We start from the raw sequence: 68,698 nt of genomic DNA, 5'->3' as shown, positions 1-68,698 counted from the left end.
CTGTGAAATCATTTTTGAAAAGTTAAATAGTGTCATACAAGTTTAAGGGACAATGACCACAGTGATAATAATAAATAGCATTTCCACTTGGAGGTCCCTTAGACATCTCGAGCTCAATATGTCCAAAAGAAGGAGTCATACCCCCCCCCCAACAAATCCCTTCTTCAAGCTTCCTTATTTCTGTCAAAGGCAATTAATTCCATCTGGTCAGTCACACAGGTTAACAAATTCAGTTACCTTTCCCACTTTCCTCTGCATTGCCTTCCAAATTTGATCAATCTGATATTGATCTATAGATATCCATATTTAATCAATTGCCAAGTCTCCTCTATTTTACCTGCACAGAGAGCATCCTTCATATCAGTCTCCTTCCCTCCACTCATAATGGCCCTACCCTACTTCAGTTACTCATCACCTCTCCCCTGGACTATTGTAATAACTACTTCATTGGTCTCCGGATAGCCAGTTTCTCTCCTTTCTAATCCATCTTCCACAGAGTTGGCAAATCAATAGTACCAAGACACAGTACTGACCATCACACTCCTCTATTCAATAATCTTCCATACACCCCATTAGTAATAATTAATAACCCCAATATTATTTATTTATTTTTATTATCCCAACTGCTTCTAGGATTATCCTCAGCCTGGCACTCACCCTCCATAATCTGTTCTTAGGATAACTGTGGCCCATGAAGAATTATCTGTTGGACAGTATAGTCTGCTGGAGAGGGCATGCTAAACTTTCCAAAAGATACCCATGTCTAAGATATTGTCCATTCAAAATCCCTGCCTCTTATACTCAAAATGAAGCCCTTCCCATCCCAAGCTCAGTCCCTCAAGATTCTGTGATGGGCTAGGTCTTCATTAGGGTTGAGGATGGAGATAATCACCCTTCCCAGGGTCTCTAAAGGTTCGTAAAAAAAAGGATGGAGTCTATGGAAGATGGTTAGGCAAAGTTTAGGGACCACAGGGCAATGGTAATACTGTGTAGTGCCTATGGAACAGTTGACCCCCAGGATGTTCTGATGAGAATGGTCTGTGTTTAAGGTAGCCCCATCTCTAAACTTCAGAGACCCCTCTCTGGGCGGAGAAGTGCTATGCCTACAGGACAAAGCTACCAAGGTCCAACCCACACCTTTCTTCAACATCCCCAGTCACTCAAAATTCTTAGGGGTGGAAAAAGGAAAAAAAAAATCTCCGTGAAGAGATCTTTTCGGGGTGGGGGTGGGGGGAACGGGCTATAGAATTGAAGGTGAAGGAAGGAGGCCTGTCTATGGGTACCATTTTTAATCCTGGGCTACCTAGGATGAGAGCGAAACCCCTTCGGCTAGTAGAAAGGCGCTCCAGGGTTTGGAGCTGGAAGCCTTCCATTGCCCTCCAGAAACGTGGCTGAGCAGGCGTCACTCATTGATCAATAGCCAATCCCTTGGAGCTCCCTCAGTGGAGTCAAATGCTGTTCACCGTATCACAGAACCCCGAGAAAGATCCCTTCCCTCATCTGACCTGCGAGCCACTCTTTTCCCCGGCCTCCAGAATGCAGCGTGGCTCCAGCCGCCGTCAGGTTTCAGACTCATCTCCCGGCTCCGCTTTGGAGCCGGGGTAGGGCGGAGTTGGGGGGAATATGAGTGGAGGGCGCGGCCCCGACTTCAGGGAGCGGTGGGGCGGGCACTAGATGAACCCCACTGGGAGGAGCAGAGCGGACTGGAGAGCAGCGAGGGGCGCGCACAAAGGTGCAGGTGAGACGGCTCTGGCTCCGGACTGGTATCGACAGCGCCGGAGAGCTGGGCCTGCGGCCACATCAGGTTTGGGGTGAAGGAATGAGACGGGTGGTAGGGAACCTTCCATAAAGGAGGGCGGAATTCGCTTTGTGGAGGCTTCTCTGAAGAAAGAGAGTAGGAGCACCTGGGGGAAAGGAGACGTGAGTGGGAAGGGATTCTCTCCCCAAATAGTCTCTAAACTCTCCCCAGACCATCTTCAGCCCAGTCAACCCACACTCTGAAATCAGGGGGAAATAAGGGAACCCTCTCCTCTTTCTTGCACTGAGCAAGACAAAGGCCAAAGTTAAGATCTAAAACCCAGAAGTGATTTGTGCAATCCCCTGAGCACCAGTCCCTGCCATGCTCCACAGGGAGATTCTGTGTGATCTCCCTATGTGGTCCTGGGAGATCAATGCTGACACGGCCTACCTCACTCCCTGAACCAGTGTGACTGGACTGGACAGAACCTAAGGTTAGAGGTAGTGGGAGAATCGTACTGGGAGGTGGTGAGTGGAAGGAGATGGGCCCAGAAAAAGGCCACTGGGCTTGAGAACACCAGATGTGACCAAAGTTGGATTCTGGGGCCAACTGGAGAGGCATGGAGGTTGAGGGCTGCTCTTCCCACCAGGCTGCCAGTTTTTGGCCTCCCTCCCTCCATCTCAGTCCACTCTACTGCAACTCATCTTGTGGGTGGTAATGGAAAGAGCCTCAGATTGTGGGGAGGGTCCAGGACCACAAGCTCTTTAAACCCATCCCTAGTCTTGGTCAGTATGGGAAATCGGGGAGAGGGAAGGTTCTGGATCCTGATTCTTACATCTAAGTCTGAGTGGGGAGGATGACATAGAAAGAGGTGTGAGAGCCAGCTGGGACTGGAATGATTATAGGTAGAGACTCTAGATGGAAGTGTTTCAGGGTGTCTGGTACAATTGCTTATGCAGAATTTAGTATAAATGGGAAAATCAGAAAGTTAGGGAACACACAATTGTAAGTTACTGGAGAGGGACTTTAAGTAGGTGCACAGAAGACCTCAAAAAAGGACAATGACCTTCAAATGGCCCCATGTGGGCCCTGGTCTAATAGTCAATCTCTCTATGGTGTATGCCGAAAGTGTTTGTACTGAGCAGTGGATTCTGAAAAAGACAGCAGTGGGAGTTTAAATCATTTATTTACTTAAAAGAAATTGGTGCTAACTGATGGAAGCTGCTGTCTCTGGTGGAAGAGAATTTTTGTAAGGGAGCTGACCTGCTAGTCTGGTTTGGAAATGGGTGGAGTTCAAGCTATTTGGAAAGGAAAGGGAGAGAAAGGGGGGTGAGGCGGGAAGAATACACTCAAAGGACCTGTCAAGAGATCACCCAGGCTGGAAAAGGCTCTTCTATCCTTAGCTGTCTTTGGCTCCTCTATTCCTTCTAGTTGCCTGCTGTCTCTGCTCTAGTTCTGTGATTCTCCCAGGGTTCTTCAGGTCATAAGGTGGATGATCATTTGCCCAATAGGGTCCTCCCTGATACTGATTTAATTATACAAATATTTATTAAACACATACTATGTGCAAGGCACTGTGCTATCTTCTAGGAGTCTAGGTCAATAACCTCTAAGCTTTTTTTGATATGTTTTGTTTTTGTTTTCTTTACTAGGCAATAGGGTTAAGTGACTTGCCCAGGGTCACACAGCTAGTAAGTGTCACGGTTCTGAGGCCAGATTTGAATTCATGTTCTCCATGACTCCAAGGCCAGAGTTCTATCCACTGCACCACCTAGCTGCCCTCCCTCTAAGCTTTTTTTGATCCCACACCCCTATCAGTTAAAAAAAAAAGACTTTTGGGCATATCATTCTAAAATACAGTGTTCAAAAAGTCTTAGTGCAGTTTTATACTCCTAAAACTTCAGATTTCACTAAGACTTTAGGAACATCCTGTATGTATATTTACATACATATAGACATGCACTTTTGTATGACTTACACTATGCAACCCAAAACAAAAAGGGAGGGGGGTGTTCTCTTACTCCCAGGTAACTACTTCAGAGAGCAGAGCCCACCCTCTGAGAATTACCTGACCTCTAAAACAACAAGATGTTCCGGGAGGCACAGGGTGGGTACGTTGGGAGAGGTGGAGAGAGGAATTTTCCTAATGGCACGTTGCTATAGGTGCCCAAGTAATTCTTAAGAGTATGACTGCCCCTCAGGGCAGAAGAGGAGAGGTGGGGAGCTTACATGACAGAAGTAGGGGGAGGAGTAAAGAGGAGGTAGGAAAAGAGTGTTGAGGAATATGTGTAAAGGGTGGTGTGGTTGGGACAGAGACAAACCCCCAAATTGGCAATGACAGGGAGGTTGGGATTCGGCCCACCTTCCCACTCTCCGGTTGGTTAATCACACACTTTTCTGGGTCATGCTGCAGCTCCCCCTTTAGAGGCCTCTGCTCTGGGTCACTGTGTTGGGCATTGATTCCTGTTTCTAGGAAGCATCTTGGTACAGCAGAGAGAACACTGGTCTTGGAATCACAGGACCTATGTTTGAATCCCATCCCCCAAAATTACTACTTATGTAACCTTGGGCAATTATGTCACTTCAACTCTCTGGGCCTCAGTTTCCTATTCTGTAAAATGAGGGAGTTAGTCTCTGAGGGTTTTCCTAGATACAGGGTAGGGTCTGGATCAGTGATTTAATTTGTACAGGGAAATCCCAGGTGAGGAAACGCCCCCTACCTGTAGAGGACCACACTTTCTCTGCAACTTGCAGTCTTAGACTTGCTTGGACTGTCTAAGTCTTAGAGCACTAAGGTTAAATGACTTGTTCAGTGTCACACAACCAGTACATGCATCAGACTTGAACCCTGATCCTTCTGGTTTCTGAGGCCAGTTCTCTAACCACTATACCATGTTTCCCTTCAAGTGTGTGTATGTATGTGCATGCATGTGTGTGTGTGTGTTTTGGTGTGGAGGAGGAGCAACAAAATAATTTCATATGATTTAAGAGTTTTTCAGAAGTAGCTATTTTTTCTAAGGAAAAATAAAGCCAAGAATATTCAGTTCAATTCAGCGAATGTCGGGCAGCTAGATGGCACAGTGGATAGAGCACTGGCCCTGAAGTTAGGAAGACCTGAGTTCAAATCCTGCCTCAGACCGACCACTTGACACTTACTAGCTGTGTGACCCTGGGCAAGTCACTTAACCCCAATTGCCTATAAGAAAAACAAACAAAAAAAATAAATTCAATGAATGTTCATTAAGCTTGGGCACTAGGGAATACAAAGATGAACTACATTCCCTGTCCTCCAGTATATACAAAGCACATCAGCACTGCTTTATGATCTAAACCTAACAGAAGTCTTCCCCCAGCTTGGCTTGATGGGCACAGCTTAATTCTGTCCTCTCTCTTCATCCTTATCTCCTAAATCTTCCCCCCAAAATTCTTTTTAATCTTTACATCACTTCATGTCCAATTTCCTCCTTTGTTCCTTTTGCTCTAGGGCAGGGCCTGCAATAGAGATAGGCCTCTAGCTAGGAGAGAAAGCAATAAGCATTTGTTAAGCACCTACTGTGTGCCAGCTACCATGCTAAGCACTTTATAAATACAGTATTATCTCATTTTGTCTTCACAGCAAACCTGGAAGGTAGGTGCTATTATTATCCTAATTTTACAGGTGAAGAAACTGGGACAAACAGAAGTTAAGTGGCTTGCCCAGGATTAAGCAGTTAGTATCTGAGGCTGGATTTAACTCAGGACTTTCAAACTCCGGGCCCAGCTGCCCTGTGGCAGTCCTGAATGACTAGGGGAGACAGGTTAGAATAAGAAGCTGATTAGTGTGCCACTCTTTGTTGGAGGAACAAACCATCTTATTTCTATATTTACCTTCATATTATCTGTTCAGAGCAGCCTCCAAAGGAACATTCCCTGAGAAGTTGCAGAATATCAAGGCTGGAAGGGACCTTGGAGATCACCTCAAGTCCAAGTCTGTCATTTTACAGATGAGGAGACTGAGGCCGAGTGAGATGAGGTGATTTCTCCAAGGTCAAACAGCTTGTGAGTGGCACTGGTAGGGCTTGACCCTGGGTCCCCTCTTATGAAGGATGAGGGGTCATCCTTCCCCCTCCCATTCACTCCTCCCAAAACTTCAGGAATTAAGAGAAAGAACAGGGCTGTCCTACGTCCTTTGTTGTGGTTATTTAGCTGTGTCCAACTCTTCATGACTCCATTTTTGGGCTTTCTTGGCAAAGATACTGGAGTGGTTTGCTATTTCCTTCTCCTGCTCATTTTACAGATGAGAAAATTGAGGCAAACAGGGTCAAATGACTTGCCCAAGGGTCACACAGCTAGCAAGGGTCTGAGGCCAGATGTGAACTCGAAAGATAAATCTCTTCCTGATTCCAAGCTCAATGCTCTATCCACTGTACCACCTAGCCTATGCCCTTTTAAAGATTAATCCTATTTAAGATTATTATCCTGAATCACACTAAGTACTCACGCTTGAATGGTTTAGAGAACTGATATTCTCTAAGCCGTAACCTTCCCCTTACCTGAACCATTCCCCATCTGTAGTAGCTGTAATAGATACCAGTTGTATACATAATTGACTATGTGTGCTGGATTCCTGAGTTGGGAGAAAACTCCTAGGCACTTCTGCATCTATTTGTGTAGTAAAGGCTTAGCATTTTAGGGAGGAGAGAGTCCCCCTGGTGGACTTCTCGTTAGTGACAACACAAAAAAGGACTCAAGAATTCCAAGAGGGATTAGCGCTTCCCAATTGATCTGGTGAACTCTCTAATCAGTTCCCGTTTTGTTGTTCTCTTGTCACTCCGTTTCTGTATTTGTCCCTATCGTTGTGAACATGGGTTCTCTATTTGTGTGTCTTTGTTTACCTCTGCTTTTCTCTGTCTGTTCTTTGTATAAATGATAGTCTGTTTCAGGTTTTGTTTCTTTCCCTCTATTAATATCGGGTTTTTAAAAAAAATCATTTTCTTTTTTCAATGAACAAGTATTTATTTTATCTCCCTCCCACCAACCCTTTCCCAAAGGAAAGGAAAGGAAAACCCTTGTAGCAAATATGCATAGACAAGTATGCCTCATTCTGCATCTTGAATCTATCACTTGTCTGTTAGAAGGTGGGTAGTACAGATATGCATCAGTCCTTTGCCATCAAGGCTGACCATTTTATTGATCAGAGATCTTAAGTTTTTTGCTTGTCTGTGTCTTTGTGTGTGCCTTTATCAGTCTGTATCTCTGTGTGTGCCTTTGAGGATGTGTTTGTATATAAATATAGACTGGCACAGCTGGAATTAAGAGACAGTTAGTGACCATTTTTCTGTGAAGCCAGGAAGGAAAGCCGAGAGTGGGCAGAGAGAAGGAAGAGAATCGTCCAAAAAAGATGAACAAAATCCACCTCGAAAGCAAGAACTGATGAGAGTCTGAATGCACCTTGAAGCATACTATTTTTCACCTTATTTTTTTCTGTGGGTTTTTTCCCCACTGATCTTTGTCTTCTTTCACAATATGACCAAGTTTACATGACTGAGCATGTGTAACCTATATCAAAGTGCTTACAGTCTCGGGGAGAAGAGAGGTGAGGGAGGGAGGAAGAAAATTTGGAACTTAATTTTTTTCTAAAATGAATGTCAAGAGCAGTAGGTGGCGCTGCACCAGCCCTGGAGTCAGGAGGACCTCTCATTCAAATCGACTTCAGATACCACCTATGTGACCCTGGAAAAGTCATTTAACCCCTACTGCCTCAAAAAAAAAAAGTTAAAATTGTCTTTACATGCAATTGGGGGTAAATAAAAATATTATTAAAAATAAAACAAGATATATATTTTTTTAATTGAGTGAGAATAGGAGAGGTGGCCACTGGGGCAAGGAGAGATAAAGATTGGGCAGATGGGGAAAATGGGAACAGAAGGTAGGACAATCATTTAGAGAGGAAAGGAATCTTAGAAAGCACTGAGTTGGATCTCATTTTGAAGATGAGGAGGGGCAGCTAGGTGGTGCAGTGGATAGAGCACCAGCCCTGAAGTCAGGAGGACCTGAGTTCAAATCCGGCCTAGACCCAACACTTGACGCTTACTAGCTGTGTGACCCTGGGCAAGTCACTTAACCCCAATTGCCTAAAAGAAAGAATAAGAAAATGAGGAAACAGGGCCAAAGGAGTTGGTGATTTGCCAAAGGTTATCCATCTAGTTAGTTACAGAGCCAGGACTAGTTTCCTGACATCTAGTTCAATTATATTTTCCTAGGAGAGAGAACAGTGTTTCAGCGTAAAGAATGCTGGATTTGGAATCAAAGAGCTCTGCCACTTACCACCTGTATGACCTTGGATGAGTCACTTAACTTTTCTTGAGGCCTCAGTTTCCTTTTTGTGTATAATAAAGGAGTTGTACTCAATGACCTCTAAGGTCCCAACTGGTGCTGTCTGTGATCCCAAGACAAGAGATGTACACAAGAGGCATTTATCCATCTCCATGTGCTCAGCATTAGAAACACAAAACAGAGCAAAATAAAAAATGGCCCTTGCCCCTAAGGAACATTTAGACAGATATGCAAGGAGATTTGAGGAGGAGGAGGAAAGAGTAGGAACAGCTAGGGAGATAGCTAGCTATCTCTAGGGAGACAGATCCCTACAGAGCTAGGGAAAGGCTGACAATAAGGAGCCTAAACTGTGGAGCTAAATAGGGACCATGCACCAGGCATAGGGGACAGCCTGCACAAAGATACAAAGGAAGGAAATGGAATGATAAGTTTGGGGAACAGTTAGTTGTCCAGTTTGGTTGGAGAGAAAGAGTTTGTGAAGGGGAGTAGTATGGAATGAGGCTAGGAAGATAAGAAGGAGCTAGATGTAGAGGGCTTTAAATGATAGTTTTAATTTTATCCCATAGGCAGTAGGGAGCCCCTGAAGGTATTGGAGTGAGTAGGCAGCTGCTTGGAGACATGGTCAGCCTTGTGCCTTAAGGAGAGTATTTTGACAATAGCATGGGAGTTATATTGGAGAGGGCAGAGATTGAAATCACGGATATCATTAAGGAAGTTGTTACAATAATCCAGGTGAGGAGTGATGAGAACCTGGAAAAATTTGGCAACCGATTGACTAAAAGTAGGTGGTTGTGGTGGTGGTGGTGTCATCATGTCCAACTCTTTCTGACCCCATTTGGGGTTTTCTTGGCAAAGATACAGGGGTGGTTTGCCATTTCGCTTTTCCAGATCATTTTACAGATGAGGAAACTGAGGCAAACAGGGATAAGTAACTTACCCAGGGTCACACAGCTAGTGTCTGATTTGAACTCAGGAAGATTGGTCTTCCTGACTCCAGGCCTACACTCTATCCACTTCACCACTTAGCTGCCCAAAAGTAGGAGGTACCCATATTCCAATTAGGAGTTGCCCATATTTCAACCTGAATGTTACTCATGATAGAAGACACTACTGCAAAATTAAAACAGAATGCCTGTAAGACATAATAAGAGACTATTAAATAGTCAGAAAGGAGACTGATTGATCAAGTCTCAGATTCATTCACAGCTAGGAAATGATAAGCTCTAGGCTGTCTAATTCCGGTTCCATTGATGCCTGAGAAATGTAGAGCTAGAGGGGCAGTGAGGTGGCACGGTGGATAGAGCATTGACCCTGAAGTCAGGAGGACCTGAGCTTCAAACACATGAGACTCACTAGCTGTGTGACCCTGGGCAAGTCACTTAACCCCAATTGCCTCACAAGAAAAGAAAGAAAGAAAGAAAGAAAGAAAGAAAGAAAGAAAGAAAGAAAGAAAGAAAGAAAGAAAGAAAGAAAGAAAGGAAGGAAGGAAGGAAGGAAGGGAAGGAAGGAAGGAAGGAAGGAAGGAAGAAAGAAGGAAAGAAAGAAAAAGAAAGAAAGAAAGAAAGAAAGAAAGAAAGAAAGAAAAAAGAAAGAAAGAAAGAAAGAAAGAAAGAAAGAAAGAAAGAAAGAAAGAAAGAAAGAAAGAAAGAAATGTGGAGCCAGTCATCTCTGGAATGGCTGTAGAAGAAAGCAAAGATATGATTTCAAGGAAGAAAAAAGCCTAGAAATAAGAATGGAAGAGGAAGGCCAGGTACTGTTGTTTTGGGGCAGGGCAGAAGGAAAACTGAGTCCTATACGCCAAACATCAGGTGATGAGATATTCAACAGCTCTGGACTTCATCAGGGTAGTCAGACAGAGGGGCCCTGGGGCCAGCTGTCAGACAGGAACGTCTGACATTTGACTGATGTGGAGATTGGAGCCTTATCTGTGATTTCAGCAGCCTAGGGAGACTCATGATGTTGTAGATAAGTCCCAGAGTTACCACAGGGAGAGGTTAGGGACTTTGGCTCAGAACACAAAACCAGTAATAGGGAGTTAGCTCATGAGGTGGGAGACAGGATGGAGCTACAGTCAAGAAGACTTGGGTTTCCATCCTGCCCCAGACACCTAATAGCTGTGTGACCCCAATCACTGAGCCTCTCTCAGCCTCTGTTTCATGCCCCATGGTGTTGTTGTGAAGATCAATGAGATAATATATGTGAAATGCCTTGCAAACCTTAAAGCGTTATATGAATGTTAGGCATTGTTACAGCTATTATTAAAAGCCTGGGGTTCACATCCCACCTCAGTTACTCATGAGGTGCATGACCCCTGCAAAGAAATTTAACTTTGGGGCAGCAAGGTGGTGCAGTGGTTAGAGCACTGTCCCTGGATTCAGGAGGACCTGAGTTCAAATCCAGTCTCACACACATAATACTTAACTAGCTGTGTGACCCTGGGCGAGTCACTTAACCCCATTACCTAACCAAAAAAAAAAGAAGAAACAAATTTAACTTCTCTGAGCCTCAGTGTTCTCATCTGCAAAATGGTAATATTAATATGACCTACCTCGTGGGATTTCTGTGAGAATCAATTTAGGTAATATATATAAAGCACTTTGAAATCCTTAAAATGCGATATAAATATCTGCTAGTGGTAGTGGTGGTAGTAGTAGTAGTAGTGGTGGTGGTGGTAGTGGTGGTGATGGTGTGGTAGTAATAGTAGTGGTAGGAGTAGTAGCCGTAGTATTGGTGGTGGTAGTGGTAGTAGTTGAGGTAGTGGTAGCAGTAGTAATAGTGTTGGTGATGGTGGTAGTGGTGGTAATAGTAGTGGTGGTGGTGGTGGTGGTAGTAGTAGTAGTAGTAGTAGTAGTAGTAGTAGTAGTAGTAGTAGTTAGGGCATGATATGAATTCTACCTTCTTGACTTTAAACCAGCACCCTAATACACTGCGTTACCTCTGAAGAGTGCATTTTTTTCTTTTCTGTGCTTTTTTTTTCTACCTTCATAAGTAAACACTGTTTTTTTCATCAACTTATCATCTGTGTAGTCTGGGCAGGAAGAACATATAAAGAGGTTAGGAATATGTCCTGAGACCACAGCCTGAAATCCACTGATGATAACCCAAAGTCTTGGGTGGTAATAGCACTCATTTGGGGAACCTGAGGGTAACCCTATAGACAATAAGAAGCTACTGAAAGTTTTATAACCCACTTCTTCATGATCCACTGAGGTTTATGAAGAAATACATTGGAAGATGCTGAAGGGAACAATGACTCCTTAGATGTCGATGCCAGCACCAGTGGGGAGGAGGAATAACCTAATGCTGGTGGGATGTGGATGAGAATAAAAACTATATCTGAGGCACTAATCTATGACCTTGTACTATGATAGCAGCCTGCCTCCTGACCAGGCATCAATATGTCTGCCTTTGGAAACACCTTCCCCTTCTATGCTGGCCCCAAACCCACCTTCCCCATGGATACCACCTCAGCGGTCATCATCACAGTCTTCTTAACTGTACTGGTCACTTTCATTGGCATCCTGCCTGGTATCCGAGGCAAGACGGTAAGAGAGATGCTCCAGCCCTGGCATTAAACCCCTGCCCAAGAAAATTCCAGTCTCTGGTCCCAAATCTAGCCCCCACCTTAGGGGAATCCCAGCCTAACTAAGATGACTATAGTCCTAGGAGACCCCAACCCCAAGTAACCCCAACTCTAGAGATACCCAATCCAGGAAGAGACCTTGAATATTGTTTAGGGTGGGATGGAGAGGGAGGAAGAGATTTGACAGCTGAATTCAACTCATAATTCAGAGGCTGTTTTGGCTGCTCCGAGTGGTGACCAGTCTATTCATTGGAGCTGCCGCCCTGGGTGAGTATGTACAGAGAAGATCCCTGAAAATGTGGCCCTCCATTTCCCCAGGTTTACCCCTGCCCTTGTTCCCTTCACTGAAATACCAGCTCTCACTATGCTGTGAGAAGCATCTGTAGGTAGCAAGGTGTGCCAGCTCGTGCCTGTTACCAAGGAGGCTGAGGCTGGTGAATCATTTGGGAAATTCTAAGCTACAGTGGGCAAAAGCTGATCCAGTGTCCCAACTAAGTCTGGTACCATTATGGTGATCTCTGGGGAGCAGGAGGGCACCCAGCTACCTTAGGAAGAGCAAACCAAGCCATGTGGGAAAGAGAGCAGGTCAAAGCTCCCTTGCCTAACAGTAGGCTGCTAAATGACCCCTAGGTGAGATAGTCTAAAACACACACACACGTGTGTGTGTGTGTGTGTGTGTGTGTGTGTGTGTGTGTGTGTGTAAAGAAGAAGGAAGAGATAGTGAAAATTACCCTAACCTGGGAATCCAGAGACTTGGTTTCTAGTTTCTGGTTTTAGGTCTGCCACTAACTAGTGGCATGACTTTGGGCAAATCACAACTTTCCCTTCTTCTGGACTTTGGTTTCACACCTATAAAATAAGAGGACTGTACTAGATGTTTCTGAGGTCCTTTCTAGAAACAAATCCCATAAGCCTATGAATCTACGATCCTCCCTTCCCTGTGCTTTCCTGTGTCGGTCATGGTGCTAAGAACTTTTTTTTTTAAACAAGCATTACCCCATTTGATCCTCGTGACAACCCTGGGAGGTTGTTATTATCCCCATTTTACGGTTGGAGAAACTGAAGCAAATGGAGGTTAATCGATTTGCTCAGGGTCACACAGCTAAGGCTGAATTTGAATTCAGGCATGCCTGACTCCGGGCTCAGCACTCTATCCACTGCACCACCAGCTGCCTTTTGTTGTGGCAAGTGAGATGTTAAGCACCAGGGTTTTGTTATTATTCAGTTTCCAACTCTCCGTAACCCCATTTGGGTTTTTGTTTTGCAAAGATACAGAAGTGGTTTGCCATTTCCTTCTCTAGTTCATTTTACAGATGAGGAAACTGAGGTATGCAAGGTTAAGTGAGTTGCCCAGAGTCACATAGCTAGTAAGGGTCTGAGGCTGGATTTGAATTTGTGAAAATGGGTCTTCTGATTCCAAACACAGTGCACTATCCACTGCGCCACCTAGTGGCCTAGCCCTGGAACTACAAAGGGGCAAATTATACTGAGCGTTTTCACTCAACATTTTTATGTAGTTGAAATCAAATTAAAGTGAACACCTGAACTTAGAAATCCCTAGAAGATAACGGCAACAAAAATGGGGAAATGGCTAATTGCATTGTCTTGGTGACAGTGGAAGGAAGAGGCGTTTCTATGCTGTTTATTACTTGGGGCAGCTAGGTAGCAAAATGGTAGAGAATTGGAATCTGGAAGACCTGAGTGCAAATCCAACCTCAGACACTTACAATCTGTGGGACCCTGGGCAAGTCTCTTAACCTCTGTCTGCCTCAGTTTCCTCATCTGTAAAATGAGGATAATAATAGCACCTACCTACCAGGGATGTTGTGAGGTTCAAATGAAGAAACATGTAAAATGCTTTGCAAATCTTAAAGCACTGTATAAATGCTAGTTATTATTAGTAGTAATAATAATAATATTCTTGCTGACCCATTTTCCCCTTCTCATATTGCTCTGGGAAGTATCTCTCAAGGGAGCAGATAGAGACCCAGACAAAGGAGAGAGAGCAATGGAAGGCTTTGAACCCAATGATCTCATCCACCCAACCATGCTCCCATGTCTCTCTTGCCACTCCCCCTTCTTACTCTACTTCCCTCTCCAGCCGTGAACTTCAGTGGGGAGTGGTCTGTGGCCCGGGTCAACACCAATACTACATATAAGGCTTTCAGCCCCGTGAGGATCAGTGCAGATGTAGGGTTGCAAATAGGTCTTCGAGGGATCAATATCACCCTTACAGGTAAAAGGACATGATTGGGTGAATCCTGGTGGGGCTTTGTGTCTTTGGAAAACACATACCTTGGGGTCAGGGGAGCTTAAGGGATGTTGGGCTTGGGTAGAGGAGGTTAGGAATGCAGAATGGGTACAGCAGGAAAAATACTGGCTCTGGGGTCAGAGGACATGGGCAGATTTCTGCCTCTCATGATTACCATGTGACCTAACGCAGGTCACTTAACCTCCTCATCTTCAAAATGAAGATCAGACTGAAGAGCCCCTGAGATATCGTACTTTTCTTAATGCAGAATCCTGTGATCACTGAGACAAGCTTTTTCTCTCAGCCATGGCCAAGGTTTTCTTCCCTTGCTCATTCCCGTGCCACTGTCTCACCAACATGCTGTCTTTCCTATTTGAATCTGGCCCTATTGAACATGTAGGACATGAGAGAAGACACTCTCTGGCTCTCACAGGACACACACACACACACCCCTTCTGGTCTTTGTCCCCCTTAGTCCTTAGACCTTGGCCTTCTTCCCCTGTCTCTTTTCCCCAGGAATACCAGTACAGCAGCTGAATGAGACCATTAATTACAATGAGCAGTTCAGATGGCACTTTGGACAGAATTATGCTGAGGAGTATGTAGAAGCACTGGAAAAGGGGGTGCCTGACCCAGTGCTCTACCTGGCAGAAAAATTTACTCCAAACAGTCCCTGTGGCCTGTACCGCCAGTATCGCCTGGCTGGACACTATGCTTCTGCCACGCTCTGGTAAGGATAGAGGGCTGGGAAGGGCAGCAAAATGATCTTCGTTTAGACAACAATCTTTTACTATCCTGGAAACCCTGGTAGGAGGGGGCTGGCTTCCTAGGCACAGAGTCCAAATGGTACTTAGCCCAAAGGTACTATGGAGGTGAATCACTCAGAGCCCCCCAGAATCTTGTGGGTATTATGGGTCCCTTTCTCCTCACTTGAACTGTGCCTTACCAGGGTCGCATTCCTCTGCTGGCTGTTATCAAATGTGCTGTTCTCCATGCCTGCATTAATTTATGGTGGACACATGCTCCTGGCCACAGGGGTCTTCCTCATCCTTTCATTAATCTTCTTCTCCACGGCCACCACACTGACCCCAATGTGTCCACTCCGCCTGGGTTCTGCCACCCTGCATACTCAACCTGGACCTGCCTTCTGGATCACACTGGCTACTGGTAAGGACCCTCCTGGAGGGATTTCAGGAAGAGGGCCGAGGAAGTGAAGGGGAGGAATGAGGTGGCCTTTCCCTTCTTCAGCACACCAGAGGACTGGACTCTGCTATGGGTTTTCTTCTTACCTCTGTTGTGTTTACCTACTCAGGATGGCTTCTTGGAAAGTATCAACAGATTAAGGTCATTTCATGTAGTAATGGCTATATTGTGATGTCTCCCACCCGAAGCACAGCTAGGTGACACATTAGATAAAGATCTGGATTTGGGGTCTATAAGACCTGAGTTCAGATCCTGCCTCAGACATTTATTAGCTGTGGTGCCATGAAGAGTTGGACACAACTGAACGATATTACCTATTTCCCCTATTTCATTGTGAGGATCAAACGTATGGCAAATACTTTGCACATCTTAACGCGCAGTATAAATGGTAGCTATTATTCTTATTATCCCTTTCTACACCTTGTCCCCACCCCTCGTTAATGTCCCCCTACTTATACTCCTTCCCTCATCCCTTAACAACTTAACAAGCATTTATTTATCATCACTTAGTGCCAGGCACTATGCTTAATGCTGGAGATGTAAAGACAAAACTAGACCTTGTCCTCATTTAAATGGGGTGAAACCACACACACACACACACACACACACACACACACACACACAAGTAGACATGTCCTGAGTAGGTACAAAGTGACTTGGGAAGACATTAACAGCTCTTCCTGTAGGGGGCAGCGCAAGAACTACTCTCTGAAGCAGTTCTTTGATAGAGGAGATGCTATGCCAAGCATAGTATCTTAGATATGGAAATGAAAGGCACCTCTGAGACCATCTATCTCAACCCTCTCATATAACAGATGACAAAACTGAGAGCAGGGAGGTAGTAAGCATCTGAGGCAGGATTTGAATCCAGCTACAGAACCCATCTTTCCAGACCAGTCACAGATTATTCTCCCCTATTCACTGGAAGGGAGAAATATCTGTAATGGGTCTGGAAAGACAGACTAGAATCAAAATGTAAAGGGCTTTGAATGCCAAATAAAAGAATCTGCATTTTTTTTTCCTGGAGGGAATAGGGAGCCCCTGAAGCTTCTTGAGTAGGAGAATAACTTATCAAACCTGAAATTTAGAAACATCAGTTTGGTACCTACGTGGAGGATAGATGAGAAAGGAGAAACACTGTAGTCAGGGAGACAATGAGCTGGGGTTTGGAAAGACTGTGAATTGTTTGGGGCCTAGGACCAGGTTGAGTTTGAGATGTTTGTGGGCCATTCAGGTGGAGACATTTAACAAGCAGTGAGTAATTCAGGACTAGAGCTCAGGATACAGAGGAAGACTGGTAAATTGAGGGTCAATTTTTTGCAGGTGATAATTGGCTCCATAAGACTTTATAGGATCACTCAGAGAGTATATTCAGAAAGAGAAGGGAGCCCAGGATAGAGTGTTGGGGTACACGTATGAAAAGGGTGTGAGATATGAATGACAATCCCAGTGTGTACCACCCCTCCCCTTGTTTCTGTCCGGTGTCATTTGCTCTCCCCATCCTCAGTCCCACCTTGCCATATGTGGCTCCCATTTCCCTCCCTATGCCTTCCTTTCATACTGAGTACTCTCCATGGTTCTTCTCTCCCCTCCCTACCCCCCACTCTACACATATCTGTCTCAGACTTCTTTGCTAACTCTCCTCTCCTTCTCAGGGCTGCTGTGTATTCTGCTGGGCCTAGCTGTGATGGTGCTGCACAGGATACAACCAGACAGGCTGAAGATTTTCTTCAACCAAAGTGAGGTGGAGGAAATGGAAAAGATAGCAGGTGCAGAGGAAGGGGAACTCCTGGGTCCACAATACAGGACTTCGCTAGAAAGTCCTGGGGACCAAGATAGAACTCTGTCAGAGGCTCCCAGTGAGGAGCCCCAGAGAGAGCCAGAGAGTTCCTTATAACATCCCATCTCCTGTACCCCACCAGATTTAGGAGCTTAAGGAAGTTTGGAGATGTCAGTGCCCTCTAGCCCCATCTCTTAGGAATTTCCAGTTTGCATACACTTGTGCCTTCCCAAATTGCTACCATTCGAGACTTCCTTTCTAGTTCCAAATCTCATCCAACTCATAGGAACCATGATTACCACCCCCAAGTTTATGGTGAATATCTTCCCAGAAAGGCAGCATGGTATGAACGCAAGAACATTGGACATGAAGCCAGAAGACTTGGATTCAAGTCTCAGCTTGAATCTACCATGTTAATTCAGTTCAAAACGACAAGCATTTATTATAAGCCAAGCACAATGGAAGGAGCTGGGATACAAATGACCAAAACAAAAACAAAAGCCCCACCTTAAAGGAGCTTAACATTCTACTTGTTAGCCATGTGACCTTGGACAAGTCATTTCATCCCTTTGAGACTCAGTTTCCTCATCTTTAAAATGGGGAGAGGAAGAGGATGGACTGGATCAGTGATTGCTAATTGTGGGTCTTGAATACACAATGCTACCAAAAAATGACATTTTGGTCTTTTTACCTTTAACAAAATATCAAGGGGGTAGGGGGGGTGTTTTGGAATTTTTTAATGTTAAAAAGAAGTCCTATGATCCTTATGCTTTAAAAGATTGGGAACCACTGGACTAGGTGAACTGGGTAAAGATCCTTTCCAACAGTCTACATTCTAATGTCTAACCCTTGCTGTTGTAGTCTGAGCAATGGCTTTGGGAGACAGCAGGTAGGGGTAGAGGCTAAAGGTCTTGACAGAACAATCAAATCACTTCACCTCCCTCTGCCTTAGTTTCTTCCTATGTAAAATAGGGCTAGATGCCTTTCCAGGTCCCTTTTAGCTCTATCCTATGATTCCTCTCACTGGATACCAGATCAAAGATGCAGGCAATTTGAGTCCTCATTTCAAACTTGTCAGCCTGTTTTGTTTGTTTGGTAACTTCCTTTTCCCTTTGAAGATGTCTGGACTTCATTTTAATTTGCTTTCCTATGGCTCAGTGTGTTGGAGGGAGGGGGTTACATAGCCTAATTTATCTGGCTATACTTTAGTAAGTGAAACATTCCACTGGGAAAATACTATCACTCCCTTCACCTCCAATTTCCCCATTTATGACATCTTTCTTTTTATTACCCCCTCCTTCCACCACATTTGAGAACGAGCAAGGCTTTAGTCAAAGAAATACTGAGCTAAGAGACAGGAGACCAGGGCTCAGAGGGTTGGCTCCAAAACTCAATGACTATTCTGTCAATTGACCTAATCCCAAAGATCTAGTCTGAAAGAATTGAGTGAGAGGTTAGACTGCTAGTAAATTCAGAAACTTCTCTGTTCTCCACCCTCCAGTTCAGGAACTAAGTTGGTGTAGGGTGAAGGGGACTCATGGCTGGGATTCCCAAAGAAACCTAGAGGATCCAACTTGTACTCCGTTTCATTGGTGGCCCACAGAGATGCATTTGTTGGGATAGAATCAATCATGATTCCCCTGAAAGCCCCCTTCCTGGGCTATTTTGGGACTCCTCCCTAGTTTCACCCCTACTGCAAGGAAGAAGGCAACTGTATGTGGTGCAGAAGAACCTCATAAACCACAAATTGTGCAGGTCTAAGCTGGCGTGGTTTACCCATCACATAGTAGAATGGGTGGCAGCCCTTAGAGTCTGTTCCTGGCTCTGCCTCTCCGTGCCCCTCTCCCTGGCTAGTACCTCCCCGGGCAACATTGTTGCCACGATCCGACTTCGAGCTGAGAGAGTCAGGAGTCAGGGATCGCAGAGAGGCTGGGATGCTTCAGAAAGAGGTTGTGTACAAGGTCCCAACCATACAAGGTCAGGAGCGATCGCCAGCATAGGGAGCAACATTCAAAGGGATGGAAGATTCTTGACGGCAAAGGCCCGCTGCTCTCCCAGAACCCACTCAGGCTGCGGAAATTAATAGGAAGCTTTTTTTTCCCCAATAAAAGAATAGAGTCTTTATTAATAGTCGTCACCTGACAGCCCCTGTTCATAGAGGGGAGTCACCCGCGATTCCGCTCGCTCTCTCCGGCCAGCAGAGAATGGAGGGGTGAGGCCTATGGGGCTGCTTCTATCCTAAACGGCTCCCACGCACCCTCCTGATTTGGGAACAAAAGTCCAGAGCGTGAAGGCCCCCTACAAGCGAACATGGAGCTGTATGTCTGGGGTCTCCGGCTTGCATTTCTCAGGCAAGTTAAGTGGATTGCTGTAGATCTGCGGCGTCATGCTCGTCCTTTGGACTACAAGGTCATCACTAAGGTCCAGGAAAGTGTGCAGGGTGCTGGGATGTGTGTAGTGCAGACACACCACCATCCCTCCTAGGAGCAGGCATAAGAAACCTGCAACAGGTTGAAGAAGGGAAGAGGGTGTTAGCGCCCCAGGTCTGGAGCCTGGCTTAACCCCAGGACCCGGAGGGCACCAGGCCTGACCCTCACCCTTATTCCTTTTTTGTTGCAAACTTTTATTTTATTTTCAATTAAGAAGTATCTATTTTATATCCCCTCACCTCTCTCGCCCATATTAAAAAATAAAACCAAACCAAACTTTTGTAACAAAGAATAAAAGTGAAGCAAAGCAAATTCCCGTACTGGCCATATCTAGCCTTATTTCTAAGCCCCCACCCACTACAGAAGTCCATTTTTCTGTCCCAAGTCCTACCGGGTTCCCTAGTCTTACACCTTTCTCTCACCTGTGGCCACCGTGGTCCAGAAGGAAGCCCCATACTTGGGGCTGAGGAACTCTGAGCCTACGAGGATCGGGCATAGGGGCACAGTGGAGATGGTAAGGAAGGCGAAGACTGAGAAGAATACAAAGGCGCCGGCAATCAGCAGCGCGAACCCTCCGTAAAGTGGAGCAGGCATGGAAAGCAACACGTTGGAAAGCAGCCAGAAACAAAATGCCACCCTGCAGAGGAAAGGGGGAGAAAAGTTAGAGTAGCCCGGAAATGGAGAGCACTCTGTTGGGAGTGCGGAAGAAGGAGTCGGGGAAACCCCGGGCACTAAAGAAACGGACTTCCCGGCGTGGCCTAATAGACAGTCTGCTGGCCTTGCAGGCAGGAAAAGCTGCGTTCAAATCCTACCTCTGACGGTTGCTAGCTATCACTTATCTGAATTTCAGGTTTCTTCATCTGTAAAATGAAGTGAGAGAATCGGCTTCGATTACTTTTTAAGGTTCCTTCCAGCTCTAAACCCATCTCCTTCATACTGGATACTAGGGGAGAAGTCGTCGGTCCTGAGTCCCTGGATCCCCGCCCCCTCCCCATCAATTTCTCATTCAGCCCGCCCCACCCAGCCCCCAGCGTCGCCTGCGTTCAGAGTTAAACGGGGAGGAGGAGAGACATCCTCGAAGAAGCTCCCTAGACAGACCCTTCCCCCAGGCAGTCGGAAATTCTAATTACAGGCTAGACTGTGACGCGTCCCCGTAACCCTTTTGCCAGTCCGCGAGGCGTAGCTGCAGGGAGTTCAAAGACTGAGAGTGGGAGGTGGGAGATGGGAAGTGGGAGGCCCCCAAGATATGGATGGATGGAATGAGGCTCCCAGTTTAAGTAAGAACTGCAGCCCTGCGGGTGGTTGGTATCAGCCACCAAAGAGTGGGAGCAATCAGTTAGGACCTGCTGACCGACCCTAGGGGTGACAGGAGCTCACAGCTTTGATTATTAGGTTCCCTGGGCTGCAGAGCTGGTCAAGCCGGTTAAGCTTAGTGTAAGACCTCACCTCCTCGCAGTGGACTCCCCCAAGTCCACTCGTGCACTCACCAGAGTGTAGCCGAAGCGTAGTGTCCAGCCAGCCGGTACTGGTGATGCAAGCCACAGGGACTGAGCGGGGTGAATTTCTCCGCTAGGTAGAGCACAGGGTTAGGCAGCCCTTTCTGCAGTGCCTTCTCGTACCCCTCGGCATAATTGTCTCCAAACCTCCAGCTGAACATCTCGTTATAGTCGATGGTCTCGTTCAGCTGGTGCACTGGGGTCCCTGGAGGAGGGTGCATAGGTGAGATCAGCAAGGGTCTGGCCAAGTCTGTCTCTATGCGCGATCGTGGGGGTCTACGCTGTGTGCAATGGGAGCAACTTCAGAGTAAATCAAAATGGGAAGGGGGAACAAGTCGCAGAAGGGGAGAGATGAGAGGCTTGGCCAGGGCAGGGAAAGAGGGAGGCTTCTTAGGGACCTTAAGTCCTAACTCTGTAGCCCTAGTTTGCCAAAATGTCCCAGACATAGATACAAATGTATCTTCCCACTGCCCCCAACCCTCCACCTCAGGATATGTGCTAGAATAAGACACAGAGTCACCTCTAGAATGCGAAGGGGCCAGGTAGAAGCACTTTCTCCTTTCGCCTTTCTCACCTGTGAGCGTGATGTTGACTCCTGATAGTCCAACATACAGCCCGATATCTGCACTGACTTGGGCAGAGGTGAAAGCCTTGTAGGAGGTATTGGTTTTTACTTGGCTGGTGACCCAATCCCCGCTGAAGTGCACGGCTGAGAGGGAACAAGATGTTTTTGGGGGGTTGGGTTTTTTTGTTTTTGCCAAAAGGAGGATGTGGTGGGGTTTTTTTTTGGGGGGGGGTTAGGCAATTGGGGTTAAGTGACTTGCCCAGGCTCATACAGCTAGTAAGTGTCAAGTGTTTGGACTGAGGCCAGATTTGAAGTCAGGTCCTCCTGACTCCAGGGCTGGTGCTCTATCCGCTGTGCCACCTAGCTGCTCCGAAGTGGTGGTTTGAGGGAGGAGAAGCTCAGTGGGGGAACACGGGGAGCATGGTGGTAAAATGTAACACAGTGGGGTCATGAGGCATAGACATAGGGCACGATAAAGGGGCATGATGGGAAAGAAAAGGGGACTCAACCACTAATCCGGAAGAGATTAGAAATGAGCAAAAGGCACTCAGGAGAGTGACTTAGAGGGTAGTATCCACCAAGAGCTACTTCTCCAGTTCTAGCCTCTCTCCTTTTCTAGGCTGCCCTCTCCCTATCCCTAAGAATCAAACACTCACCTACAATCTCTGCTCCAATGAACAGACTGAGGAGGATTCTAACACACCAGAACCAGCGCTGCAAGGACAGAAAGGATCAGTAATGATGAGAAGATGATTTTCATCCCCCAACCCTTAAGAGCCTTCCTACCCCCATTATTTGCTCTGATTCATAGCCAAGAGGATGTAACCAGCTCCTTAATAAACCTCTCCTGCTTCCCCACACTGTTTGAAACTAAACTCCAAACTATTAGAGATTGACTTCAGAGAAAATCTTGTCCTTGCCTTCCTTACCTTTGGTGTCCCTGTCAGAGGCAGAATACTAAGTTGCACCTGCTAAGGGCCTGACCCAATAAGGCATTTCTCAGGTTCTGGAGTCATACTCTTAGGACACTCCTCACACCCCACCCCTCGGGAGTCACAGATGAATGAACTTTTCTCCTTCATTCTCCTTCTCTTTGCATTCCCCATTCCAATCCATAGTCTGACATGCCTGGCTCTGCCCTTTATTCTTCTGGTCACTGGTCCATGGGACTCTGTTCCTGGAGTAATATTACAAAAAAGTCGATCTTCCCAGGAAGAGGAAGGCTCAAAGACTTAATTCCCAAGAAGGGTGAACAGTATCATGCTCACAGAGACTGATCCAACACCATTGACCTCCTTGCTGTTCTTGCAGCATTTTTACTGGCTGTCCTCCATGACTAGAATACTTCCCCTTCTCACCTCCACTCCTGGCTTTCTGCAAGTCTTAGCTAAAGTCCAACCTTCCACGCATGGAGCCTTTCCCAATCCTTCTTAACCTTAACCTTAGTGACTTCTGAGAGTACCTTCAGTTTTTCCTAAATGTAGCTTGTTTGTATATAATTGTTTGCATGTTGTCTCTCCCATGAGACTGTGAACTCCTTGAGAGCAGGCACTGTTTTTATCCCCAGCACTTAACACAGCTCCTGGCACACAGCAGGTGCTAAACAAATGCTTTTTGACTGACTGTCACACAGCGAATTCTCACAGGAATCCACACAGAATAACTGTCAATATGAGCTTGCTTCAACACATTTTTTGAAAAGCAAGTGCACAGTTTAAATTCTGTGCGACTAGGAAGTAAAGATAAAGACTTGGATCCCCATGATTCCAGTCCTGTAGTTGGATTTACAAGCCTTTAGAATAAAGGACTCACCCACACACATCACAAGAACACAGCAAGCTAGATGGACATAACACCTATACAAGCACCCAGAAATACTAACAAAAGAAACTGTCCATTATACACATAGCCATGTGTACTAATCCTAAAGTACTTTAGCTCTCTTGAATTTAGTGCTCCACAAACTCATCACCAGAGAAGGGTTGGTTAAGGGTAGATTAAGGAACCAGACGGCAAAGGGATTTAAATACTTGAAGGAAGGGGAGAGACAAACGATTCTGAAAAAATCCATAGGTTGATGGTATGAGAGTTCCAGTCTCTAGTAGCTGCAATGAGCTAAGAGCATTCTGGTTCTGGAATCGCTAAACTATGAGTGAATTCCAGCTTAAAGTGTGGGAAGCTTTCCCAATAAGTTTAGGGTTCAGTACCTAGAGAAGGGATGCCCCTTAATTCATATCCAAATACTATCTCAGCCATTCTGGTCTGCTCTGTTTCCGTTTCCCCTTAGGTGACATTCACCATTCCCCCCTCTCCCCCACCCCATACCAGAAGAAGTCAAGGTTCACCAATTCCCACTGTTACTGGAGACTCCAAGGTCATTTAAGAGCTGAACGGAAAGGGGTTGGAGATGGATCACCACCCTCTTGGATCTCTCACACTCAGTCCAGAAATTCCTCCCTTTTCCTTACTCCATTGACGCTAATCTGGTGCTGGACTCCAGCCTCACCGAGTGACCACGGATTCCAGGAAGAATTAGTAGGAAACTGGCTGCCAAAGCCAGAAATACTATGATGACCACTAACAGGGGGACGCTGAAGCCGGCGGCATGACGAGATTGGGGGTAGAAAGGCAGTACGCCATTGTACAACGTCATGTTGACTGTCACCGGAGGAGAGAAAGATCAAGGGGTCCGAGTGGCGGAAATCCACCTGTTTTGCAGCCTGAGGTCAGGAGAGAAGAAGATTTTAATATCTGCACCCTTCCCCACTTCCTTTCCTACATCTTTCCCCAACAATCTCTCCCACTGCACCGCACCCACTCCACACAAGGGAGCAAAGTTGGGTGAGAGATTCCACGAGCACACCAATCAAGACACAGGACAGACCTCCAGGGATCCACCTATCTCAGAGAGAGAAGATGAGAGCATTCCCACTGGCACTGCGCCCCCCTGCCCTCCACTTCCCTGTCCCACATCGAGCTCCTTCAAAGTGCTTTCTATGCTGGGGTATCGGAAGCCAGAGTCTGGGACTCTTTCTCACCGGTGCTACCAGCTCTCTAGTCTTTATCTCGATCTTGTCCTCTCCGTCTAGCTTTTTTATATCTCCGTTTTATAGCAGGGAGGATCAAGTGAGTTCCGATTTTTCCTCCTGGGGTCCAGGACAGGAGGTAGGGAAAGGGGGTTATGCAAATGAAGGGCGAGGTGGTAGGTCAACTGGTCAAACCTCCGGGTGACTTTATGCAAATCAGAGGAAAGCGCTCGGCAGGTGGACCCGGAGCAGTAGACAAGCCTACAGCTCAGTAGCTCACATTCAAGGCCAGACTTCGGTCTGAGCGGACACTTGTCAAAAGTCGCTGGACCTGCATGAAAACGTGGAGGGAGGGAGGTAAGTATGCAAGCCTCTCTGGAAACCTGGGGGAGGAAGGGTAATCCCGGGAGAGAAAATAGAGATACAGATACAGATACACTGCAAGAGAGAGGAAATCCGCGCCTGAGAGTGTAAGAGAATTCGCCTTGAACAACTCCACCTTTTTACAAACGAGGAAACTAAAGCCCAGAAAAGTTAAGTAATTTGCCCGGGGTCACACCGCTGGTAAGCCCCGGAGCCCTAATTCAAACCTAGATCGGGTGGTTTCACCTCAGTGCTCTCCTCGCCACATTGCTTTCACAGAGAAAGAAGCATGAATCCAGTTTCATGGTTGAAGGAGGAATTCTCTCTTCTCTTCCCAGAACAGGGCCTTCTAAGAAACCAGTATTGGAGGACTTTATATCCTCCCCTCCCCTGCCCCACACTCCTCTACCCTATTCAGTTTGTATTTTGGAATCTCCCAGCTCCTTCCCTCAATGGATCTAGGACTGGCTGACAAACTGGCCTTCGTTATCTTATCCTACATATTCCTACTCCCTATCCACTAATTAATACCGGTCTCTTCCCCCCCCCCCTCCATTTTTATTCCCATCTTCCTAACCCCGAGTGGTGTCGATTTGAGGAAGATCAAGGAGGCAGTGAGGTTCAGGGAGCAAATAGAATGTGAAATGCTTAAGGTTTTTAATGGGGGGGGGAGTATGACGAATCATAGGCTTTTTTAGGACTAGAAAATGCCACAGAGACCTAGTCCAAACCCCTCATTTTTACAGATGAGGAAACTGAGGTTCAGAAAGTTGAGTGAATGGCAGAACCAAGATTAGAAAGAATCCAGGTCTCCTAATTTCTAATCCGGTGGTCCTTCTATTGAACTATACTGTTATCTATATCACTATTACGAATTCCATGAAGCCATTATTAAATCAGGAAGAAGCTTTATTAACGACCTGGGAAAGTGTCCGAATGTGTAAGAGAATGCATGTGGAAGCACAAATATGGACCAAATGCATACCTTTTTATTCCCTATTCCCCATTTAAATGTCCTTCCTCTGTTTCACCCTTCGTTGGGTTCCATAGAGGTTACAGCCTATCTGAAGTCCCTAATTTCCCCAAGTGAGTCTCCACCCCTAATTACATCTCCCACTCCCCACAATTCAGGGATCCCACCCTTACTTGGGAACACTCCTTTTTATGTTAACCTCAGAACCGGTTTCTGCCGGTTAGTCTACTCACTACCAGGAGTGTTTTCTTATTCTGAAATAACTCCCTTTGTCCAACTTCCACCTAGCCCCCATATTGCATTCCTTAAGGTTTCCAGTTGGTGTTTTTGTGGAAATAATAATAATAATAAATAATAATAATAATAATAATAATGAAACATAGCTATTTCTCTGACTCCAACGTCTGGTTGAGTGATATGCAGAAGCAACATCCATATATCCCACAATGCTACCCTAGATGGGGTGGGGTGGGGGGAGGAAGAGAGTGAACAGAAGCCTGTTAAGGAACAGCAGATAAATGTCCCTGATAGAGACTTCTGGCACAGTGCCAGAGGAGATTGGTGGATCTACTTTAGGGAGGTCTACCTACCTTGATTCCATTCCAGTTTCACTTTTTTTTTATAAGGGGGGCAAACAGAGTTTGAACATCAAGGGTAGTGTTGAGAAAGGAGTTGAAGTCTGTACCTGTGCTGGCTGTAGGAGTACGGGGCTGGCTATCCCAAGCAAGTTTCATCTTCCTCACATCATCCCTTGCCTCCTAGACCCTGCAATCATCATGTTCAGTACATGGTTACTGGCAATGCAGATGGTTTTGATTGGGCCCTGGGATCCAGTGGGTAAGTAATGAGGTATCCTGGGAGGCAGAAAGTCATATGGTCCAAGGCTCTTTTCCTTAGTTCTCCTTCCATACCTGAAGATGGGAAAAGCAGGAGCAGGGGTGAGTGAGAAAGAGTCAATACCTTGCCTCTGTGAGGCTGGAGGACTCTACCAAATTGGATCAGCTCCCAACTCACTGAACCTTTCCTTCTCTCTGACCAGCCACCACTCAGGTCCAGCTGGTTTGGGCAGATCGAGATGTTCTAAACCTCAGGGGTGACAGCAGTCATTATTCTTGAGGTGGGGGTGGGGAACCAAATGTCCTCAGGCAGGCTTTAGGAATGAGGAACAGGGGAGGGCTAGGAGCAGTTACTTGATTCCTAAGGGAAGTGGAGGAGCTCCATTTGGGGATCCAAGGATGTCCAACAAAATGGGAGAAGACAGGAAATTCTCTGCCTCCAGGGGCCCAGACGTCTCTCACCATATCCTGGGAGGTTCAGCGCTATGATGGCTGGTTCAACAACCTGAGATACCATGATAGGGGCTCAGCAGGTACCTAAAGGGCCTGGGCTAGCTATCGGTGGGGCTTAGTATGGTGAAGGGAAAATCTGGGGACATGCAAATCCACTTTCCAAGGGTGCCCAAGAGGCTGCAGAGGGGACCTTGGCCAGTAGGTGAACCAATTTACTCTTCCCTCTGGAACTTCCACTCTGCTGTTGGGTAGAACCAGGAGAACCAGACCTTGACACCAGGCAGGGGTAGGGAGGTCTAGGGACCTCTTAATAGTGAACTAATAAGGGCCTAACTTTGGATGGAGGGGCTGGATCTTGGCTAGGCCTAGGCCAGGGGGTTCCTGGACAGGAACATAACTTCCATCCCTCCTTCCTGGTCTCAGGCTCCAGACTCCAGCGTTTGGTCCCAGCTACGTACTCAGATGGTGTTTACCAGCCCTTGGGGGAGCCATACCTGCCCAACTCCCGAAGCATCAGCAACGTTGCCATGAAGGGTCCCTCTGGGAATGCCTCCTTACGAAACCGCACGGTGCTTGGGGTCTTCTTTGGTGAGGGGAATGTCCCTGATCCAGAGGCACTTGTTTGGATGGAGGAATAAGGAGGATTGTGGGAACCTTACTCTCCTCAATACAAGTCTCATTGTCAGGTTTAAGCTTGGTCCCAACCCTGGCCTTGCCCTCTCTCCAAAGAGACCTAGTGTAGAAAGAATAGGTTGACAGATTCCCAAGACGTTATCCCCTCTTTTCTTGTTGCCTTCCTTTTTTCTCCCTCTACCCCAAACACAAGCTGTACTTTTACCCTTTAACTCTTGGGCATAGATTTCCCCAGTTTTTCCCTCTGAGATTTAGCTTAAAAAAAGAGGGCTTCTCTCTGATACAGTGATCAGGTCTTGAGAGGGAAAGATGTTCAGTCTTTTCCTGCCTCACCCCTTTCTCTTCCTGCCTTCAGGCTACCACGTCCTCTCTGAGGTGGTGAGTGTGGAACAGCCAGGCTGTCCTGCTGAGTTTATGAACATCCAGATCCCCAAAGGAGATGAAGTGTTTGACCCAGACGACACTGGGAGTGTGGTGCTGCCTTTCCAGAGGAGTGAGTGGGACCCAATTACAGGGAAGAGCCCTAACAACCCTCGAGACCAGGTGATTCTGGAAAAAGAGTCCACAGTCACAAGGAGGGCTCAGTCAGGCTCCTTATTTCTTTTAGGTTCAGGATGGTGATAAAGAGCAAGGAACAGAGTTGGGCATTGAAGGGCTCTTTTTTGGGGGGAGGGGGAGTGAGGGATGTTGTCTCTGGGGCTGAGGTTCACAAATGGAACTCTAGGGTGGATACTTGGGTCTCCTGGCCTCTCGTCACTACTTCACAGCCTCTCACATTGCTTCTGATGTCTGTGTCCAGATTAACCAGGTCACCAGCTGGCTGGATGGCAGTGCCATTTATGGCTCTTCTCACTCCTGGAGTGATGCACTGAGGAGCTTCTCTGGTGGGGAGCTGGCATCAGGGCCAGACCCTGCTTTTCCCAGGGACACTCACGGATCCTACCTCATGTGGATAGCACCAGACCCTTCCACTGGGCAGCGTGGGCCCCAAGGGATATATGGTGAGTCAGAGGAGTTTGGAGAGCTGTGAACCTAGGAGTGATAGAGATGGGGAGGAAAGAGGAGGTAAGAGGGGAAGGATGCAGGTCGGTTTGGAGTTTGGAATCCGCAAGGGCAATAGAGTTCACTTTCCTCCCTTCCTGTTGGTTGTAGCCTTCGGGGCCGAGAGGGGGAACCAAAACCCATTTCTGCAGGCAGTAGGCCTCCTCTGGTTCCGATACCACAACCTGTGGGCTCAGAGGCTGGCCCAGCAGCACCCCACCTGGGGAGATGAGGAGCTGTTTCAGCATGCCCGAAAGAGGGTCATTGCCACCTACCAGGTCAGCCCAGATACCACCAACTTCCTGTCTCTCAGCTTCCCAGAAGGGAATAATCCTTCTCTTCACCCTCAGGGCAGACAGCCGCATCACAACTAGAACTCATATTTATACAGTGCCTTAAGTTTCTTCTTTTTTTTTTTTAGTTCAAAGCAAAAAACATTTAATCAAACAGGATAGCATATAAAATGACAAGAAAAATGGGGGCTCTCCTGCCCTTAGGTTACCACCACACGACTGGGGGTAGAACACATATGCAAAGAACATGTGGCCAGAGAACATGCATGGTGGACGTGATTGTCCACATGGAGCTAGATTTGCCTTAAGGTTTTAAGGAAGATTTCTTCAAAGTACTTTCCTCACCCTGACCCTATCAAGTGCTAGAGCAGGGATTTGAACATAGATTTCTTCTCAGGGTTCAATTTCCTAAGTCCAGCCTTCTTTCCAATAGAACAAGTTGCTCAGTCCCCTTATCCTGGGTCAGACCCAAAGCAGAGGCAATCCAAGAAATAGAAACATCCTCAGTCAGAGGACTACATCTTTTCCCAAGGCATTACTGCCTCAAAATATAAAGGGCAAAAGTCCTATACAAATGTACAGTATTATTATATTTATATGGCCATCTCTTCATCCTAGAGAAACAGCATATCCAATCCAAGGGCAGAGGGCAGAGGGGCCTTGAGACCCTTACCTATAGACCGGGATCCCTAAAGGGTCTCTAGGGAATTTGAGTGGCATTTGGTGTAGTAGGAAAGAATGCTGACATGAGAGTCATAAGACTGGAGTTTGAATTTCAGCTCTGCCATTTACTGCCTGTGGGACACCGGGCAGGTCACTGAGCCTCTGTTTTTTTCATCTGTAAAATGGGGGGATTGTATTTCTAGCTCTTATGATCCCACAAACATCATCACTGAAATGTCTCTTTCCCTTCTTCCATCTCTCTTGCCTGACTGATTCCTGCCTCTGCATTCTTAGCTGTTTCTAGTCCTGCCTTCTCATGCCTCTTCCCTGGCAGTTGCCATCAGCCTCTCATTTCCTCTCATCTCCTCCTCCTACAGAACATTGCCCTATATGAATGGCTGCCCAGCTTCCTGAATGAAACCCCCCCAGCATATGAAAGTAAGTGGGAAACAGGGAGAGGGTTCACCAGTAGGGGCCCATTGTATGGAGTGGTGATATAGGCAAGATCTTATGGAATGAAGACGGGCTGGGTAGAAATGAAAACTTGTGATCTTACTCTATCAAGGGTACAAGTCATTTTTGGATCCCAGCATCTCCCCTGAATTCATAGCAGCCTCCAAGCAATTCTTCTCCACCATGGTGCCCCCTGGTGTCTACATGAGGTAAGGGAGGGAATGGGCTTGTGACTGAGAGGGGCAGGGGTGGAATTTCTTCTAAGGGACTTAACTTCAGATCATCCCTCTACCCACTCCCCCAGTCCCCATACACCCATCTCCAAGGAATGATGACAAAAAAGGGAAGATAGACAAGAGCTTAGGAGACTAGAGTTTGATGTAGGATTGGGAGATGGCACATCTGGAAATCATTGCCCTTTGTATGGATTTTATGGAATGAAATGGTGATGCCATCTTTTATACAAAGCCTTTCTTGATTTCCTGTCACCCCCACCCAGCAGCCACTGTCATCTGCCACTGAAATGCCTTGTATTTGTTTTGTATTTATTTATATTTGTGTTGTCTGCCCAATAAAATACGATCCCTTTGAGGACAGGAACTATTTTGTTTTTGTCTTTGTATAGCTATTGCCTAGCACATAGCAGACAGGTAATAAATACTAGTTGATTAATTGATTGATTGATTGTTGAACAACTTTCCTTGCAGAGGGATTAGGGCAGAGGGTTGGATCAAAATGGTGTGCCCATGCCCAGGGTAGGAGCTAAGGGCTTTTATTCCTCTGCCATTCACTCAAGTATCAGTCAGACACCTTCCACCTGCAAGGCCCTACTGCAAACTTTCCAGTTCAAGCCTCCCCAACAACTGACCCACATCAACCTATTTCTACCTCAGACTTTCAATTCCCTTGGACTACTTTGGATCTTTGCTCCTTCCCCCCATGACTTCCTGTCACCATCCCTACTGTTCTTTCTGTTTCAGAAATGCCAGCTGTCATTTCCAAAGCATCATTAACAAGGGCCAGGATAATTCCTCAGCAATTAGAGTCTGCAACAGTTACTGGAGTCGAGAGGTCAGCTGGGGACTTGGGGCAAGGAAAGACAGGGGTCCCGGGAGGTGGGAGCTGGTCAGAGTCTCCCGCTTCTTTTAGTTCCAGCATGAAGTGACAGCTTCAGTGTTTTGGATTCTGTTATCCCAAGTTGGCTGTGGGGATTGCAAGAGTGAAGAAGAGAAGACCTTGGGGACAGCTGCTTCAGAGGGCAAGGACCAGGAAAGGAATGGAGAGTGGGAGGAGATGTTATCTAGTCCAATCTAGAGCTGACAGGGAGTCCCCAATAAGTATTCCCAATAAGTAGTCACCCAAACTCCGTTCAAAGGCCTTCAGTGATAAAGACTCCATTGTCTCTCAAAGCAACCCATTTCCTTTGTGGAAAGATGTGCTCTTAGGATATTTTTCCTTACATCTGGTCAAAATCTGCCTTTCTGAAACTTCCACCTACTGCTCAGGGGATGAGAAATAGAAGCCTGAGGGACCTGGGAGGTGGGTGGAGAGTAGTGGGGGATGGCCAGGAGTAGGTCTTTTGTGCTATACCTTAACAATAATGTCCCCATTCAGAACCCAAATCTGCGCAGTGGTGAGGCAGTAGATGAACTGCTCCTGGGGATGGCCTCACAGATCTCAGAGCGAGAAGACAGGATTGTGGTACAGGACCTGAGAGGTGAGGAAGTGGCCAGAGGGCTGAGATCACTATGGACTGGCTGGATCCAGGGGCTAGAGAGGTCTCAGGTCAGGAAAGAAGGGAAGATATGATGAAATACCAATAGCTTGAGCCTCCAGGTTGATTAGACAGGAATCGATCTCTTGGCCTGTGCCAAGGACGGGTTGGTCATGTTAGTCAGTTCTAGGACAGGGAGTAAAGATTCAGGCTCTGGGGATCTTGAGAACCAAGTGGTTATGATGGTCAACTATACCCTATCTACCAACTGTCAACTCTACCTGTCTCTAACTTATACCACCAACTCTGGCTAGATCCAACCTGGAGGGGCATCCAGTGGTAATAATAGCTAGAGTATGTGTGTGTGTGTGTGTGTGTGTGTGTGTGTGTGTACACATACATATATATGAGTATACAGTACTATATATGTATAATATATATGCTGTATATGTGAGTATATGTATGTATACACACGTACATACACACATTTATAGATATATTTTTGAAGTTTGTAAAGCACTTTACAAATATTACTTCATCTTTTTTCTCACAACAACCCATTTTTTAACCCTCATTTTACAGATGAGGAAACTGAGGTAGACAGAGGTCTACTGCTCAGGGTCACACAGATAGTTAAGTTTCTAAGGCTGGATTCAAAAATCAAGTTTTTCTAACTCAAGTTCAGTGCTCTATCTACTGTGCTCCTGAGCTTCCTGTGGTCAGTGAGGGCTGGCTCTTCTCTCCCCTGGGGTGGGGGTGGGGGCAGTGACTAAAGACTAGAGAGAAATGGGTAAAATGAGGAAATGTTGGTGGCGGTGCCCAGGTCCCCCAGCCTGATCCAGCCTCTGATGTGGGATTGGCTGCCTATCTGCTTTTCTCAGATTATTGGCCTGGCCCTGGCAAGTTCTCTCGAACAGACTATGTGGCCAGCAGCATTCAGAGGGGCCGGGACCTGGGACTGCCCAGCTACAATCAAGCCCTTGAAGCCATGGGGTTGAAGCCCCTGCAGAACTGGAGCTCCCTCAACCCTAACCTGGAGCCTGAGGTGAGGAATACTCCCTAGTCAGGAATGGTCCCCAGAAAAGCTCTCCTTCCCAGGCCAAGTGCCCCCACCCCGATTCAAGCTCCCTTTAGGTTGCCAACTCTCCTGGGTCAAGCAGGACCCCAGAACAAGGATCAAACTCACTAATCCCCAGATACCCGACAGTGCCCCAGAGTGTTCAAAGAGAAGCCCTAAGCCCTAAGCCCTCAGCCAAGAGGGCTCAGGGAGGATCACCCCAAAGAGAGATCAGGATCATCTAAGCAGGGGTGAGAGGGAGAATCAGAAGTCTGGAATAAAAAGTTAGACTGCAGACACAAGGTCACTGTCTCTAGAGATGGGAGACATCAGCTTCCTCCCAATACTCAGAGCTATAACTAGGAAATGCCAGCACCTGAGGCCCATCCATTTGGGAGAGAGAGAAGAAGGGAGGAAGGCACATACCCCATAGAGACTGCCTGTGACCCTGGAGGGAGCTGTAAGGGGAAAGCAAGAACTCTTGGGGAAGACAGCCTGGCTATGGTACAGTGATGGGGAGAGAAGGTCCATTACTTTCTCTGACCTAGTCTAACCAGTGAGTCTACTTCAACTCTTTTGTCCTCACCACCCTCCCTCCCCCAACTCACAAGAGAACAGGCTGATTAAGGAACCTCAACGTATGAGGAAAGCACTCTACAACGTATGAGGAGAAAGCATGCCTTCCTATTCTGCTTCCAGCACTTGGAACAAAGTCCTATTTGCCTTGCCCTAGTTATGACTCTTCATTCCCAGATCCTGGAGGCAATAGCCACCTTGTACAACCATAGCCTGTCTCATCTGGAACTGCTCCCGGGGGGCCTCTTGGAGAGCTACGGGAACCCTGGACCTCTACTCAGCAACATTGTCTTTGAACAGTTTGTTCGGTTACGAGATGGGGATCGTTACTGGTTTGAGAACACAAAAAATGGGTGAGGGCCTGTCTGGAACTTCCAGAGACCTCATCCCCAAAGCTGGCCCCCAGTAGAGATACCAAATCCTCACGCCCTCTGACACTCAACCCTAGCCTAGGTTTCAGGCAATACCTCCATCCTTTACACTCCTTTGAATGAACCCCAGAAATCTCCTGTCTGACAAGCATCCCCAACATGGCCCCTAGTTCTTGTTTTCTCTTACCCCTACCGTGAACCCTGAATCCTCAGACCTGCTATAGTCAGACCTTCTCATTCTTTCCTACCCCTCCCACTTCACCTCATCACTCCTGGGGCTGTAAGGATGCTGCAGATCTGCCTTCCCTTCCCTTTATTCCAGTAATTCTCAGCTTTTCTCCTGCCTCCATCTAGGTTGTTCACAGTTGATGAGATTGATGAGATTCGAAACACAACCCTCTATGATGTCTTGGTAGCTGTCACTAATGTCAGTCCTAATGACCTGCAGGCTAATGTGTTTTTCTGGAATAATGGTAAGTGGCCATGGAAGAGAGACCCTGAGAGAAGGGACCTTGCAGAGATGTACTGGGAAGAGTGACCCCAGGGGGAGTCACTGTGGAAGTGACCACTGTTGTATGACTCTGCATGTGACACAGACAAGTGTCTTGGAAGCCAAGTCCACCAGACTCAATGTCACATCCCATACAGGGCTATGAAGCCTCAGGTAGAAATAACTTCAGCAACCCAATGGTTTGTGCTGGGTAGTAGATGCAAGGAGTCAGGATGGCAGGATATTGGGGGGGGAATACGCTATGCAATAAGATCAGTGGGGTATACAAAAGTGCCCATAGGTAAGCAAAAGTTGCAGAGGAGGCAGGACATCCTGGTGCTTTTGATTCCCAGAACGGAAAGAGAGGGAAGATGGGTGAGGGGCAGAATCTTTAGGGAGCAGTTCCTTGCCTGAAGTTCTGGTGCTTTTTTTTTCTCCAGGAGACCCCTGCCAACAACCCCAGCAGCTTAAAGATGGTATCTTGCCCCCTTGCGTGAATATGACAGTACTTGACTATTTCGAAGGCAGTACTCTTGGCTTTGCACTGACTGTTATAGCTGTCTGCCTTTTCCCTTTAGGTAAACTGCTATTTCTCTCCTACTCCCTCTATTTTTCCTTCCCCAAGCCTCCCCAGATTATAAGCCATTCCCCTGGTTGTCATAGAGCCCTTGTCCACAATGTCCCAATACACACTATATGAGTCACCCAGACATTCTTTTCTGGGGTCTGGCTTCAAGGATGATCTGGGTACAGGGGAGGCAAGGGCAGGAACTCTCAGGGAAACTTGGTGTGATGGGGGGGGGGAAGAAATCTGCTCTCATCAGTCCCTGCTGACCCTCAGGTTTCACTTTTTCCTGCCCCACTCCAGTGAGTCTATTCTTTGCCTGGGTGGTGGCACGCTTCCGAAGCAGAGAGTTCAAGAAGCTACAGAAGAAAGAGAAACAGAACACAAAGAAGGAAATGCCCACGGAGGGGGTAGCAGGTGAGAAAAGGAGGAAGGGAGAGGCCAGGTGAGATGGGGGTGGACTGAGGGAAGGGATCCATGTAAGATGGGAATCCAGTCAAGGAGGGACCACATGAGGTGGAGTTCAATGGAAAGAAGAGATCCAGGAGAGGTGAGGGTCAGGTGAAGAAGAGATGAGATGAGATCGAGGTTAATGGAGGGAAGGTATCCAGGTGAAGGTAGATTCCAGATGAGGAGGTCTTCCAAATGAGCAGGATCCATTTAAGTGACAAAGAGTCTACCTGAGGAAGTCTACCTTAGGGTAGAGGTTGAAAATCTAGCCTTCAGCTCTCCCTCTATCCCATTCCACCCTAATCCCCTTCTCTTCACCAGCAATGGAGTGGCCAGGCCCAGGCATGAGGAGCTGTCCCATCTACCTACAGCTGCTCCCAGAGAGAACCATCCAAGTGGTGGATGAACAACTGTCTTTGATCCGGACCATTCAGCTCCACTCTTCACAGCGGATGAACCTGATCCAGTCAAACAACAGTGGCCACCGGACACTGCTATTCAAGATCCCCAAGGAATATGACCTGGTAGGATCCCTCTGGACTTCCCCTTCGTGCCTACTTCCCAACCTCCTATCTCCTGCTTGCCACGCCCCTGATTCTTGGTTTCTTTGTAGAAGTGACCCAAACTCGGGTCCACTTATCCTATCACAGCCTCCCTTTGCCCACTACTCTTACTTAATCTTTCCTCCCATTGTGGCTGTGCTGAGGAGAATTATTGCACCCTTCCTTCATCCAGAGGGTCCCTCTGGGTTTGGGGGGGATGCCATGTTGGAAATTGAACTGGAAGCCTAAGCTTGGAGCACCCCTTCATTTGCTCTTGCCCTAGGTGCTGGTGTTCAACTCCAAGGAGGAGCGCAGTGTCTTTATCCAGCACCTTGAGGGTTACTGTGCCCACTGGGACCTGGACTTTGAGCTGTTGGAGATGGGGGAACAAGACCTGTTCAAAAAAGCTGTGACCAAGCAGCAGAGAGGGAGCATATCCTAGAGATATTTTTTAGGCACCTTTTTGCACAGGTACCGTAGCTAATGTGATGGGCAGGGGGCGGGCAGCTAGGGGGGATGGAAAACTTGAACTGGGACAGAGCTCTTCTAAGGTGAGGCCTGTTCCTATGCTTGCCATTGCCACCACAAAAGCTAAATGGGCATCTTCATTGCTGGCAGAGGAGCAGGACCTCTTATCTCCTCTTCTTCCAGATGTACCTCAATGTTGGTCATCTTTGCTCTAGAGCCATTTTTTTACAGGTATTTGGGGGGGTTTGGGGAAGAGCTCAAGCAAGTCACTGCTTTTACTCTGCCATCTTGGCCCCCCCCCCAACGTGGATCATCTTTACTCAACCTCTTTATCTTGAGTATCCCTATAACAGCTTTCAGTCTTCTACTAGCTCTCAAGCTCCTGGGAGAAAATGTCTCCTGAGGTTAGCTGTCTAGGCTCTAATTTCCTTCCCCAGTCCCAAGTAGCAAGGACCACAATGACTAAAATCAGAAATCCTAGGGGACAGCTCTATTTACCAGTGCAAAGGCATGGAGATAAGAATTAGGGTTTCACGTGGAAGGAACAGAAATAAGGCCAGTTTGGTTGGATCCCAGTGTATGGCAGGAGTAATGCCCAGTGAGGTTGGAGAGATAGGTTTGGGCTTAAAAAACTAAACTCCAAGGTGGTACAGATTGTTTCATTCTTTCTTTGTTCTTGTATCCCCAGTGCTTAGCACATAGTAGGCACTTAATACTTATTGATTGATTGATTGATTGATTCATCCAGCAATTCTGTCTTCTTCCAGGAAAATAACAATAGCTTACTTTATGGTTTATAAAGTATTTTTTCCACAGGAATCAAAAAGCACTGGATTATACTTTGCTTCAAAGTGATAAAGTCAGCTTGTTATAGTTGAAAGAGTCCTGGATTTGGACTTTTGCTTCCTTTCCCTGGCCCTCAGTTTTCTCATCTGTAAAATGAGGTATTGGACTCACTGATATCTAAGGTTTCATACAACTCTAAAAATCCAATGATCTAGTTAAAATTTTCGGAGCCTGCCTTGATCCTCTGGCCATGAAGCATCTAGCTCCTCCACGACTCCAGAAGAGAATGGCACCTCTCCCCCCATTTGAGATTTGTTTATTTAGGATCAGCTACATGGCCTTCTGGACTAAACTCAGTGGCCCATTTTAACAATTTCAATTCAACTCTCTTTTTAAAATATTTTCTTCTGAACTTAACAAACACCAAATAAAATGGTTGTTTTCATATACAGGGTAAAAAAAAATAAGAGGATTGTAGATGAAACTGTAGGTCTCTATTGTGTACTTACTCTTCTTTTAAGGTATGTAATTGATTCAACTTCTAGTCTTCAGAGTTTTTCAAGTTTACTCTCTAGCAAACAGAAAACCTCTAAAGTATTGGTAACCATTTGGTTAGTTCTTTAGCTAACTAGAAATTTCCCTTTCCTTGGCCCTAAAGGGGAGCAAGGTAAAGTGTATCCTAAAGTGTACCTAAAGGTAAAGTTGACCCTAATAAATGTTTGTTGTTGAACTGAAATAGAGCCATCATATACAATTTTTCCAAAATATCTGTTACCATGTATGACCTATGTCAAATTGATTGCCTTCTCATTGAGGGGGGGAGAGGAGGGAGGGGAGAATTTGGAACTCAGAATTTCGAAAAAAGAATGTTAAAATTGTTTTTACATGTAATAGGGAAAAAGATAAAATATTAAATTACAAAATATCTGGTACACTTGCCCCTAGAAGGGGAAAATGATACTTGGAGCTGGCTCCTCCTCCAGGCCTGAACTCTTCTCTTCCTTTCTTTCCTCCACCGTCCAACTTTAGGTGCTGGACATTGACCAGGCAGATGCAGGGAGCCTGCCCCTGAACTCATCTCAGAAGGTGCGAGAGGCCCTGGCCTGTGAGCTGAGCAGGACAGAATTTGCAGAATCTCTGGGCCTTAAGCCTCAGGCCATGTTTGTAGAGTCCATGTTCTCTCTGGCTGACAAAGACAAGAATGGCTACTTATCCTTCCGAGAATTCCTAGACATCCTGGTCATCTTCATGAAAGGTAAAGAAGGAGAGGTGATGAACTAGTCTAGGCTGGGGCTGGCTACACATCTAATGAGCCTCAAGAACTCAAGGGTTCACACTGCTCCCTTCCTTGCCCTGACCTGGCTGTTCTCTGATTCCTGGGTCCCCAGTCTGACTTGAGAGCTTAATGACCTTCCCATCTACTGAAATGGACCCTGGTCTGAGAAAGGAGCCAAGCAACTCCAAGCTAGGAGTTAGGCAGAAATCTCAATTTCTCTCCCTATCCTCCTAGGTTCTCCAGAGGAAAAGTCCAAGATCATGTTCACCATGTATGATCTAGATAAGAATGGCTTCCTCTCCAAGGAGGAGTTCTCCACTATGATGCGGTATGGCAGCTCTGGCTGTTGGGATGGGGTTCCAGAAAAAAGTAGTCATAGAAAGTGAATTTTTTATTTCAGCCAAAAACAAGGTTTATTAAAGATCTGCAATATTAGCCATTCTCTTAAGGAATCTGGGCAGGTGTGAGCTATTGGCTAGATTGTAAAAATCTGAGCAACAGCTAGATTTTAAGAATCTGAGCACCTTAATGGAGACAAGATGGACCTAATTACAGAAAGACTGTGGGAGGGATCTAGGAGTGGCCAAGTAGTTTGGGGGACTAGAGGAAGGGTCTAAGGAGGATCTGGATGGGAGTGGCCAGTAGACTGGGGTGAACAGAACTCCTGAGACCTGGACCATGTGGCCAAGGGAGAATGGAGGCTAGCTAGGATTAAGGATGAGAAATGGCCAGGGGCCAGAGGGAGTTAAGACAATGGAGAGCTGGGCCAGATTAAGGGTAACAGAATTGGGAGGTTGGGTGTGGCCACAATGAAAGGCCAGTTGATGAGATTATGGTCTCAGGCAAATGCCAGAGATTTGGCCAAGTGGGAAAGTCCAGGGTTTTTCCTTTCTGGGGTCCACATCCCAACCCCCTCATTCCCCCCTCAAACAAATGAGACCCAAACTCTTTTGGGGTAAGGAACAAAGGTCTTGGCTTCTGAAACTGCTTCCTGTTGGCAAGGGACATAGAACTGGCCCTGCCTTCAGGGTGTCCCAAAGAGGAGGTTGACTGGAAACAAGCACAAGCTGCATCCAGGGAATGATGGGGGGACATTGGCTGGTACTCCCTGTTTGCTACCAACTGTAGGTGAATGGCCTATAGTCTGGAAGACACAAATCTGACAGAAAAGACTGCAGGGCCCAGATATGACAAGATAAAACATCCTTAGCTCTGTTTGGATTCAGATAATTCAGTTTTCCAATCATGCAGTATCAAATCCACCTCATAGCCAGACTCAGGAATAGCCAGGTGGGTAACATTCCTTTTCAAAGGAACATAATGGGGAAACTGAGCCAGGAGGATCCCATCTTAGACTGAGGCTAAAATTGTCCTCTCAGCTTTTCCTCATGCTGACTTCCCCCCAGTATCATCTGTCATATTGGGCAGACTCTTAAGGAGTCTGAACATCAGTGAGTTATTGGCTAGATTATAAGAATTGGAGTAGTGGCTAGATTTTAAGAATCTAAGCCCAGAAAGTGAAGGTTAGAATGAGGATGTGAGAGATATCTGCAAGAAAGTATTATAAGATGGAAGGGAATGCTAGCGTGCACTAGGTCTTTCCACAGTCTTCAGGAAGTACTATACCTGATATCTAAAACAGACTCCCCATTTCAAAAATGTCCAGGAAGAAAAATTGCAACACTTCCCCTGGATATCTTTGTACTCCTTAATTCTACCCACCCCCAGAAAAACACAATGCAATCCCTAGTACAATGCTATCAATATAATAGGTGTTCAATAAATACTAAAATTGTAGAGTGTTAGACATGGAGGGACATTGGGCATCATCATTTTATTAGCTGAATGAATGAACAGACAAATAAATGAATGAATTGGATGAATTTAATGAATCTCCCTTGGTCATCTAGCCCCCTGTTAATCACACTGGCAGTCAAGGTATTCTCTCATATCACCAACCCAGCTTTCTTTTTGCAATCTAAGCCCTTTTTTGTTTTACTGTGGAGCTAGAGAACAATTAATGTGCATCTTTTTCATAATAATTTTAATATACTTGAGACTAGTCTGACGTAACACATCAATCTTCTCTTTGGTTAAGCAGTCCACAGTTTTCTAATCTTCCTTATCTCTTTAATAATTGCTTTTACTTTGGGCCTCATCCACTTTCTTCACTTCCTTCTCAAATTGCAGAAACACAAATTAGACACAGTCCTCTAACAGTGTTAAAGCAATGGCAAGTATAATAGAAAACTCACTCCCTAGTTCTTGCAAATTTCATGGGTCATGCATAGCACACGACTGAGATATCTCTCTAATCATGCATATCATCAACAGAAAAAGTATTGGAAGGACCTGGGTTCAAATCCCATCTCTGCACTTGTCTATGTGACCTTGTTAGTAACCCCAGAGGGGTTCACTGAGGAAGTGACCTTATTTGGGAGTGATTCAGACAAGGGCAGGAAAGCCGAGGCAACTGCTCAATGCCTTGTCCTGTGCAAGCCTGTGGAGGTCTAAGGTAGGCAACTCAGTAATTCATACCTATTAGCAGATCTGGGGAGACTTACCATCCTATGAGTGCCTAGTTACCTCATGTGCAAATTAAGAAGGTTAGTTATAGCTAATAATAGCTAGCATTTACATAGTGGTTTAAGGTTGGCTAAGTACTTTACAGATGTGATCTTATCTTATCCTCACAACTACCCTGGGAGATAGGTACTATTATTATTCCCATTTTTCTGATGAGAGGTTAAGTGATTTGCCCAGGTGCTATTTTTCCCATTTTACAGATAAGAGGTTAAGTGATTTGCCCAGGGTCACACAGATAGCTAATTGTCTGAGGTCAGATTTTAACTTGGGTCTTGTTGAGTCTAGCATTCTATCTACTGTGCCACTTAGCTCCCCCTAGGCTGGACTAGATGACCTCTAAGAGCCCTTCCAGTTCTAATCTAGGATCCTATGACCTCGAATGTCTTTTTTTGATCTCCATTTTTGCAGGCATCTATCTGCTCTACTTGCCATTACAGTTGCTGCCAATGAAGGCTTGTGAAGGTGGTAAGAACAGGAATAGGGCCAGGCATAGCAGCAGACAGGGAGAGAGGATACAAGGAAGGCTGGTGCATCGGCCACATCATATTAAGATGTTCATTTTGCTGGATTCATAGATAAGAAAACTGAGGCTTATATAAATGAAGTGACTTCTCCAAGGTTGTACAATTAACTGGTGTCAGAGTTAGGTCTAAAGCTTCTAGCTCCCAATACTCTTTCTACTAGGTTGCCTTGCTTTTTGATGGACTATTTCTCCAGTTGGTCAAGGTCATTTTAGTTCAGTTCCAGTATTCTAAGCTGTTACCAACCCCACCCAGCTTAGTGTCAACTGCAGACTTTTTAACGTGTACATTCTCAACTCCACTTCCTGGGTCATTGATAACACCTAAGAGAATCCTCAAGTCCTACCCTGCTCTGAATATGATCAGTCTAGCCTGCCGGGAGCCTGACCACCCTGGGTGACCACACTCTCTCTCTGCTCCTCTTGCTTTTTTCTCAAACAGATCCTTCATCGAGATTTCCAACAACTGCCTAGACAGGGCCCAGCTGGCTGAGGTTGTAGAGTCTATGTTCGATGCGTCTGGCTTCCAAGACAAGGAGGAGCTGACCTGGGAGGATTTCCACTTTATGCTGAGGGACTATGACAGTGACCTCCGTCTCACCCAGCTTTGTGTCAAAGGTAGAGGATGAGGAGGGAATGGAGCAGAAGGAATAATAATAAATAAAATAATAATAATAATAATAATAGCTAACATTTATATGGAATCACTATGAGCCAGAGACTATGCTAAGTGCTTAACAATTATTATCTCATTTGACCTTCACAGTAATCCTAGGGGGTAGGTGCCATTATTATCTCCATTTTACAGATGAGGAAACTGAGGCAGACAGAGGTTAAGTGACCTGCTCAGGGTCACAGACCTAGTTAAGTGTCTGAGGCCAGATTTGAATTCAGATCTTCCTGACTCCAGCCCTGGCACTTTGTCCACCCTTTCAGGAAAAGAGACCCAAGGAGAAAATGATCAAGAATATAATTGAGATCTCCCTTGTGTGTGTATGTGTGTAAGTGTATGTATACATACATGTATGCATACATATACACACATATACCCATACAAGCATACACCTGTATATAGTGTTGTGTGTATATATTATATATACAGACACATATATACATATATACACACATATATAGTCTTGCGTATGTACATATATATATGCAGACATACATATATGCATGTGTGTGTTATCTAGCATGGTGCAGAAGAAATATTGGATTTGAAGTGGGAAGACTTGGGTTCAAAGTTCATCTCTTCCACTTGAATTGTGTGACATTGGGAGCAACCCCAGGGAGAGTCACTGAGCAAGTGACCGCTAAGAGGTTTACAGGGCAAGTCAAAGCCTAAGAGAGAAAACTTTGGCTTGGATCATGACTAGTTGGGGATAGAAATGACAGGTTGCAGTTGAACTCTCTAGAACATAGGTTCTTAACCTTTATTTGTGTCCTGCACCCTTTGGGCAGTCTGGTGAAGCCTATGACGCCCTTCTCAGGATTCATGTCTCAGATAAAATGCATCAAATAAAATACACAGGATGACAAAGGAAACCAATTACATTTTTAAAGTTACCAAAATGTTAAAATCATATTCCTGGTACCCAAGTTAAGAATCCTTGCTCTAGAATAAGTGATTCAAACATGGCCAGGTTATAAGCAAAATAGAAGGCAGCTAGGTGGATAGATTGCTGCACTTTGAGTCAGGGGAACATGAGTTCTAATGCTGCTTTATCCACTTACGGATACTTACTAGCTGTGTGGCCCCCAGAAGGTGTCAACCACTTTTGGCCTCAGTTTCTTCATCTGTAAAGGGCAGATAATAATAGTACTCACCTCACAAAATTAGGAGGATCAAATGAGCTAATATTATTATTTTTTAAAATATACATTATTTTATTGTTTAATATTTATTATAAATATTATATTTATATAATGTTACAAGTTAAAGCCATTTTTAACATTTTTAAAAGTTTTAAGTTCCAATGAGTTAATATTAAAATGATTAATTTTTATTATTTATTATTAACATTAAAGTGTCCTACAAACTATAAAGTACCTTAAAAAAACCCATCCATCATCGCTATTATCATTAGAAAACCATCTACCCCAAAAGAGGGCCAGGAAAAAAGCCAAGGAGTATGTAATTGGGGGGAAAAATATTATTATTAAAAAATAAAAGAGGGGAACAAAATCAAGGAGTACTGTAGATTGGGGACCAGAGAGAGAAATTTTGTTCCCTGGCCACCTGCCTAGTCTACCTGGGTCAGAGCCCCTAAGGAAATTTGTTCATCTGCTTGTTTTCCTCCCCAGGTGTTCCAGATATCTTTAAGCAGAATATCAGCAACCGAGTCTCCTTCATCGACAAAAACCGGACAGGAGGGTGAGCAGGGACCAGGGCTCTGAGACACTACAATTGGTCCCCATTACCTTTCCTGAGCTACCACCTCTACTTTCTTCATTGTATAGCAAAGTGGAGACTGCCAAATTAACCCCTAAGTCATCAGCATTTTGATACCCCTTTTCTGGTACCCCACCTCTTCCCACCACATCGCCTTAGTCCATAGGATGTTAGATTTCTCTCCCTTTCACTATTATAGGACCAAGAAAATGAAGGGGACCATCAAAGGGAAGAGAAACAGGGTTCCCAATTGATTTATATACTATCTGTCCCATTTCCTAATTTTCTACAAACAGGCGCTGATGAAAAATTATCCCTCCTCCTCCCTGCACTCCTACCCTAATCCACTGGGGTCTCTCTCTTTTTCTTTTTTTGCTGGGGCCTCTTAAATGCAGATAAAGAAAATATACCCTTTTGCTCTTTTCACAGCATTGACTCCAGTGGAGTTGAGATTCTGTCCTCAGAGCCTGGCAGCGCTGGTATACGGAAGAGATTTGGCAAGAAGTAAGTCTTGGAACCTTCAGCTAGAAACAGAGCTCTTGAGACTCCTGAGACCTGACCCCTCTCTTTGGGGATTGATCCCCAGGAAAGGGGTCAAGTGACTACCTAAACTCTAATTTTTCTGTTTTAACCAGCTTTTGAGATGGCCTCTCCTAACCAAATACTTCCAAAGGCATCCATCTCAAAAGTCAGTTACAATGTCAATTCCCGGATCAAGGAATGCCTAGGCTCCCAAATCTTTGGGAAAGGGAGTGGTGTCAAGCAGCATGTGCATGTGGAAAAGAGAAAGGGAGGGACGCTAGGAAAGTCACCTGTCTCCTGGATATTTTAAGTAGATGAGCAAAGAAAGGATTAAGGATCTGAAACTAGATGGAATAACCTGTACAATGGGGTGGGAGCTTGAGGATATACTGGGGAGATAGGAAGATAGCAGTCAGACTGAAAAAATTAAGCTAAAACTTTTCTCCTTGCTTTAATCTTCCCTCAGTCCCTGAAAAACCTCTCCTCAAGTTGATGTGCACAGGAAACAAAGTAGTATACATACTTTCACTGGGAAGTGGAGTTTGTGTGAGATCAGGGCAGCCTCCTTCGCACTTACAGGGTTATGTCATGTTTGCTTTGCCTTGGAGGAAGAGGTGGGGGAAAGAGGTCTCCATGCTTGGAAGGTTCTTCCTCTTCATCTCTCTTTGCTTCTAGGAATCCCAAGTGTCTTTCAAAGCTCAGTTCCAGCACTACCTCTTATATGACGCCTTCTCTTATCTCCCTTCAACTGCTAGTGCATTCCCTTTGCCCTCAAAATATCTTGTGTTTATTTTATATACTTACTTTTAAGTACATTTTAATTGATATCTTTTGTTTTTATACCAGCTGGATTTTTCCCCATTCCTACCACTTCCTAGAGAGTTAACCTTTCTAACAAAGAATTTATTTTATATTTACTTGCATATGTAAATGTTGTCTCCCCTGATACATTGTAAGCTCCTTGAAGGAAGGGCCTGTTTTATTTTTGTCTTCAAATCATTTTTTGCCTAGGAATGGTTGATTGATTGATTACCATTCTTCTAGGGCACACACGTATGCTCCACGGCTATATACAGAGGCCCAGAGGGAAAAGCTTCAAAGAGGTAAACTCTCTCAGAAGCTCCAGCAGTTTAAGCGCTTTGTGGAGAACTATCGTCGACATATTGTTTGCGTGGCTATCTTCTCTGCCATCTCTGCTGGGGTGTTTGCCGTGCAGGCTTACTGTGAGTGTCCCCAGGGTCTGGGCATTGGGGGAGGGGAGAAGGAATTGGCAGCAACTCTAATCCAAGAAAAAGAGTCTCTCCATGAGAATAAGGCACTACAGAGAGAAATGAGAGCCCTCCGATCCATTTAATCTGATGCAGGCAAAGAGGAATCAGTCAGTAAGCATTTATTAAATACCTACTGTAGACTAAGCACTAAGCTATGTCCTAGAGATCCAAATACAAAAATGAAATGTTCCCAGCCCTTAAGGATATTACACTCTGAGAAAACAGTATATACACAGTTCAGTATATACAAATGTACATACGTGTGTGTGTGTGTGTGTGTATTTATTTATTAAAATCACACAAATACAGGGTAGTTTTTTTCTGAGTGGGGGAAGGAGAGGCACTAGCAGCTAAAAGAATAAGAAAGATCACATGGAGGAAGTGGTATCTGAGCAGAGCTTGGAAGGTAATTAGGGATTCTAAGAGGCAGAGGTGAAGGAGGTGGGGAATACATTTCGGGCATGAGGGAGAGCTTGGAGTGAGAAAATGGAGTATTGGGTGTGAGGAACAGCCCGTAGTTTAGTTTGGTGGGAACAAAGAATGTCTGAAGAAGAGTGACAGGAAACAAGACTGGGAAGGGAGGATGGAATTAGATTGTGGAAGGCCGTAAATGCCAAATGGAGATGTTTGGATGTGATCCCCAGAATCAAAGATGGACCCTGAGGCTTCTTGAACAGGGGAGTGTCATCATCAGACCTAGATCTTTAGGAATATCACTCTAAATCAAACCGGAGAGTCTTGCTTTCACTATAATTCCTTTCAAATCTATGGTGTTACGATCACAGAGTTCTGTCCGTGGCAAGGCCTCACTCCCAAGAAGCCCCATGTTTCTGGGCTCCTATGATTTGCACCCCAAAGGCTTTGACACAGACGCCCCCACTCCAATGCTGCTTCTACTCTTTACCTCAGATTATGGCTTTGCCTCACCAAGCACGGGAATCTCACAAGTCACACTCGTGGGCATCATCATCTCCCGGGGCACGGCAGCCAGTATCTCCTTCATGTTCTCTTACATCCTGCTTACCATGTGCCGCAACCTCATCACCTTCCTACGGGAGACCTTCGTCAATCGCTATGTGCCCTTTGATGCTGCGGTGGACTTCCACCGTTGGATTGCCATGGCAGCTGTCATCCTAGCTAGTAAGTAACCCATGAAAGCATTCAGACCCTTCCCCCCCCATTCCTTCTTCTTCCTTCACTCGTCATTCAAGCCTCTGCTTTGATTCTCAGCTGTGATTGGAGAGTAGTACCCAAGTTGCCTTAAGCTGAGATGACTTTGGTGTTTAACTTTGAGCCAGCCTCAAAGAGGGCATAAGGAGAAGAGAAAAAGATCATACTATTTTTTAGGATTACAGATTTAGAGCTAGAAGTGATCTTAGAAGCCATTGAGGCCAACAACATTATTTTACAGATGAAGAAACTGAGGCATAGAAAGGTTAAGTGATGCCCAAGTCACTCAGCTAGTAAGTGTCTGAGATTGGATTTGAACCCAGATCTTCCTGACCAAGATCAATGCTCTATTTACTACTCCCCACAGTCTCTACTATATATATATCTGTCTCTGATTAATCTCATCTCTCTTTCTTAGTCTTCCTATTTCTCTGGCCCTACCTTTCTTTCACTTTTTCAGTCTCATTTCTCCTCCTATGTCTCTATATGAGAATGACCCTATATCTGTCTTTCACAGTCCTGCACAGTTGCGGCCATGTGGCAAACACCTACATCTTCTCAGTCAGTCCACTCAGCGTGCTCTCTTGCATCTTCCCACATGTCTTCGTGAATGACGGGTCAGTACAGATACAGACAAATCCCAGAGTCAAATGGGAATTACCACAGGGGGCTATGAGATAACTTGTATTCTTGGTAATTTCTGGAGGTAAGAGAGAGAGAACAGAAATGGCCCTAGAATCTCTACTTATTTGTCCAACCAGCTTTGTGGAGGTCACTGCGGCCCTGGGGGAATGTGACAAGAAGCCTTTGAGGAGTAACTCAATGGAACTACTTCTTGCTTCAAGTAGAAGCAACTATGTCTCTTTGGGCTGAGTGGCTAGCAATGGGTTTTTTGTGGAGCAGAGTTATGTCCCTCCTTTGGTTCTCTTCGGAACCAGAAGATGAAAGACATGGGGGCTTGGCAAGTTTGTCTAGCCTTTTTGGTTTATCACCTCTTCTTAAACAGAGCTGCCCCAGCACTCAACCTGGACCAGCTAGGGGGTAGGGCCAATCACACTTGAACCTATTATCTCTTCACTCCATCCCTCTCTTCCTAAGCCACTTGTAGGGTACACAAATGGTCTGGGGTGGGGGTGTGGAGACAGAGAGAGAGAGAGACAGAGACAGAGAGAGAAAGAGAAAATGTTGAGGCATTATCTCTTTCCCTGAAGAGATGGGCATCTTTCTAGGCTAGGTAAGGGCAGTCCTTTGTGGAAGATGCAGTTACCCTATGCCTCCACTCACCATTTCTGACTTCCCTAACCCAGACACCCCTCCCTGTCCATCATTCCCCTATATATGTTATTTTCTCCCATTAGAATGTAAGCTCCTTGAGGGCAGGGACTGCTTTGGTTTTGTATACACCATTCATACATCGTTATGAGAGGTTTAGCCAGGCATTAGCACTTGGAGTTGGAGGAGAGGAGGCACTTCATGAAACAATGACTAGACCTGAGCCCTTCTACTGGATGAGGCTTGTACTCTCCAGGATTCGAGACTCAGTCTCTCTTTATCCATCAGGTCCCAGCTGCCCCATAAGTACTATTGGTGGTTCTTTGAGAGTGTCCCAGGTAAGGAGAAGGGAGGTATAGGGGGCTCATAATAGGAGGGGAGAGGGGGATGTGTGAACCTTAGTTTCAGTATTTGTAAAGTAAGTGGGTTGAACTAGTAGACTTCTAGAGTCTCTTTCAAGCCCAACATTCTGTGATTCTCTGGTTTTCTTTTCTCCTTGTGTTTCTTAGTGTTTGTATACCTGTCTGCACTGGTAAAGGAGAAAGCTAATGAGATCCTCAAATGTCTATCCTTCCTTTTTGGGACACAAACTCACTTATCCATCTCTGTGGAAGTAGGCTGACTGAAGACTAGACCCACCCAGGGTCCATTTAGCTATCTGTCAGAGTATGCTCTGGGACCTTGGGAGGAATAAGCTAGCTGGTAGAGTGTATTTACTGGAGGAGAGGGCTCTCTTTCAACTCAAAATAGAACAAAGTAATGGAGGCTCAGTCATAGAGGTAAGGTCAAGGTCACTTCCATGGATTGACCCCCACTAACTCATCCCTTCCACTTCCCTAGGCATGTCAGGAGTGCTTCTACTAGCTGTCCTGGCTATCATGTACGTCTTCGCCTCCCAACACTTTCGCCGACGCAGTTTCCAAGCCTTCTGGCTGACACATCATCTCTACATCGTGCTCTACATCCTGGTAAGGGGTGACATGATTGAGGCAGGGCCTCAGAGAAAGAAATGAGTGTCCCAAAAGGAGGACAAGGATCCGCTACCTCCAGTCTCTGGTCATAGTGGAAACTTAGTCTAGACTAGGAGTCCTCATGCTTGAAATCAGCCTTGACCACCCTGGCAAGGGCCTGGTGTGAGACTGGAGAGAGGACAGAGCCAGGGAATACCAGTGGGTCTGAGCTCACCAGTGGGCTTTTTTTTTCCAGCTCATCATCCACGGAAGTTTTGCCCTAATCCAGTTGCCCAGTTTCTACCTTTACTTCCTGGTTCCAGCTATTATCTATTGTGGGGACAAGTTGGTGAGCTTGAGCCGGAAGAAGGTGAAGATCAGTGTGCTGAAGGCTGAGCTCCTGCCCTCAGGTATGGGGTTCTGCCTGGGCATGAGAACCCAACTTCTGGAGGACCATGGATTCACAGAGCCCCATGAGACAACCTTCACTCCTGCACCATCCCTGAAGAGTATCTCTTGTAGAGACACTATTGGAATTGGGCTTAAATTTCTGATAGGGAAAGATAATTGATAAATTGATAAATAATAGACTGAACTAACTTGTGGAGAAGATGAGGAAATGTAAAGACTTAGGTGTCCACACTAGTCAGTCAATCCCCATTAGTAAGTGCTTACTATGTGCCAGGCTCTGTACTTATACTGGGGATACAAAGAAAGGCAAAAAACAATCCTGCCCTTAAGGAGCTTAATAGGGGAGACAAGATGGAAATAACGAGGTACATATAAGATATATTATGAGGAAAGGGACGAGGCTGGGCCCCTTGTATTCCTCCTTTCATTGCCTCCACACTTCCATACACATATGTACGGTAATAGACAAAATGATGAGATGACCCAGAGAGAACTCCAACAGCCTCTCAGGAGTCTGGGATTCCCCAAGCCCTAGTGTCTCAGCCTCAGGACCCAGATCCAAAAGGCTCTGGTGTCTGAGATAAACCCTAGTGGGAGGAGGAACTGAAAGATAGAACATGGAGCATAGGAGCTCTGGAATCATCAAGTAGCTGGGCTCTTGGGTCATGCTGTTGCCTGTAAGCTTCTTCGGGCAAGGGACTGTTTTGCCTTTGTATCTCACAGTGCCTCACACAGGGCTTGGCACATAGAAGGTAATTAAATATTTGTTGATTAGTAGATTGAATTAGGAAAGGGTGAACCAGTGGCCTCAGGTCAACGTGGCTGCCTACTTCCTTGGCCAGTTCTCGCACTGACATTTCTCTGGCTCCTCAGGAACCTCATGGGTTGTAGGGATGGGAAGGGATCACTGCCAGCATTCATCTTTGAGAGGAATTCCTAAGGATGCCTTCTGATCTCGTTCATAATAGATCTTTGATCAATGTTTTATGTTTTATCAATGTTTTATCAATGGATTATATTAACCTCTGTCCTCTTTCCTGTTCTCTTTCCTACCAGGTGTGACCTACCTGCAGTTCCAGCGGCCCCAGGGCTTTGAGTACAAATCAGGGCAATGGGTACGCATTGCCAGTTTGTCCCTGGGTACCACCGAATACCATCCTTTCACACTCACCTCTGCGCCCCATGAGGACACACTCAGTCTGCACATCAGAGCTGTGGGACCTTGGACTACGCGACTTAGAGAGATCTACTCACTTCCACCAAGCAACAGCTATACATCATACCCTAAGGTATCTCTCCCCTTTCCCCTCCCCTGACTCTAGGGGCCAGAAATGCCAAATAATATCAGGATCCCTTCACCATACCCTGGGTATAACGGTACCAGATTCCCCAAAGATTACTTCTAGCTGTTACTTCCAGATGTTCTAAGATACTGAATGTCCTGAGTTGGGCAAAGAGGAAACAGGGGTGCCTCATTAGAAGCCAGCCCTTACTGACTCCCACATTAAGTCTCCTCTTCCCCTTCCTTTTCCCTTTCCCATTTCTGGCCTCACTGCCAGGTTGGGTAGACAGACTTTTCTTATCTCCCTCTTCCTCCCGGCAGCTGTACCTGGATGGCCCATTTGGAGAAGGCCATCAAGAGTGGCATAAGTTTGAGGTGTCTGTGCTGGTGGGTGGGGGCATTGGAGTAACCCCCTTTGCCTCCATCCTCAAAGATCTGGTCTTCAAGTCATCAATAAATAGCCAACTGCTTTGCAAGAAGGTAAGAGTCTCTCCCTAGTCCCACCTAGGCAGGAGGAGAGAGAGAATTATTCCCCCATATTGTTTCAGGGTGACATGGTAGCTGCTTTGGTCAATCATGGCAAATTTACAGTTTTCAATTCAATTCAACAAACATTTTTAAGACACTAACAATGTACCAGGCACACTCCTTGGGACATAAAGATCAAAAAACTCAAGGAGTTTACCTTCATTTGGGGTAGTAAGGAGAAAGCCCCAAGGGGAAAAGGAGGGGATATACAGCCCAGAATTTCTCTGCTGCTGGCATCTATTGGTTAGGCACCTCTTCCTCACTGTTTTGCTGTGGGAGGCTGGTGGGGAGCCTGAGAGAGATGTCATGGGTGCTAATAAGGGGCAGCCTAGTCTTGGGATCTCCTTGGATGGCAAATTCATCACCTGAGCATGACCTTGGTGTCCCAAGATCTATTTCATCTGGGTGACAAGGACCCAAAAGCAGTTTGAGTGGCTGGCAGACATCATCCGGGAGGTGGAGGAGAATGACCAGCAGGACCTGGTGTCTGTGCACATCTACATCACCCAGCTGGCTGAGAAGTTTGACCTTAGGACCACCATGTTGGTGAGGGCTGGCTGGGGTTCAAATCTGCACAGCCCTCACTCTGGCCAGCTTCCTTTTCTATCCCTCTCCCCTCCCCTGACTCTTTGCTTTTCACCCCAACCTCAGCATCTTTTTCTTGGGTTCTGTGCTCCATCTTTGGGTGTAGCCTGAGTTTCTCCCTTCCTTCTCTTAGTACATCTGTGAGCGGCACTTCCAGAAGGTGCTGAACCGCAGCCTCTTCACGGGCCTGCGCTCCATCACCCACTTTGGTCGTCCCCCCTTTGGCCCCTTCTTCAACTCACTGCAGGAGGTCCACCCAGAGGTGAGTCCCTAGCTCCCTGCTCTGAAACCCTGGAGGCAAACTCCATTCTATTCCCACCTTTGAACAGTCATCAGACAGATGGTTCCCATTTGTGTAGGGTGAAGTCTCCAGTTTGGAATTCCTATCATTACCCTCCATCCCACTAGAACTTCTAAGTCTAGGGTCAGGGTCCTATTCACTCTGCACTATAGTATCAGCCCTGGGAAGCCATTTCCTCCCTGGGGAGTCTGCAACCCTCAGCCTGTGGGTCTCTCTCTCCTCCAAACCGCTCCCAGGTGCAGAAGATTGGGGTGTTCAGCTGTGGCCCCCCTGGCATGACCAAGAATGTGGAAAAAGCCTGTCAACTCATCAATCGACAGGACCAGGCTCATTTCATACACCATTATGAGAACTTCTGACCAGCTCCATTTGGGTCCTGGAGATGGTGCAAAGCTTCATGAAGGAAGGCCCTAGCCCCAACCTCACCATGCTGCCATGTATATCTAGACCAGCTTCATGCCATATTATTGTGCTCCTGCCTCCCCTGAAAACCTGGAGCTTCAGTTCCACCTCCCACCCTGAGCCACCTGGGCATCTGATCAGTGAACATTCAACATAACTAGTCTGACCCAAACCCTCTCTGCTTCTAGGCTATCTTCACACCATCAGTGCACACATATGGCACCCTCTTCCCTAGCCCTTCCCCATTACTGCTCTCTCTTTTCCTCTGGGAGAGGTAAAATCAACATTACCGTTCCTGGAAAGGATGAGTCAATTAGTTGCCCTGTGGCTCCACTCACCATTCCTGACTTCCCTAACCCAGACACCCCTCCCTATCTACCATTTCCTTATATATGTTATTTTCCGCCATTAGAATGTAAGCTCCTTGAGGGCAGGGACTGCTTTGGTTTTTGTATTTATATCCCAGGTACCTAGCACAAGGGTTGGCATACAAGTTCTCAATAAATTTTTTTTCATTCATTCAAAGAAGCAGCATTTGCTCTGGTTCTTGACAGACAGATAGGATTTTGTCAAGAAGTAGGGGAGGAATTGCCTTGAATACCTTCCCCACTGTAGGGCAGAATGTCCTCTGCCCATTCTCTCTCAGGGGATTTCTCTTTCTGAACGACTTGAACACAGGGTGAGGAGGGGGAACCTTATCCTTCCAGGGTTCCACCTGGAGATCTAGACAGCCCCCTTATAAAACCATCTTTTCCTACCTTCCATAAGGATAGCATGTCAAGAACTGGTCATAGAGGATAAAAAAAAGAGTGGATGGGAGAAGGGGCTTCTTTCATGAGGAGGATTAGGATGAAATATTTGGTACCAAGGCCTTTTCAGTGATCTTTGCTGTTCCAGGTCTAAGTGACTTGTAGGAGAAGGGAGTCCTCTAAATACTCATCCCAGAGGTGGTAAACCCTAAAGGCTAGGCTGAACCTGATAAGCCCACATGGCTTTCTCTCTCTGGCTCCACAGAGACCTGGAGGAGGAACAGAGAGGATTTCCTATTCCTTGCCCCATTCTCTCATCATAAATTTCCACAGATGAGCCTGAATTGAGCTAATATTTGAGGAATATATTGCCAAGTATCTTCTCCTACCCCTCTCCATTCAATGCATCCTCCCTCCCCAACAGCGGTCATAGCTCCCTAGGAATAACCCATCTGGCTCTCCCTAACTCACCTTCTCTGTGCCCAGCATTGCTGGGACTAACTTTTCCCCTCCAATAAGGACCAGAGAAGTCTCTCTATTAATGCCGGTCACTACTTTATCTGAAACTTAAGGTCTTAAAGAACTGTCCAAAAAAAGAAAAAAGAAAGAATTATCCAGAGCCCTAGAAGGTTGAAGACTTGCCTAAGATCACATAGATAGTATCAGAGCCAGCTCGCACCCTCCCACCTGAGCATCTGATCAGTGAACATTCAACATAACTGGCCTTACCCAGACCCTCTCTGCTTCTAGGCTATCTTCACACCATCAGTACACAAATATGGCACCCTCTCCCTAGCCCCTCCCCATTACTGCGCTCTTTTCCTCTGGGAGAGGTAAAATCAACATTACCGTTCCTGGAAAGGACGAGTCAATTAGTTGCCCTATGGCTCCATTCACCATTCCTGACTTTCCTATTCCAGACACAGGGACAATCACTTTTATATAGTATCTCCAGCACTTAGCACAGTACCCGACACACAGCAGGCTCTTAATACATGATCGTTGATTAGGTACTAACACTATAGAGAGAAAGATCCTATCTCTGTCCATATGGAGCTTACAGGTTGTGTATGACATAAACACAGATAACTACAATGCAGGGTAGGTTATGTTGATCGTGGGGTTTTTATTTCACAGTCAATTTTTATGTAGGTGCCATGTACTACTAAGAAAAGGTATATTCCCTTCTATTCCCATTCAATTTTCTGCAGAGATCTAGCTAACTTTTCTAGAATTCTATTCACCCCTTCACTTCTTTCTCTCTTGTTTATTTTTTTTAGATTTATCTAGTTTCGAGAGGGGAAGGTGAGGTCCCTCATTAGTATACTTTTATTGTCTATTTCTTCCTGTAACTCATTTAGCTTCTCTTTTAAAAATTTAGATGCTGTATCATTTGATGCAGGATGTATGGTACCTTTTAACAAGATATACTTTCCTTCCTTATCTAGGGTAGGTTATGTTGAATACAACTCTTCCCCTATGCATAGTTGTGAATAGTGTCTCCTTTTCTATATATATATCTAGGTCATGTACCCATTTGGAACTTATTATAGAGCTTGTGTATATATGTATGTGTGACTGATTTTCTAAGATCCTCCACTCACACTTTATGTGATTAGCTCAGGCTGGAGATCAGAGAACTATATTCCAGGAATGGTAGAATTCAGAGAGTCAAGGACAGCATCATCCTAGTTTCTGGTGGTTCCTGGTATTCCTCCCATTAAAGAGGAACTCAAAATTTTCACCCTAATGTTCTCTAATACACCCTATACTATGAACTGGGGTTCAAAACCTAGCTCTGACATTCTGTATGATTCTGGGAAAGTCCTTTACCCTCACTAAACATCAGTTTCATTTGCTGTAAAAGGCAATCATTATTCTTGGACTACTACATTAAAAAGGTTTAAGTTTTTTAAGTTTTTTTTTAATAATCTGTAAACCTTAAAGTGGTTATCACTTGAAATACCAGTTCTTACCTTTTTTTTTATACTTTGACCCTAATCCCATTACTAGGATTACTGGGATTAGGAAATAAATCCATTACTGGAACTAGGAAATAAATAGATAGAGGAGGAAAAAAAGCCACATTTTCATAAAATGATGATTAACTTATTATTTCAGCCCTGCCTTGGATTATTACCTTGTCTAATCTCCTTCCTCATCTGTTATCAACTGAGTCAGAACAGTAAATTTTCATCTTACTGATAGCAGCTGGTCTTGGGAATTCTTAGCAACTATTCTCTAGCCTCAAATTCAGATAAAGTGCTATGGCGAGAGCAGGTCATGACAGCAAAGCTGGAATCAAGCCATTATACAGTCCAAATCCTCCACTTTAAGGATACTCAAATTGAAATAGCAATTTTATAGGTAGAAGTAAGGGTGGGGGAGGTGAGCTAGACAAGTATTCATTCGAGAAAGATCTGAAGATTTTAATGGACTACGAGCTCAATATGAAGTAGGTAGCACAACAAGGAGGCAAAAAAAAAGAAAAAGAAAAAGCTAATGTGATTTTACGCTGCACATTAAGAGAAGCAAAATGCCTAAAATGTCGGAGGTAATTGTACTACCATCCTGGTCAGACCACATCTGGATTACTGGGTTCAGTTCTGAGGAATATATTTTAAGGAATAGATTGCTAAACTGCAGAGTGTCCACAGCAGGGTTACCAGAATGGTGAAAACCCTTAATGAGAGTGCCAGTTGAGGATAGGTTGAAGGAACTGGGCATACTTAGCCTGGAGAAGGGAAGATTTAAAGGGGCAGATTAATTGTCTTTAAAGATCTAGACTAGAGCAAGGTTAGATGGAAGATGTGTCAGATTTATTCCACCTGGCACCAGAAGGCAGAACTAGGGGTGAGGGGGAAAAGTTGCAGAGAAGCAGAGTTAGGCTTGATGTCACTAGAAGTCTTCAAGTACAAGCTGAATGACCATTTAGCAGAGACGTTATTGAGGGGATTCTTGGTCAGGTACTGGTTGGGGTCCATGGACCTCTAGAGGTCCTTGGGTAGATTTTAAGGGATCCATGGACTTGGATGGGGAAAAAACTACAACTTCACTTCTACTAACCTTTGGCTTCCTTTGTATGTATATTATTTTATTCATTTAAAAATGTTATTCTGACAAGTCATTCAACAACTGATAAATAGTTAAAGGATAGGAACAGGCAGTTTTCAGATGAAGAAATTAAAGCTATCTATAGTCATGAAAAAATGCCCTAAATCACTACTGATTAGAGAAATTAAAATTAAAACAACTCTGAGGTACCACCTCACATGTATCAGATTGGCAAATATGACAAAAAAAGAAAATGACAAATGTTGGAGAAGATATGGGAAAATTGGAACACTAATGCACTGTTGGTGGAGTTGTGAACTGATCCAACTATTCTGGAGAACAGTTTGGAACTATACCCAAAGGGCTACAAAACTGTACATACCCTTTGATCCAGCAATACCACTACTAGGTCTATATCCCAAAGAGATCATAAAAAAGGGGACCCACACATACAGAAATATTTATGGTGGCTCTTTTTGTGGTGGCAGGGAATTGGAGGTTGAGGGGATGCCTAGCAATTGGGGAGTGGCTGAGCAGGTTGTGGTATGTGAATGTAATGGAATACTGTTGTGCTGTAAGAAATGATGAGCACATGAATTTCGGAGGCGCCTCGGGGGAACCTGCATGAACTGATGCTGGGTGGGGTGAGTAGAGCCAGAGTACCGTGCACAGTGGCAGCAGCACTGTGTGATGACTAACTCTGGTGGACTTGGCCCTTCTAAGACAATTCCAAAGGACTGAGGATGGAATATGCTGTTCACATCCAGAGAAAGAACTGTGAAGTCTGAGTGCAGATCAGAGCACACTATTTTTTCTTTTTTTTGTTTTTTGTTTTCTTTTTCGTGGTTTCCCCCTTTTGTTCTGATTCTTCTTTCATGGTACGACTAATGTGGAAATGTGTTTCATGTGATTGTGCATGTATACCCCCCAAAAAAACCCCCAAAAGGATATTAGTAGATAGCAGATTAATTGTATCAGTCTCAAATATAAACTTTACTATCAAACAAAAAAAAAGAAAGAAAAGACTGATGGAGGTTGTTTTTAATGCTCTATGGGAGAAATGTCCTTAAATATTTTCTTATAAACTCTGCTGAATACATTCTGTAGTGGGGAATAGATGTAATACAGATGCTTTCTGCTCCAAATTTCATTGATTTTTGTGCTGTTTTAATGCCACCAATGCTGATGGTATTTAGACAGAAATTATATAGTTGATATTTCCATTAAATGTTATTCTGGGAAGAAGCCCATAGGCTTCATCAGATTGCCAAAGGGGGCCAAGACACAAATAATAGTAATAGCTAACATTTTTATAGTACTTACTATGTGCTTGGCACTGTACTGGGCCAATTATTATCTCATTTAATCCTCCCCTCAACCCTGGGATATGGGTATTATTATTATCCCCACTTTAAACATGAAGAAACTGAGGACGTCAGAAGTTAAATGATTCACCCACAGTCACACAGCTAAGTTACTGTGTAAGGCCAGATTCGAGCTCAGGTCTTCCTGACTCCAGGCTTAGTGCTGTATGCATTGTACCACCTAACTGAGGTGGTTAAAAAAAGTATAAAAAAGCACTGAGTGGGAAGGGAGCTAAATTACCTGAGATTAAACAGTTACCTTTCTGGTCTGGCTTGTATCCTGAACCTCAAAAGAATATTATACTCCTTTTGTTTTTGTTAGTAGTTCAGTCATATCTGACTCTTTGGGACCCTATGGACCACAGCACACCAGGCTCTTCTATACTCCATAATCTCTCAAAGCCTGTCCAAGTTCACATTCGTTGCTGTCCTGACACTATTCATCTCATCCTCTGCTGTCCCCTTTTCCTTTTGCCTTCAATTTCCCCCAACATCAGGGTCTTTGCCAATGAGTTCTGTCCTCTCATGATGTGGTCAAAGTATTTAAGCTTCAGCTTTAGTATTTGACTTTTCAGTGAATAGCCTGAATTAATTTCTTTAAGTATTGACTGATTTGACCTCCTCGCTGTCCAAGGATGCTCAAAAGTCTTCTCTAGCACCAAGAATTCAAAAGCGTCGATTCTGTGCCTCTTCACTTTCCATATAGTCCAGCTCATAGTGCTACATTGCTACTGAAAAAAACCATAGCTTTGATTATATATATGGATCTTTGTTGGCAAGATGATATCTCTGCTTTTTAAGTATGCTGTTCAGATTTGCCATAGCTCCCCTTTCAAGGAGCATCTTTTAATTTCACAGCTGCAGCTGCCGCCTGCAGTGATCTTTGAGCCCAAGAATATAAAATCTGACCCTGCTTCCATTTCATCTCCCTCTATTTTGCAGAAGGTGATGGGACCAGATGCCAAGATCTTAGTTGTTTTTTTTTTTAATGTTAGCTTCGAGCTAGCTTTTACACTCTCCTCCTTCCACTCTCATCAAGAAGCTTATTAATTTTTCTTCACTTTTTGCCATCAGAGTCGTAACATCTGCATATCTGAAATTGTTGCTATTTCTCCTGGCAGCCATAATTTCAGATTTTGATTTGTCCATCCTGGCATTTTGCATGATGTACTCTGCATATAAATTAAATAAAGAAGGTGACAATATTCAGCCTTATTGTACTCTTTTTCCAATCTTAAGCCAATCAGTTATTCCATGTTCAGTTTTAACTGTTGCATCTTGACTTACATAGAGGTTCCTTGGGAGACAAGTAAGATGATCTTGTACTCCTGTCCCTTTGAGGACTCGCGATATTTTGTTGTGATCCACGTAGTCAAAGACATTAGTGTAGTCAATGAAGCAGAAATAGATGGTTTTTTCTGGAACTCTCTTGCTATCTTTTTTTTTTTGCATACACTTGTTTTTATTCTTACTACATGGAGTCAAAATACAAATAGACAGTATCCAATAACAACAGAAGAAGGGATAATAAAACATCTGCCAAGCAAGTGGACCTAGAAAACTCCTGTACCTTAGAAAAGTAATTTAGATAATATAGAAGCTGCTCTGACTCATAACTCCTAGGAAATGAACAGTTTGAGTTTGTTTACATCTCCAAAGTTGACATGCTATGGGGCGCTAGGTGACACAGTGGAAAGAGCTCCGGCCTTGGAGTCAGGAGGACTTGAGTTCAAATTCGGTCTCAGACATGTGACACTTACTAGCTGTATGACCCTGGGCAAGTCACAACCCCAATTGTCTCACCAAAAAGAAAAAAAAATTGACTCCCCAGTGAGCAGACAAAGGAAGGTCTAGTCTACTCAGTGTTTGACTCATACATCGAGCAAAGCACCTGAAGAAACTCTGGATTCAGGATTTCAGTTCAACCTTGACATGTAACACAGGCTCTGGAGGCAAGCGGAATTCCTGAAGATAATTCCCTTACTTTCTACATAATCCAGTGAATGTCGGCAATTTGGTCTCTAGTTTCTCTGCCTCTTCAAAACCAGTGCTCTGCTGCTAGTAACTCTCCTTTCACATATTGCTGACTGTCTAGCTTGGAATCTTAAGCTTAACCTTGTTGGCATATGAAACGAATGCAACTGTTCACTAATTTGAACATTCTTTGGCATTGCCCTTCTTTAGGATTGAGATATAGACTTGTCTTTTCCTACCAGTGGCCACTGTTGAGTTTTCCAAATTTCCTGGCATATTAAGTACAGCACTTTAACAGCACCATCTTTTAGGACTTTCATTAGCTCAGTTGGAATTCCATCACCTCCACTAGCCTTATTCTTAGCAATGCTTTCTAAGGCCCATTTGACTTCATTCTCCAGGTGCCCAGCTCTAGATCAGAAATCATACCCACTGTGGTTATCAGTAAGGTTAAGATCTTTCTTGTATAGTTCTTTTGTGTATTCTTGCCACCTTTTCCTAATCTTTTCTACTTCTGTTAAGTTTTTGCCATTTTTGTCTTTTATCATGACCATTTTTGCATGAAACATTCCCTTGATATCTCTAATTTTCTTGAAGAGTCTCTTGTTCTTCCAATTCCCTTGTTTTCCTCTATGTCTTTGCATTGATCATTTAAGAAAACCTTATCTATCCTTGCCAGTCTCTGGAATTCTGCATTCATTTGAATATATCATTCCCTTTCTCCTTCACCTTTCATTTTCCTCCTTTCCTCAGTTATTTATAAAGTTTCACCAGACAGCCACTTTGCTTTCTTGCTCTTCTTTTTCTTTGGAACTTTTTTTGTTGCTGCCTCTTGTATGATATTGCAAATCTCTATCCCTAGTTCTTCAGGCTCTCTATATACTAGATCTAATCCCTTAAATTTATTTATCACCTCCACTTCATATTCATAAGTGATGTTATTTAGATCATATCTTTGTGATCTGATGGTTTTCCCTACTTGCTTCAATTTAAGTTTGAATTGTGCAACAAGAAGTTCATGATCTGAGCTGCAGTCAGTTCCAGGTCTTGTTTTAGTTGACTACATAAAGCTTCTCCACGTTTGGCTGCAAAGTATATAATCACTCTGATTTTTATATTAACCATCTGGTGATGTCCATGTGTAGAATAATTTTTGGGGTTGTTGAAAAAAAGTGGAAAAGAGTGTTTGCTATGACCACTGAGTTATCTTGACAAAAGTCTACTAGTCTTTGCGCTGTTACATTTTGTACTCCAAGGCCAAACTTGCCTGTTATTCCAATCATGTTTTTACTTCCTACTTTAGCATTCCAATCCCCTATGATGAATGTGACATCCTTCTTGGGTGTTATTTCTAGAAGATGTTGTAGGTCTTCATAGAATTTGGCTTCTTGGCCGTCAGTGGTTGGAATGGTTGGACTTATATTGCTTTGAAATTGACTGGTTTGCCTTGGATTCAGACAGATATCATTCTGTCATTTTTTGAGATTATACTCCAGTACTGCTTTTATCGATCTTTTATTGCCTATGAGGGCTACTCCATTTCTTCTAAGGGATTCTTGCCCATAGTAGTATATGAAGTGATCTCTTCGATTAAGTTCACTCATTCCTGTTCATTTGAATTCACTGACACCTAAGATGTTAATGTTTATTCTTTCCAACTCCTGTTTGGCCACATCCAGTTTACTTTGGCTCATTGATCTTACATTCTAGGTTCCTATGCAATACCGATCCTCACAGCATCAGACTTTCCCTTCATGACCAGATGCATCTGCAGCTGAGCTTCCTTTTGGCTTTGGCCCAGATGCTTCATTAGTTCTGGAGCTACCTGTAGTCGTCCTCTGCTCTTCCCCAGTACTGAATTGGAAACTTTCTGACTTGAGGGGCTTATCTTCCAGTGTCATATCTTTTATCATATTAATACTATCCATGAAGTTTTCTTGGCAAAGATACTGCAATGATTTGCCATTTCCTTATGCAGTGAATCATATTTCATCGGAACGCTCCACTATGACCTGTCTGCCTTGGGTAACCCTGCTCATAGTTTTATTAAGCTGTGCAAGTTCCTCTGATTGTACTCCTAGACTGCAATTATCTGATACGTATTAGATAGATATAATTCCTAGCCTAGTACTGTTCTTGAAGATAGGATCATGACTGCTCAGTCAGAGTTACAGAGTTACTCTCCTACTTTCCACAAAGGCAGAAATTGAAATTTACCTTGAAGATGTTGAATGGGAGCATTTCAGATGGATCTGTCTATAAATCCCTGCTATATGAGACCCTGGATGCCTGTGACCAGTTCACCCAAACAAATGCCTTTTAACTAGGTATGAATCAATCTAATTAGTATTTTCATGTAGTCCACCTTTCTCCAACTTTTCTATAAGAATAGTATAAGATACTTTATAAATGATTTGCTAAAATCTAAGTAAACTGTGTATACAGTCTACACTTCATCTATAGGTTAGCAACTGTACCAAAAATAGAAATTGGGTGATTCAGACATAATTTCTTATTTAAGTCATGCTGGCCTCTTTGTAGTCACTGTTTCTTTATCTACATGGTTACTATTTCTTTAAAGTTTTGCTCTAGATTTTTCCCAGGAATATAAGTCACTGACCTATTATCTGAAGACTCTATTTTCTTTCCTTTAAAAAAAAGTGGTCTTTTCGCCCGTCACCAATCCTGTGGTACCGCTCCTGTTTACCTTACCAATATCATCGACAAATACCTCAGCAATACCTCAGTTATTTTAGGACTTGAGGATGTAGTTCATCTGGCCCAGGGCATTTGAATTCATCAAGGACAAATGGATGAGAGTTGGAAGGGACCTCAATACATTTTGAGACCAACCCATACCCAAAAAGGAATTTCTACTGTAATATACCTGCCAAATAGTCATCTAGACTGAAGACCTCCAATAAGAGGAAAGTCATTATTTTCTGAGGCAGTTCATTCTACTTTTGATAGCTCTAATTGTTAGAAAGCTTTTTCCTGTTATCAAGCTTAATTTTTCCTCCTTGTAACTTCCTCCCTTGTTCCTGATTCTAACCTTTGGGGCCAAACAGAACAAAGCTAATCACTCTTCTCCATAACTACCTGTCAAAGATTTGGATATTCTAGTCTAGACTAAACATCCCCAGTTTCTTCAGCCAATAGTCATTTGGACAATGTTGGACTTGGAGTCAGGAATACTTGAGTTCAGCCTCAGATACTAGCTGTGTGACCCTGAGCAAGTCATTTAACCTTGTTTGCCTCAGTTTCCTCATCTGTAAAATGAACTGGAGAAGGAAATGGAAAACCACTCCAATATCTTTGCCAAGAAATCCCCAAATAGGGTCATGAGGAGTCAGACACAACTGACTTTTTCAACAGACCCTACACAAGTCAATTTCTCTCAGGCTCAATTTCCTAATCTGTAAAATAGCACCCACCTGCCAGGATTGCTGTGAGGATCAAAGGATGTAAAATACTATGCAAACCTCAAAGCATTGTATAAATGTTATCAATTATGATGATGATGATGATGATGATGATGATGATGATGATGACAGACTCCAAGTCCTTCATCAACCTGTTACTCTCCTTCAGATACTCTCCTCTATAAAGCTGTGTTGCCCAGAACTGAACATAATACTCCAAATGTGGCCTGACTGGGACAGAGTACAGTGGGATAGATTATCACCTCCTTATTTCTTGGAACTATGACTTTCTTTGTTTATGATCACTTAGCATTTTTTCTGCCATGCCACACTACTGACTAGTATTGAGTTCATGGTCTGCTAAAACCTGATCTTTCTCAAGCTGTCCCACCATGCCTCCTCCTCCATCCCGTACTTGGAAAGCTACTTTTTTTTTTCTTCCAAGAGTGAGACTTAATACTTATTCCTACTGAGTTTCATCTTATTAGATCAACTCAGTGTTCTAAGCAGCTAGCTAGATTGTGAAGTGGATAGAACACTGGGCGTATAGTCAGGAAGACCAGAGTTCAAATCTGATCTCAGACACTAACTTAGCTGTGGGACAATGGCCAAGTCACTTAACCTCTGTCTGCCTCAACTATAAAACAGGCACAATAACAGCACCTATCTCCAAGGGTTGCAAGGATCATATAAGATATTTGGGTTTTTTTGTTTGTTTGTTTTAATTTTGTTTTTTAAGATATTGGTCTATGCCCAGTTTCTACCAGACTGCTTTCTATCTTTCCCAGCAATGTTTACCAAATAACAAATTTTTATCCCAAAACTTAAATCTTCACATTTGTCAAACACAAGGTTACTATAGTCCTTTACTACTGTGAGTTATATGTCTGCTGTATTCCACTGATCTACCTTTCTATTTCTTAACCAGTATAATACATTTATTGCTTTATAATATAATTGCAGGGGTGGGGAATCTGCAACCTCAAGGCCACATCTTTGGGTGTGGCCTTTTGACTGAGTCCAAGTTCTACAGAACAAATCCTTTTATTAGGGGGATTTGTTCTGTGAAGTTCGGATTCAGTCAAAGGGCCACACTTGAGGACCTAGAGGACCAAATGTGGCTTTGATGAGGTCTAGAGGTTAGGGGTCCTGGAACCCCAAAATCACTACACGAAGGTCTTGCCCGAAAGAATTTGACCTAAGCCTTTCAGCCAAAGCCAAGGTTTATTGAAGATTCACCATATTAGGCAGACTCTTAAGGAGTCTGAACATTAGTAAGCAGTGGCTAGATTTTAGGAATCTGAGCAGTGGCTAGATTTTAAAAATCTAAGCCCAAATAAGATATTTGTAAAGCACTTAGCACAGTGCCTTGAACATAGTAGGTGCTTAATAAATGATTATTTCCTTTCTTCTAGGTAAGGTCTTTTTGGATCCTTACTGTTATCCATCCAGGGTGTTAGCTCTTCTTGCCAGCTCTCTGCAAATTTGACGAAAATTCCATTTATGCCTTTGTCCAACTCATTATTAAAGATGGCGAAGAGCACTAGGCCAAGCACAAATTCCTGGACACCCCATTGGTGACTTCCTGCCAAGCTGACGTTGAATCATAGTTCTAAAATCTATCTAATTGTATTATTGTCTTATCCACATCACTCTATCTTCTCCAAAAGTGTAACATTAGGTACTTTATCAAATGCTTTCCTAAAATGTAGCTCCTATTATTTACCTATTTAGTAGATCTGTCCAAAAGGAAATAAGATTATTCTAAGATGATCCATTTTTAAGGGAGTCATAATGGCTCTTTGTAATGACTAATCCCCTAGCTAGATATTCACTAATATAATGCTTTATTCTAGAATTTTTCCGCAAGAATTAGTCAAACTCACAGGCATATACTTTGTAGACTCAGTTATCTTATTTATGTTTTTTTGGGTTTTTTTTCTTTTTTTCCTTTTTTGGTGAGGCAATCAGGGTTAAGTGACTTGCCCAGGATCACACAGCTAGTAAGTGTCAAGTGTCTGAGGCTGGATTTGAACTCAGGTATTCCTGACTCCAGAGCTCATGCTCTATCCACTGCACCACCTATCTGTCCCTGTTCTCTTATTTTTAAAAAAAAAAAAGTTTGGAGGGAAATATTTAATGAAATAAATAAAAATATATTTAAATATTGGAAGGAAGGAAATAAGCATTTATTAAGTGCCTACTGTGTGCCAGGAACTGTGCCAAGCAATTTACAAATATTATCTCATTTGATCCTCAGAACAATCCTGGAAGGCAAGCGCTGTTATTATTTATGTTTAATAGTTCTGGAAATGGAGGCAGACAGAAGTTAAGTTACTTGCCCAGGGTCACACAGCTAGTAATAGTAGTCTGAGACTGAGTTTGAACTCAGGTCTTCCTCATTCCAAACCTAGCGCTCTATACACCTCAACACGACAAATTGGGAATCCTTCTAATATTATGGCATCTCTGCTGTTTTCCATCTTTCAATTATTACTACCAGTGGCTCACAGATCACACTCCCTCTGATTGTAAATTAGGAAAGGTCAGAAAGATTAAGTGGATTTGCTGAAAGTCACACAGCTAATTAGTGACACTCAGGTCTAGAATCCCTCGTGATGCCTGATCCAGCTCTTTCCATTCTACTACACCACCCAGCTTTCTATGATACCATTATCATATCATAAAGCAAATGGGAAGGCACTAGGTTATTTAGGACATGGGTGGCACCACCACTGACTCCTTGGAACTTTCCTTTGAAACTTGGCGTCCCCAAAGGACCAGTCATGGAAGAGAAAATAGACATTGTGGCATTCTTCTAAGCCCCACCTTCATGGACTTTGGACAGGAGGGGCGGGGGCTTTTGGGGCCACACATTCCAAACTGTGCTCAAATGGGACCTTGAAGTAGAAGGGGAGCCAAACTCTAGATCAAGGGTCCAGGAGGTGCCTGGGGCAGTTGTGAAGTAGAGGATGAGCCAGGCTGGGCTAGAGAATGTTAACTTTGATTTTGAAAATCCAGGTGGCAGACAGCAGACTAGCCACCCCTTGATGCATCTCCAGGGGTTTGGAGCACCAGCTTCCAGCATCAGCCTGAAGGTGTCTGAAAGCCTGAATTTCCTCCTATACATCTCTAGAATTTATCCATGGAAACCCAATAAAGCGGAGGGTCTGCTCTCGTGGCTTTCTAAGCCCTTTAGAAATTCTTCCCTTAAATGCACAGAAGAGGGAAGGGAATACACATTTATTATGTGCCAGGCACTGTGTTAAATGCTTCTAAAATATCATCTCATTTTATCCTTACAACAATCCTGGGAGGTGGGTGTTATTATTCCCATTAAACAGATAAAGAAACCAAGGTAGGCAGCAGAAGTTAAGTTACTTGCCCACTTAAGCATCTGAGACCGGATCTGAACTCAGGTCTATCCTGACTCCAGGCCCAGGACTCTAACCATTCTGCACCCTAAGGTGGTTCAGCAGGAGGTACCGAGAGAAGCAAGATGGTTTTGAAAGAATAACAAATATACTTATTATATACTTTGGGGGTTTTTTTGTGGGGGGGTTAGGCAATAGGGTTAAGTGACTTGCCCGGGGTCACACAGCTAGTAAGTGTTATGTGTCTGAGGCCACATTTGAACTCAGGTCCTTCTGAATCCAGGGCTGGTGCTCTACCCACTGTGCCACCTAGCTGCCCCCTTATTATATATACTTTTTAAAAAAAGGAGCTTGTAATGAAATTTCAGGGGTTTGTATACAACATTCTTTTAATATTCTGCTATGTGTATACAAATGCTATTTCTTTGGTTAAAGTTAAGGATTTTAAAAATTAAAGTTAAATAAAAAAACTCTTCTCTCTAATGCTACCTTCCACTCTAAACATTTTTGAATACATAGAGGGCAAGAATGTCACAATCTTAGTTCAGGAGGAATGCTTACTAGTTTCATGACTTCGGGTAAGCTACAACCTCTCTGTGCCCATGTTTCATCATTTGCAAAATGTACATAATATTTCCACTACCTACCTCCTGACTCTGTGGTGGGGATTAGACAAAATAATATAAATCACTTTATGAATGTTAGCTAGACATATAGTATATAAAACCAAAGAAGGGGAAGGTGCAAGTTGGGTAGAGGACCAAGGGGACTTTGGATTTAACCAGTCCCTAACCACAAGTAAACCTCCTTAATTATTATTAGTGGTAGTAGTAGTGGCACTAACAGTTCTTTATTAATTTTTTTAATTTTTAAAAATTCTCTCCCTCCTTCTATCCCCTCTCCCACCCATTGAGAAAGCAAGAAATACAATACCCAGCACAAAAATGAAGTCATGCTTCCGAGTTCCAAATCTTCCCATCTCTACTCGAACCTCCCATGGTACCCCCTCCTCCTACCTCTTAACTGAAGATCTTGCCTTTTACTTAACTGAAAATAATTCAGACCATTGGAGATCTCCCCTTTCTTCCCTTCTTACTCATTTCACAGCATTCAGACAGTCTCTCCCACTATGGACACTTCTCACTTTATGTAAATTCACATTATGCAAATTCTATTTCACATAAAGAATTCTGAAAGAAATCCACATTCCAAAAAACATCATATGTTAACTTTACTGTTCAGTATTGTGCTCTCTCTCCACTCCTTCCCTTCAGCTTGGTGTTCTCTGGCCTTGCCCTCCCTCCACCCCACCAAAATAAAACCTAAAAATAATCCTCCAAGTGAAAGCAGAAGAGACACAGGGAGAGACATCACTGCAGTTGAGATTGGGGGGCTTGTCTTGAGACCTCTGATGCCCAGAAAGGAGACCTTTGCCTGGTTCTGTCCACCTGCCTGTGTGTCCAGCCCTACATGTCTACCTTCTGTCCCTCCACTGGGGTACTCTGTATCTGTCCTGACCTTCAGGGCCCCCATTCTGCCTCCCTCCCTTCTTCATCTGCATGTAAATTCATGATATGTAAAAATCATAATTATGTAGCAGTCTGCAGACCACCCACATGAAGCAAGAGCTGCCTCTATCTCCTCTTTCAATCTAGTCTTTGATAAAGACATGTCCTTTTTCCTGGTCAAGCTCAATTCTCAGAAAGCACCTTTGATCCCATCTCCTCCCAGCACTTGCAGTAATTTGCTCTCATAATTAACCCGACTATCACTCTTATCTTCAGTCTCTTAACTACTGGTTTCTTTCTCATCTGCCTAAAAACATACCCACTTCTCCCATGCCCTTAAAAACCTTCATTTGATCCTAGCTACTAATCTATATCTCTTCTCGTCATGACTAAACTTTTTTCCTTTTTTATTTTTAACATTCATTTTTCAAAATTTTGAGTTCCAAATTCTCTCTCTCTCCTGCCTTTCCCCTATATAAGCAATATTATATCAATTATATATGTGAAGTCATGCAAAACATATTTCCATATTAGCCACATTGCAAAAAAAAAAAAAAGTGAAAAAAGTGTGCTTCAATCTGCCCTCAGAGTTAATCAGTTCTCTCTCTGGAGGTAGATAGCGTTTTTCATGGGTCCTTTGGAATTGTCTTGGATTTTTGTATTGATCAGAAT

General features: G+C 44.5%; 3 protein-coding genes across 4 annotated transcripts; 2 read left to right on the top strand and 1 right to left on the bottom strand.

The window, feature by feature from the left end:
* The first annotated feature begins 11,431 nt into the window (after positions 1-11,431).
* Positions 11,432-17,005, top strand: DUOXA1 (dual oxidase maturation factor 1). 2 transcript variants are annotated; one of them, XM_021009395.2, is made up of 6 exons: positions 11,432-11,598; positions 11,846-11,903; positions 13,738-13,872; positions 14,404-14,617; positions 14,837-15,054; positions 16,746-17,005. In XM_021009395.2, exons 1-6 carry the CDS (start codon positions 11,452-11,454, stop codon positions 16,985-16,987), a joined length of 1,014 nt encoding a protein of 337 aa, XP_020865054.1. In that variant the 5' UTR covers positions 11,432-11,451; the 3' UTR covers positions 16,988-17,005. The 2 variants fall into 2 exon arrangements, with proteins under 2 accessions (XP_020865054.1, XP_020865055.1); XM_021009396.2 differs by lacking the exon at positions 13,738-13,872.
* Positions 17,006-17,409: 404 nt separating this feature from the next.
* On the bottom strand, positions 17,410-24,714 carry DUOXA2 (dual oxidase maturation factor 2). Its single transcript, XM_021009397.2, has 6 exons — positions 23,867-24,714; positions 22,017-22,074; positions 21,370-21,504; positions 20,787-21,000; positions 19,722-19,936; positions 17,410-19,371 (listed from the first exon to the last, which is right to left on the bottom strand). Exons 1-6 carry the CDS (start codon positions 24,011-24,013, stop codon positions 19,169-19,171), a joined length of 972 nt encoding a protein of 323 aa, XP_020865056.1. The 5' UTR covers positions 24,014-24,714; the 3' UTR covers positions 17,410-19,168.
* LOC110223721 (dual oxidase 2-like) lies at positions 24,632-53,103 on the top strand. The gene is given in 35 exon segments (XM_021009394.2): positions 24,632-24,743; positions 26,485-26,559; positions 27,002-27,091; positions 27,435-27,599; positions 28,000-28,187; positions 28,444-28,645; positions 28,797-28,963; positions 30,019-30,079; positions 30,207-30,303; positions 31,075-31,165; positions 31,709-31,811; positions 32,690-32,853; positions 33,619-33,794; positions 34,167-34,285; positions 34,743-34,880; positions 35,171-35,284; positions 35,639-35,841; positions 36,143-36,283; positions 36,286-36,330; positions 38,143-38,368; positions 38,624-38,717; positions 41,938-42,113; positions 43,800-43,869; positions 44,317-44,391; positions 45,454-45,632; positions 46,590-46,820; positions 47,368-47,467; positions 48,411-48,460; positions 48,963-49,090; positions 49,329-49,482; positions 50,540-50,772; positions 51,087-51,245; positions 51,684-51,839; positions 52,012-52,140; positions 52,416-53,103. Coding segments are annotated over 35 exon segments (4,644 nt in total). The 5' UTR covers positions 24,632-24,721; the 3' UTR covers positions 52,539-53,103.
* Positions 53,104-68,698: the final 15,595 nt, after the last annotated feature.

The sequence above is a fragment of the Phascolarctos cinereus genome, unplaced genomic scaffold (genome assembly GCF_003287225.1).
Source record: "Phascolarctos cinereus isolate Bilbo 61053 unplaced genomic scaffold, phaCin_HiC Scaffold_3;HRSCAF=262, whole genome shotgun sequence".
Classification (NCBI taxonomy): Eukaryota; Metazoa; Chordata; class Mammalia; order Diprotodontia; family Phascolarctidae; genus Phascolarctos; species Phascolarctos cinereus.
This window is presented reverse-complemented; position numbering and strand designations above follow the sequence as displayed.

Bases quoted from the DNA above. Each gene is read 5' to 3' on its own strand.
- DUOXA1 (XM_021009395.2), top strand. From the start codon at position 11,452: ATGTCTGCCTTTGGAAACACCTTCCCCTTCTATGCTGGCCCCAAACCC. The intron at 13,873-14,403 runs GTAAAAGGACAT...TCTTTTCCCCAG, and splicing joins GATCAATATCACCCTTACAG to GAATACCAGTACAGCAGCTG. The intron at 14,618-14,836 runs GTAAGGATAGAG...GTGCCTTACCAG, and splicing joins TATGCTTCTGCCACGCTCTG to GGTCGCATTCCTCTGCTGGC.
- DUOXA2 (XM_021009397.2), bottom strand. From the start codon at position 24,013: ATGACGTTGTACAATGGCGTACTGCCTTTCTACCCCCAATCTCGTCAT. The intron at 21,001-21,369 runs GTGAGAAAGGCG...ACCCTCCTCCAG, and splicing joins AGTCAACATCACGCTCACAG to GGACCCCAGTGCACCAGCTG. The intron at 19,372-19,721 runs GTGAGAGAAAGG...AACCTGTTGCAG, and splicing joins CTGGACCACGGTGGCCACAG to GTTTCTTATGCCTGCTCCTA.